This window comes from Musa acuminata, chromosome BXJ1-1, assembly GCF_036884655.1.
Source record: "Musa acuminata AAA Group cultivar baxijiao chromosome BXJ1-1, Cavendish_Baxijiao_AAA, whole genome shotgun sequence".
Classification (NCBI taxonomy): Eukaryota; Viridiplantae; Streptophyta; class Magnoliopsida; order Zingiberales; family Musaceae; genus Musa; species Musa acuminata.
The window spans coordinates 1,686,321-1,748,017 of record NC_088327.1 but is presented as its reverse complement, the minus strand read 5'-3'; the positions used below and the strand labels follow the sequence as shown (position 1 = coordinate 1,748,017).

The window sequence follows — 61,697 nt, the reverse complement described above, 5'->3', positions numbered from 1 at the left end:
TTTTTCAATTCATATAAAATTTATGTATTAATACTTCACTGCATTAATACTTAATAATATGATTATAGTAGTTATACAACAATCATTTTTAATGAATCATTTTGTTTTTTCGTTGTAACCTTCTATGCCTATTTGGTTTTTTCCATTTTTAATTTCATATGAATTTTCAGAAAGTTATATATTTTGTCAAAGATGAAGGAAAAATATTAAACTGCATTCTATAAGTTCTCGAATATTCTGATTTCACACATCTCAAATTACGAATACAAATCATCCCCGGCCCTCGCAAAGTGCGAGGAAACTAGAGTAAATACACAGACTATCGAGCAGATAAGGAGGAATTCAAGGTCTCCAGCTACAAATCTAGCATAAAAAGATACAGTACCTCGGCGATCTATCTTTGAATGGATCCCCAGGGAGCCCTGGAGATCGGTGGCGGTGGCGGAGGAACCCAGCAGAGACGTGGAGATCAAGGAATGAGGTGCGGTGGGAGGAGAGGGTGAAGATCGGGGAGAGAGGGCGGAGCTACGCCCGGGATCTGTACGATTGGAACGGGCAATCGTCAAAATCAGAGGAGACGGAGAATCCAGGTACGGTGGCGGTGATCCGCGGATCGGAGGAGACAGAGAGCAGGGTGGCGGCGTGGCGTGGCGGCGATCCCCCTCCGAATCGAGGAGTTTTGTGAAGAGGGGAGGAGGGCTTTGGAGAGAACGCTGTACCTAATTACGTATTCCTTTTTTGTTTCTTACAATGGATCGAGCCAACAGATTAGTAACTGTACTCGAACCGCGTGCAAAGCCGTGAAGACGATAACGGCTCTAGCTAGCGGATCCAAACTTGAAACAATGGATCCGACGGAGCAAAATGGATTAAGTGCCATGTGATTTTTCACTTAACTTATACTGTTTATTTGTAACTAAAATAATCATTTATATTTTTAAAATTATAGTATATAAATATTTTTATTAATATAATAATATAGATAATTTAAGTAAAAAAAAATATGAAGGTCTATTTTAATTCTTATGATTTTGACCCTGAGTTATTATAATTTATTTATATCTAAAATTTTTTTATATATTTTAAAAATATATTATATAAGTTTATCCTATCAACTCTGAGTTAATAGACTTGAGTCTAAGATATATTGATTCATAATAAATTATTAATATAATGATATATATAATTTTAAGTTTTTAAAAAAACTTAAAATCACCATCGAAAAGGCGTCATCGTAGAAACGATCATTAGCATCAACACTAAGCCACAGTTGTCTAGAAGCGCATCGTATGCATGCCATCTCTCCCGTGCTGACGATAAATTCAGGAGCTTTTGATCTTACCTTAGGTGGATGTGTATCGATTATTCCGATGCTAGGCATGTAGTGATCTCCTGATCCCTCTTCCTCCTTCTGAGTGTCTTCATCCCCATCACCTTCCACTTTGTCCTTTCTTGCGTCCCCACTTGCTGCGCATATAACATAGTGGTCAAGTTCTCCCTCACCTTCGCCTTCGGTCTCTCCATTTTTGTTCACCACTATGACCTCTATCGCTTCCTATTTCTCGACAGACTTCAATTTTTTTTTAAACTTATATTACATATGATATTATATTAATGATTTATTATAAGTCAACATGCCATATAAGCTGACTATAATATTTGTTCACTCAGACTTGACGAAAGAGACTTATATACTATATTTTTTAAAAAATATAAAGATTATTTTACATACAGTAAACTATAATGGCTTAAGTCATCCATAATCAAATCGTAAGGGCTAAAATAAATTTTAACTATTTTTTAAACTTAAATTATATGTATCATTTTATTAATAATTTATTGTGAATCAGTATATCCACATAAGCATACTATAATACCTATTAACTCAAACTTGACGAAAGAGATTTATATATTATATTTTTTAATATAAAAATTATTTTAAATATGAGTAAACTATAAGAAAAGTAGTTTATGGTCAAAACTATGATTAAAATCGACTTAGAACGGACTTGAACAAAATTCATAATTACCTGATCATAAATTCGGCTCAGGTTCGATTCTTATTGGATCTGTGATTTCTTTATAAAATCCATGTCAAACAAAACAGTCGGTCCGGATCCAATTTAGATATGGACCTGTGATTTCTTTATAAAATCCGTGCATATATACACACAACATAAAATATAAAGAATCGGATCAGATCTTTCGAACAGTAGATAAAAGTATGAAGTTGTTATAATGCACATAAATGAACTAAGAAGAAGCAAATTCTACCCGTTAGTGGCCACCTCATGTGAGCTACATCCAATTGTGACTCTTCCAGCATCATCATAATTGTTATTATAATATGTATTGCATAGGTTAGGATAAACAACTCAATTGATAGAAATATGTTGGAGATGAGCAAACACAAGCCAGAAAATTTGCTGTGTGACCTTTTAGAGGTGAGCTCAGAAACGCCATAAACTTGCAAATTGTTTGAGAACTCAGTACTAAAGAACCACCAACTAAGAACAAACAGTGACCAGGAATGCAGGGGCAAAGATCCTTTTTGGACCACTGTTCTTAGTTGAAGTGGAAAGACTTTTATGTGATTCTTCTCCATTTAGAAATATTCATTGTGACATTGGTCAACAATTTGATGTGCTCCTGTTGCTAAAGAACACAAATACTGCAACTTGCACTTAATCAAGGCAGGACATTGCTTCGGCCCAACAGATCCCCATGGTTGAGCCATGGAGAAACCATGCGAAGGTACAAGGGCCTATCATTCTCTTTGGTGCCCCCACTTCGATGATGGCAGCTCCGCGTAAGCTCCACCATGTAAAGGCTACCCAGCTACTGATTTCATCACTATAAGTGTGGTAGATCATAGGCAATTCAATCCTAATTTGACATGATAATACTTGCAGTGGAAAGCATCACCTTCGGCTACCAAGCATGCATGTACCGGACACTGCCATCAGTTCCTTCTGGTAATTGCTCTGAGATGAGTTGCTGCAACTCCTCTTATTCTGAAGGCTTTTGATTTGTCATGGGCTTTAATGGAAGCTGTAGAGGGACAAGTGACGAGATTTTAACAATAGAAAAAAGAACAAAAGCACCATTACCTAGGAAGGGGACAGTATACCTTTCATGAACAGGAAAGCTCCACCTCCATTCTGGGCCCTCTGTAGCTCCAAGGCTGTGACTCTCCCTGTGATGAGGTGGCAATCGAGGCCCCATAGCAATCGAGGCCGGTCCATGAAGAGAGGAGGATGACTGTGGCGTCCTTCAGAATGTTAGATTAGTGGAATGAAGAAGATTTAAGTGCGAGCATCCCTGAGAGATTCTTAGGCTTGAACTGCCTCACCCAGCTCTACCTTGAGGATAACATCATGCTTCAAGGCTCTATACCTTCAAGCTTGGGGAGGCTTACCTCCCTGAAGACGCTCTCATTGAGTGGGAACCTTCTGCAAGGGCAGTTGCCTCCAACTCTTGGGTCTATCAAAGGTTTGCACCAGATCAACATGGGGAGGAATCTTTTGACGGGCCCTATACCATCAGCCTTTAGCAGTCTTCATAGTCTGGAATCCCTTGATCTAAGCAAAAACATGTTGTCTGGAGAGATACCTAGCTTTGTTGGCAAGTATCAAAACCTTACCTTCGTTGACCTTTCCAACAACCAGTTCTCAGGTGAAATACCCATGTCATTGTGCAGCTTGTCTAATGCTATGGACATCTCATCGAGTCAGAACAAGCTTACAGGTCAAATTCCACACCAGATTGATATCCCTCACTTCTCTTTCACTCAGTGCCAATTTGCTTAGTGGCTCCATTCCAGAATCCTTGAGCAGATTGCAGAAGCTATGGTATCTCAACTTGTCTAAGGAATGGGTTTTCGGATCCCCTGCCTAATGAACTTCCAAATGGCTTGCCTTCTCTCTCATCCATACATCTGTCCTATAATGATCTCCATTTACAAACAATACCAGATTGGATTTGGTGCAGAGAGCTTAGAGATGTACACCTTGCAGGCTGCCACATCAGGGGAAACCTCAAGCCATTTACATCACCAGAGTCCTCGAACTCCTTAGACCTGTCTGAGAATTATATCACAGGAGAAATTGGTGAGTTCTTCACAAACATGACAAACTTGTAGGAACTCAGACTATCCAGCAACATGCTCAGCTCTGACATCTCAAGACTTCAACTGCCTGACCTCCACATGAATCAGCTCTATGGATCAGTATCAGGACTCCTGCAGAAAGCCAACAAGTTATTGCAATTACTGAATATTTCAAACAACAGGATCACTGGAAGATTGCCAGAATTTAGTGGTTGGTTGGGTGAAATAGCAGGTCGTGTCAAATAATGGGATCTCGGGCCAAATCCCAACTTCCATAAGTCTGCAAAGGATTGATCTCTCAAGGAATCAAATCAAGGGGATGATCCCACCAAGCATGGGCCAAATGATGAAACTGGAATGGCTGGATTTATCAAGTAACAGGCTTAATGGCAGTGTACCAAATAACCTCACCAGATTAGTGAACATTAGGCATGCAAGCTTCAGGGCAAACAGATTGTGTGGGCAGATTCCTCAGTCAACGCCTTTCAACATCTTTCCTACTGCCGCCTATGCTCACAACATGTGCCTATGTGGGCAACCATTGCCACCATGTAAGAAACCCTAATTGGGTTGTATGAATACTCAGCAAAGTGCTAACCTAGATATAATCAGTGAGGCTTCACAAAAAATGTCATGAAGATGTCAATATACAAATGTTTTGTATCCTAATAAGACCCTAAATAAGGTAGCATCCTGAGCAATATGATGAGTGGCATGCATTGATATTTATACTAATCATTCTTCCAGTAATTGGTATGTTGCTGATCTATCACAAATTGTTGATTGTTACTGAATTTAAGGCATAAGAACTAAGAAGGCCCAAGAGAATCTAAATTTTGAAAAGTTTCATTTACTATACTGTAAAACAACCAGAAAAGCTTAGGAAAACAGCAAGCAAAGACTACAAACTAGGTACCATGTATACTGTAAAGGCTATACTTACATATCCACTTATAGATAATCTACATGGAGAAGTTGCAGATATGATTGTCAAACATAGTGTAGATAACGATGGCATGATGTAACTAGAAGACAAAGAGAACATGAATAGTGAATACTTTGTTGTTATGATTATGAAGCAACAAAAATTGAATTGGTATATGATGACAACGTCTGAACCCTGAAGGGAAAAGGAACTGAAAAAAACATATGCTTTCTCAGCCATGTTAATTGTGTGCTAGTGCAACAATCTGCCTGCTAGTGACAAACAGTAGGAGCAATGCTGGACAAGGATCTATGACTGCACGAGGTCAAGCATCCTGCATACCAAATTTTTACATTCTAACCACTAGTGAAATACTGTGATATAGCATAAACAAATCAATTCAAAGCATGGTTGAAGAGCTCATGCATTCAGGACCATCAGCGCACCGAAGAAAAACTCGATCTTGATTAATGGAAATACAAGGAAGGAGGCAAGAACACGAGGCAGCAAAAAGAAAAACTCGAGAGACAGGCCAGCTGAAGAGAAGGCGAGAGGATTAACCACACAGATCACACTAGACATGATGATCGATCGCAAAGCAGCATCAGCAGCGAGAAGAACAGGTACAGTTTTTATTAGCTCTCACACAAACCAAATGGTCCACAAATACATACACAGAACCCCATTATTGCCATGCTGGTAAATCAAAGAAATATGGCTACAAATATAGAATGGAGCTTTGGAAACGGGGAACTTACAGGTTTGACAACAGAGGGTTCCCTGAAGTAGGATATCGAGGTGCTGTTGCATGTTCCCAGCTACCGATCACGATTGAAGCTCCCACGCCCTCTTCTACCTCAAATGCTCCCAGTGAGTTGCCAGTACAATATTAGCAGCATGCTCTGCATACGATGACCACAATATGAATCAAGGTCACCTAACAACTCATCCAGGAGGTCCTGTCCATGTTTGGCAAATTTCACTAGTAGTTCCATGACTAAAATCCAACAAAACATATTATAAGAACACTTAAATTTGGAAACAGATGGGGGCATAAGCACCACACAGAATTTGGTCCTAACACTAAACATCTTGAAAATGGTTTAGCCATATTGAATAAGCAACACATGAGAAACAAACTATCCAAAAGCAGTTAACGAGATTCTTAGATTTACAGACAGGAGAAACAATTCTCATATGAATCTCCACTAGTAGTAGTCTCTTACTCTTCATTTTCTTTTTCTATCTCTTCTTCTTCCCTATACGACCCTTTCTTTTCCTGTAAAAAGAGGAAGAAGCAATCACTTTACACATAAAAATAGCAAATTGTGATTGAACTAGGGTTGATGAACAATCCACATACTTCCCCATCATCTTCTTGATTGTGTTTCTCTAATGCTTTCCCTATTTTCAGCTCTACTGCCCTTTCAATGTAGGGTTTCTTTTCCTAGTTTTAGGCAATAAGAATTTTATGGCCACTCATAAATTATATTTAACAAATTAACAGTCCAAAAGTCTATAAAACACTCAGTTCATCTGACATGGCCTTCCACTTCTCATCACCTTCCTTGGACACCTGTTATGATCCAGTCAAAAAAAGTAACGACGGAACAAACTGAAACCTTAATTTAAAATCATGAGCAGAGAACAAAATCAAATTGTTATCGGGGTTAGCCTCTTTGTATGACTTCCTAAAGTCTTCCCTACAGCAACATTACATAGATCGAAATTAGTTAGGGGAGTCCTAAAAAGGCTTAACAATAGTTTAAACGAGACCTTTAGCAGTTGGAGGGCGCTTGGGAGCACTAAGGTCTTTGGACTTCTTCCCCTTCTTTGCCTTCTTCTCCTTACTCTCAGATGAGGCGACCCTCTTTCTGCAATCAAATGGAATGAAAAATTGAGCAGAAAGCAGAATGATCACATATGATTGTGCACGGACATGTTGTATGAGAATTACTTCTCTGTCGGCTTCTTTGCCTCAACTGCTTTCTCCCTAAGACTCTGCTGCAGTAACACTATCAGAATGAGACATAAGAAATCAATCATACATGAAATCACAAAAGAGCGTACCAAGGGTCATTTTGGTTTTGGAATCGAGACCGCAGCTGTGCACGTCTATGAGAACAACAGCGACATCCTTATTGCATGCCTGGCTATGACCAAATCGTAGATTTCAGCACCGGTGATGAAAAAGTCATGACAGATCGTTGCCCAACGAGTGCCGAAAGAGGAAGAAAGGAACGGATCATACCATCTGGCGAAGGCCCTCTCATCCTTGGCGTGCTGGCCGTCTCCGCCTCCACCCTCTTCCGCGGCCTCGACGGGTTGGACCTGGACGAACCTCTCCCCATCGTTAGACCTCACGAGAGAGATTGAGAAAGAGAGCGACGAGATCGGAGATGAAAGCGCGAGAACAAGAGAGGAGAATCAGGGGAAGGTTTAGAGGAAGGACGACGGGGAGTTGAGTAGGAAAAGGGCGGGCTTCGAGATACGTTTCGATTTCGCGTGCTTGAGAGTTCATGGGAGAAGGGTGGGAATTTTAGCGGTGCGGGTCGAGGAATTGGGTTGGTTTGGGTTTCGCTCCCGTTCTTTCCTGGTCGTGGATGGATGCATCGAACGGTTGAGGTAAATAGCTTGTTCCGGAAGATATGCTTGGTTGACTGCTCGTAATGGACTGAACCGAATCCGACCCAATAACATGCAAACATCAAGTCACGCCACTCTACGCTGCACAACACACGCTATGAGCGTTCGTCACCGTTCCAGTTGCGTAGGATCAACATCAGATCACCGCATCATGGATCGATGAGGCTCATCAGATGGCTCTCACCGGTCGGCACTTGGACGTACGACGAGAATATTCCATCGAATCAAACAGGCAGTTCGAATTCTTAAACGATGACATGTGTTTCGTTACGTCTGTTTCGCTTGAAGCCCCATCAGGACGTCGTCTTCTCTCCCGAGTCGAAAGGCGGTGAAGGAGCAGAGAGGAGTAAAGGCGAAGAGCTAGGTCAGATATCTAAAGTTCTTCCTTCGCTTTTAATCTTTGATGACATCGAACCTCGACTTGGGAGGAGAAGCGGCAGGGTAAAGGCGAAAATCCAGGTTAGATATCTAAACTTCTTCTTTCGTTTTCGATCTTTGATGGCCTCGAAAGCAACGATCTCAACTCCGATATGCTCGATCTCAAGAATCTGTCTCGAATTCCTCCGATTTCACTTTTAGAACACTTGGTTTCCAATCTATCTTGACGAATCCTACCTCATCTCCTTTTGATTTGAGTTGAATCTTCACATCCGATGGGTTTCTTTTTCGACCATCATCATTTGATCTATCGAATACTTCTTTCGTCGTGGAAATCACGGCTCATTTGGTATGATAGGATCCATGGCGCACGTAAGCATCGAAGGATTCTTTGCTCGTTCCTAAGCACCGTGAAACACGAAAGCGTTCGGTAAAAAGTAATTTTAAAGTTGCATTTATATTTTGGGTTATGACCGAGAGAAGAAAAAATAATTTTAAATGTTGATACTCTACTCGACAACTATGTCAATAACTCGGGCTTCATGCTCGATGAATCGAGTAATTCGTGACGTGGTGATAACGATTAGCCTCGTAAGCACTCTCAACATGGCAACCAGTGTTAAGAGAATGACAAGTGACATAAGTAACTCGATGGATGTGGTGAGCCACGATGAAGTTGACATCGTGAATGGATGTGTCATGAGTCTAACAAAGGAAGGTCACATCTGGTTCATAGTAGATTATCGCTCTTTTGCCATTTGCATTTGCATCAGCGTCTCCAGATGTCGAGTAGCCCTTTCGTTGCTCTACATTTGTATCGACGTTGACATATATGAAAAGCATCATCTGCATCATTATCTTCCTTTCTATTTATCTCACCTCTTATCATTAATCTCTTTTTTCATCCGTAATATTTATTCATAGCCTATAGTGATGTTACCATCCATCATCACCTAAAATATAATTAAGATATTAAAATTATCTTTTTACTCATTGTTTTCGTGTTTCTATCAATAAAACCTATAACGTTACAGTAAATGAAGCTAAATGTTGCATTTACATAATTATAAAAATTTTAATATAATTTTTTAAAATCTAAGGATCAGGATACTGAAAAAGTCTAATTAAATAAAAGAACCGACATTATCCCTATATATATATATATATATAAGCTTTACTTATTGTTACACGTTCAGGGAGTAACGGCTGCTACATGGATAACTAACTAATCACGACACCCTCAAAGACGGTTGGCTCAAGAGGTTGGCACGTGGCCGACCACTTGTAATACACTCGAGGCGACATGTCTCCTAAAAATAATGAACGAGTATAACAAATTAACTATATCCAGCATAATTTGATGCTACTTTGGAGGCATTTTTACCCATATCGGGTGCCACCGATAGAATGCATGTGCATATGCATATGATCGATTGGTTTCGATGATCAAACAGGATAGAATCGTGTGATCAACTGCTCCAAAGAAAATATGTGTAGGTGACCTTTCAACAGCAAAAATCAATGATAATGAGATCAATGACAATCGTGCCATCCCTATATGGATTATTATGTACACTCTTTCTAAACCAAGAAACTCCAAACAGATTGAAGATGTTTGACACACTTATAAGGTTACACGATTCCACCATAAGTTCTCAAAATAAAAAAGAGAGATACAATTTCATTCAAAGGGATGCCGAACCCATATTCTACAGAAAATAAATGCTCGGAGGCACAGAAAAAGGGGGATGAATAGATTTCGATAAGGAGGCAAATGACATGTGCATCAATTATCCTTTACGCGACCATGAATGTTGTGCGTGTGAGGATGAAAACATACCACCTGGCTGCGGTTGGTGGCAGAACTGACGACGCTTTACGAGAAGTCTACACAATGTGTCGAGCACACCAAACAGGATTAACTCATGACATGAACAGCACATAGAACACATGAGATTTCATTTTCGGCAGTAAGGAAGAACTGTTCAAATATTACAGGATCATTCACAAAAACAAAACTATTACAAGGGTCAACAAACACCAAATAGTGTTAACTCATGACATGAACAGCACATAGAACATATGAGATTTCATTTTCAGCAGTAAGGAAGAACTGTTCCAATATTACAGGATCATTCATAAAAACAAAACTATCACAAGGGTCAACCAACATCAAATAGTGATATAATACAAACATGAAATATCCTCAAGTAATGGTTCCAGTGGTAATGACCCTATACCCTTCAAATGCACATGAATTTAACTCATTGACATCTTAATGATAAAAATTTTATTTTACCTATTATTGCATGCAACCTATAAATGGAAAAAGAATAGGAATAAATATCAATTGGCTGTGGTGCTTGACATATGAGATCCTAAAATATAACTCTGTATCGGTAGTAAGTCAACCAAATCCGTGGAAGCCAACAGAAGTGTAGGCATTTGAAAGTCCTGGTAATTTTAAGACAGCAAGAATGCCAGCTGCACAAGAAAAGACAGAAGCTAAGGCAAAAGCAGGGATGTTCCCTCCCCCGAAGAGGGCGTCCCAAGGCCCTGCACCGATAGCTACAATCATCTGTACACAAAATGCATTTAGTTAGTACACACTACAGAACATTATCAAGAACACACATATTTTTTCAAAAGAAAACTATTTACTGGAAAATATGTGTAAGTAGACATATAGCGGCCACACAGTAAAGGTGCCTCGTGGACACGTATCTTTCTAAAATTAATTCCCTTTTCAGTAATTTGCCACTCTGTCCTGTATATTTACAGATTGCTTATATGAGCTACATGGTAATTTGAATGCATAGTTACTATCAGAATTAAAAGTATAAATATGACCTACTTTTGAATGTTTTATTTTAGTTGTCCATCAGAGATTCTTTTCGCCATATCTGAAATTCTTTCCAAATTTTATTGGAAACATGAATAGAACAAAAAGTCATAGATAACATCCCTTTAATATCTGATGGGTTAATCATAAATGTCAGTCATAAAAACTCACCCACCCAATAAGGGCACTCACTAAATCTGTTAATACACAAAATTGTAAAGCATCTATAGATGCTTTCCATTATCTCTTCCTTCCAACACAGAACATTGTAAAATTAATTGATTCACTTCGACATATATCTAGCTTCACTCTTGCCATCTTATTACCAAGTGAGAGCATCTTCATACTCTTCAAGTAATTATGGCAACTAAAATTAGCACTTTACATTTGCACAATTTGCAAATTTTGAAATAAAAAAATTAAGCATTTCTCCTACAAACCCTTGTGCAAAGGTTGCTCACTTAATGTAATTTCCCCGATACGACAACATAACTACATAAGTACACAGACACAAAAGAAAAAGCCTCATGAAGTTCTGAAAGATGATTGCTCAATGAACGAGAAATAATTATTCTAAGAGACAAAGAAAACATTTATGCCTTAAAGAAAACATGTACAAGAAGTGTTGGGTGCACTAGATGAATTTATGGGAGTACTTGTGAAGTTATTCCAGCCAAAAAGTGAAAGAAGTTTCGTTGGTTAAAAATGAATTCTTTACCCATTCAACATTCAAAACGTATAAAAAAGATGCAAATAAATAAAGAAACAAACCAACTTGAGGAATGACGATCGCAAGATTCAGAACTCCAGTAGCCAGTCCTGCAAAATACATGTCAATTAGAAGAGATGTAACACAAGTAAAAAGGTAATAGCAAGTCAGTGCAAACTGACCTTGTCCTCCACCTGAGCCAGCAGTCAATTCTGCTGTCACAGAAAATGGAACACTATACGTAATCTGCCACATAATAAAAGTAGAATGCTTTTTAATCAGGAAGTGCAGATTATAGATTTATATGACTATGAAGATTGATGCTTACAGCTAGAGGAAACCCGAGAACTGAAAAGATAACCAATGCTGCCACCTTAATGGCCTTATTTCCTCCAAGGACATGTTGAATTCCATTAGAGTATTCACTGATAGACAACAAGCTTATGACTGTAGTAGCTGCCATACAAATAAACACGGTAAAGTTGCTCATTGCCCACACTAATCTTGCACCCATTTTCCGGCACATTGGATCAATAAAGAAAGAGCTAGCTCCAAGAACAACCTGTTGGAAGTAAAATCTTAGTGAAAAGCTTACTTTCAAAAGCATAGATATGTCTTTCAATAATGTTTGATCACACAAATAACATCACATATACACCCGGTTGTAGAATGGTGAACCATCCTTATCAAGCTAAAATTCAGGTGCTACAACAAGATTTGAATGGTCTTAAGTATTTCTAGACTGCAGACCTTAAAAACCATTCATGCATTCAAGCAGATTGTATCATGTCAGCAAAGCACAAGGGATCTGTCCACACCGTGCCAGTGTAAAGCATGCACCAACTCTTACTGGTTTAACATGGGCTTTTGCCACACTGTGCCAGCTCATGTCTATCATGGACTTGCATGAGGTGGTTTGACCAGCATTATAATATGTATTTTATGTATGTATGCATGTATGTTGAATCACAACAAACTTACTGAATTCAGTAGCAAACCGAATGCACCTTCTCTGACGCCATTTTGATAGTCAGCTTGTTGGGTTGTATCCCCATTTGGATTCCCATGGTATACTTCTCGTCCCATCCAATCGGTATCAAAAAGGAAGAAGGGGAACCACGACAACTACATATGCGAGAAAAAAAAAACAAGAAAGCCAATCATGGAGGAAATGAGAATCCAAGCAATCAGTTATAAGCCGACTCTGAAAGTAAAAGATAGCCATAAACATGTCAATTCCAAACCACATACCCAGGTAAGGGCCATGACAAGAAGCACAGAATGCATTCCAGGCGGCAGATGCCTCATGCTTGTTAAAATGTTAACCAAAACTGCAGTAGGTCCATCATCAAGGGCTTCAATTTGTCCCCTATCACTGCCATGCCCAAAGTCCACAGAACCATCTGTGCTAGCTCTATCATCCATCATATTGATTCTAGAGTTGTGGCCATTATCTAATTTCTCCCACTTAGGTTGTAATGATAGATGCTGGTACTGCTCAGGATCTTTTAATAGAGGTGAAGAATCGGACAAATGTTGTGCAGGCTTTGGTTCGAGTGGGATTTCTTTAGCGAAATATAGAGTCACGAGCATACAAAATGTAAGGAACACCTGCATGTAAAAATCATTTGAAATTTTGTTGCAAGAATATAAAATCTTAATAACCAGAACTAAATACTAGTCACAAAACCTAGAAACTGAAAAGTAACAGATTCTGATAGCAATCTGACCAGTAGTTAGATCAAGAATAATTAACATATTGCTTCTCAAATAAAGAATACTGAAGCATATACATTTTCACAATGCAGCTTGATCAACTGATAAAAATGTAAACATCAAGTGAAATGACCTCAACATAAGAGGTGACAAAATAATAAATTGCAAAAAACAGCTTTTGACAACAATATGTAATAGCATATCAGTGCTTAGAGGTTTCAGAAAGCTAAATGGCAGCAGAAGACAAAGCACATGTGACACAATGGCAAGACCCAAGACATGATTGACATAGCACTAGAACATAGAGGGTTCCTTCAAAATGTACACAAGATAAATAAAGCAGGAGAAACTATACCTAGAAAATCCAAACAGCATGGCATTAAAGATCTCCAGCAACAAAGGGAAGTCATCCAATTTATTTATCTGGAAAATTCACAGAACCTTATCCGAATTCTAAATGCCTAACGCTGCTAATTACTGTATCATCTGAGATGCAAATGGCATAATATAAATTACAAAGTGGTTTATGTAACACAATTAGTCTAACAAATAACAACTTAGAACTGTATCACTCCTGAAAATTTTCAAAGAATGATGTGGTCTTTGCGTGTCCAACAGCAGGATTTCAGAGACCAGATCACCCCTGAAAATTTTCTGGGTTGTTTCAGTTCTCTTACAATTCCTCATCTAATAGTCAATCCTTTTACAGAACATCCTGCAGATGTAGTAACTCCTTAGTTGTAATGAAGAATAAAAATGACTAGGTTAGATGTATTACGCTATGAAAGAATGAAAGAAAAGATAATTCAATGGATGAAAATAGTATTAAACTAAAAAGAAATTCTTTGATGTTTTTATCAATTGTCATACAAATTGGCAGGTATTGAAAATTTGTCACTTGCAAAGAACACGGTATCAAGTCATAAACACCCCATGCTCCAACATAACAAATAACTCACCACAGCAACCAGAAAGGCAGCCTTTAGATTTCCACAAACTTCACAGCAAGCCTCTGTTGTCAGAAAAGGAAACCACCTGCATGAGTTAAACTGATTACAAGGACTATTTTTTTTAATCAATGGGTAAAACTCACATTTGAACAATAACTTGTGACTTACAACCTCCTTTTTCAAAATTTTCTTAAATCAGATATGACACCCATACTCATTGTTGAAATTAATGATTTATCACTTTGTTCAAGGAGTCTTGTCCAAGCTTTGAGATTGAAGTTTGCAACTTGATCATTTAGGTGTCAGAAATTATTGTGTACAGCTATAATTTGTGGAGGTCATCAAGATCTTGGTTATGCAATTTTGGTTAAGAAAGTTGAAAAAGAAACACAAAATGGAGCTTTAGAGGTGAATCAAAATGATTTATGAGAAAAAACATGTAAGTGGTTCGTTTTCTTTAGCATCTTTGTTGGTAAGATATATGTAGTAATGTACAGTATGGAGAACCTGATCCACTATTAGCAGAAACAAAGAAGAAGATCAGATTGAGTTAAAACTAATGGAAATTGTCATGGATAATAGAAGTTGACATAGTAATGCAAATTATTTATTAGCAGATGCAATTGAATAACTATAAAACATTAAAAAGTTTCCGTAGCAAATCTGTGTTTAAACAGTCAATTCTTATTTGTAATGTTCTTTTCATTGAAGTCTAAACCAGAGAGGCAAACTTTATGACATCAATATGCAGAAAGCATAAAACTTTGTGTTCCTATACAGAAAGCAACATAGTTCACCTATATGTAGAGGCCAACATCCGGGTAGACACCAAGCCAAACACTCACAAATTAAAAAAAAGTGAGCAATGATTTCATACAATTTTTCAGATGTGCTTGGAATATGTTGGGAGGAAAATTAAATCACATCAGAGGGGAGAGATTCTGATCAAGTGGCTGTAATAAGTATTTTTCATCTTGAAACTCCATTATCTATGTGGTGCAAATCAAACAAGCACAAAACAATTAAGAAGTAATTGGAAAAGAAGAGGAGCTTGAAAAAAATTTCTACAAGCTTCTTAACACATATGTGGTAATTTTGGGGTCAAGCAAACAGAGAAACCAGGAAAAGAAGGGAGTTCCAAAGGCTTTCTACATGCTTCTAAACATACACACACATGGTATTTTGGAAGTTATAGACAACCTATGAGGACTCTCTAGCAAGTGGTCACAGAAGTTCCACAATGAAATTGATTTGTGAACGCTCAATAAATGCATGGCATTTACTTCAGAACGAATCCTTCTCACCAAAAGGAGGTAGATACAAAATGCAGAAAATGTCATCATTATGCTACCATGATAGCATATTGGATTGTGCTATGGACTGGTACTTAAAGAAACAGTTTGTTTGTAATTGAAAGATAAAGGGAATTTCTTGCCCAAGAAGTATTTTTTTCCCTTGTCTCTATCTTTTTCAGGACATACTTTTAGTGGGTCCTAACCCAAAGACCCCTGTTACCCTTAGGATTAAGAAAGCAATTTAGTGTATCATAGCACAACCACAGGGAAATTTTATAGGTACAGCTAACTCATTAGGCAGTTTATAGGTGATTAATTTTCAATACGACATCTGATTGGTAGTTAGATAGTAACGTCACCAACATTTCTGCAATGATTTAATTGTGCAAAAATTTAGAAAAAAATAATCCTTAAAATGGGACGTCACCAGCTACTACAGCATCATTCTAATGGTTGTGAAAGTTCAATAATTTAGCAGAATAGGGTGATATGTTTACAAATATTAGCTTCCCAATAGTCCTTCAGTGGTTTAATCATGAGAATTGGTGTGTCACAGATAAACTGCTTGAAAGACCAATTTTCTTCTCAAGCTGTATGGCTTTGCACATGGCCATTCCCATATAGTTTCACTGGTTACTCCCACATTGTGTGCCAAACAACCATTTTGACTTGATGAGGTGAAGACTGCCCATGGTAAAACAACTACCCTACCAAACCTTGACCGTAGAGGTACGGGATAACTTGTGCCTACAAATGACAACTATCATGATAGAAGAAGTCACTAAATATATATTGTTTCTGTTGTCTTATACAAAATTTGGTAATCAGAAACTTCGAAAGTAGGATGACTTTACAAAGTTGGAGAGTTTGGATTACCGCAAGTGAGTACTTTTCTTGCTGCAACCTACTAAGAGAATAACCAACGAATCAGGAAATTAGATCATGTAAAGTTACCTCTTGTATTGTTTCTCAGCTCCCATCTCTCATACCAGTTTGTCATTAACTTGGTAAAGAGATAGGGTCATCATATTTGTCAGGACTCAGAACTCTTATTAAAACTCTAAATAATTGTATGAAGTCATCATCATTCATTACATTATATTCCATACTTGAACATATATAAGTACATAGAAACAAATGACAAATACAAGCCCAAGTATATTTACAAATGGGTTTGCACATATACATATACTTTGAGGTATATGTATATGTAGATGTACACACATATGCATACATATACATGATATATATATATATATATATATATATATATATATATATATATATATACATGATATATATATATATATACATGATATATATATATATATATATGTGTGTGTGTGTGTGTGTGTGTGTGTGTGTGTGTGTGTGTGTGTACATATATACATATATGTATATATATACATGTTCATATGTAGTATATGGATGTACACATCTTGTTTAACAAAAACTTGAACCCAAAGAAAAACTGAATGCAACACAGATACCCATGACCAGGTTTTCAAAAGTCAATCAAACCAGAACCAAAACATATAGCTTAGTAACAGTCAGTATCCATTTTTATTGTGTTTGCAGTGAAGCAGGATTGTACAGGATGGTATATCATTCAGTGTACTGGTACCATATCGATCTGGCCAGGTGTCGAAACTGGTCTTAGACCAAAATTTTAAACTTGGTCATCACTACAGAGTTTGTCATGTACCTGTGCCAAAGTCCACTTGAACCAGATGAGAACCCTAAAATATTTCCAAGAGCCATCCATGAGCAAAATATGGCATTTGCAGAATTGCATTGGTCAGGGCCTAAACACAATATACATTGATTCAGTTCATAAAAGTCACATTATTCGACTAAGATAACTGTAAATAACACCTAGCAGAAGAGAGGAATATGTCTAACCTGAGAGATCTGCTAGAAGAGCACGAGCTGGACCCTAAAATTCATGCATACAACAGTATCAGAGAACTTATAAAGATGAAGTGTGCAACCTAAACCTATTATGACCAGTGTTCTAGGACTTCACGTGGTCACAAATGCAGAACCAGTAATGTATCCACCTTCCATGAAGCCCTTGCATTATTAAACAGGGCAAAAAACTGCATTCTGTGGTGGCCACATTATCAGTTATGCATCTGCACATGGTAATTTTTCTTTCTTCTTGTTATTATTTTTTATATACTTTCATATCATTGATATCGTGCTATATTAAGTATATGCCTGTCTTATTTCTAGTTAACTAAACAGATTCATGGAGTACCAAAAAGAACTCATACATGATATTGTCATAATTATTATTTATACTTGATCCTGTGTCCCTGATATGCATTATACGTTATTTATACTTGATCTTGTAGTTAAACAGATGCAACTACATGGTGGTACCTTGACCAACAACAGATTGCGGCCACTTTAAAGAACATTTACTTGTATAAAGTATAAACTCAAAAGTATGATTGGAGAAGCAAAGGAGGAATAGACAGGTTTGAAGTGGCTTACTTGCACTGTATTGTTAGCAAGATCCAGCATCCAAAATCCAATCACAAACACAGCAGCTGCTCGCCATCTGGGACCTTTATAATTTCTGTTTTTCGTAATGATTTAGGTTACAATGTAGTGCATTCAAATTTATGAATAATAATAATGAGAAAAGGTACCTGCAATGTTCCTTAGTATCACCTAGAATGGCGCCAATATCAGCAGAGAACCCAATCAAAATTACCTAGATCAAAATATAGTTGGATTCAATCACTATAAGGACAAGCAACAATTAACAGAGACAACAAAGGCTGATTTCTCAACACTCACAGCAAAAGAAATCATGACACAGCCAACAAAAATGAATGGTCGCCTCCTTCCATATTTTGAATGGCATTTATCGCTCCATATACCAACACAAGGTTGAACCTAGGAACCAAATATTAACTTAGACAGTACCCAAATTCCTTAGTAAATAGGATGTTTCAGCACCAATAACCATCAGCAAAACAATAAAAAAAGACAGTCCACATTAATAAAAAATATGTATAGGCAGGAAAACTCCAAGGACGAACTATTTTAAAGTCAATAATTGCAGACAATTGATTGATGATCATGATGGCTTCAAAGTCATTATAAATCAACAATAACGAGAACAAAGCCAAAAGTCCCAACTATTTGAGGTCGACTACATGAATCTTTTGCCGTCATTGAGATCCGTAAAAAAATCATATGTCTAGTTAAATTTAAAGTACTTAAATCTTTATTTAGAGTTTTCATTAAGGTCTTTTTATATCTTCCTCTACCTCACCTTGTATCACTAACATTAATCACTATAAATCAACACCATAAGCAAATTACATAAAAGGAGTTATGTCAAACCCATCACCCTCAAGTGACTCTACACAAGATAATCACTTTTTATAAACTCAGAAGGACTTACTATTCTCCTAGCAAGAGATTACTAAGAAATATAAATAAACAACAAAGTTATGGGTGTCACATTATGAAAGAGAAAGACAATGGACCTTGAAAACTATGGACTTCAACAAACATTCTAAAACCATATGTAGCAATAAAAAGGACATAAAGCTCCAAACACACAAAAAATTCATTAAGAAATGCTTCAGATTCCAATTGGAAAAGTAAGAATTTAGAATTATTATATCCTGAAAGAGGATCTTGATGCACAACAAATGCATAAGAAACCTACAAAAGCTTAAGATTTGCATTCCATAATAAGATAAGCAAAGCACTAACAATCATAACACTCCCATAGGAAAGCATTAAGACTCTTCAAAAATGAAGTTTTTATGAAAAGAAGAAGAAAAAAGGTGTATCACTCGCAAGGCCAATAGTTAAATGCGTAGAACTTAATTTTGCTGAGATTAGTCTGTATCGACTGGTATTTACCGATCCTAGCATGAACCAACATGCTGTCACGAACTTAGCTGATTTTATCTAAGTCGTGCGGCACCCTTGCGTGTCCGTCCGCAAAGGTTAGCCTCCCTGAAACCTCCCACGGTCCCTTAGGACCTACAAAAGAGAAAACGGGTTAGAGAAAACGCCTCACTCGGGATCCACAAGCAAACATCTCCGAAAACACTTCATAGCCAATGCAAATTACAAACGAACTTTACAAGCTCTGAACGGTTGCACAACAAAGGGTCAAAATGGTCCACTACAGATCGAATATCTCTTACAAGTGTCCACATGACACAACCTTCATTTACAAGCCTACAACGACCACCAAACTCAACTAAAATGGGGTTATCAAGCTTTCGATCGATCCTCTACATGTTGTGCAAAGTATAAACAAACCAAAAGACACGGGCATACATAAGCATTACATCAAACATCTTGTTTAGAAGTTTGTCCGTGACATTCTCCCCCACCCATTCCTTCGACGTCCTCGTCGAAGCCTTTGCCTACACTACAACTTCTCGCTTTCGCTGAGTCTTCAATCTTTTGCTCCAGCTGCAATGCGCCTCTTGGCTCCTAACTGCTCTCCGCTGCTGTTGTTGAGTAGTCGAACTTTAGATCCGCCATGCTACTTCAACTCGCCAATGACTCTGACTCTAATGTGGGGTTGGCTGAGTTGTGTTGATCTCTGTTGGTTCCTGTGGATCCTTCAGATGAAGAAAAAGACCATCCTTACTTTGCGCCAGTCTCTCAAATACCTTAGGCTATTTGAACTGGGTGGATGCTTGTTGGAGCTTTAACGAGCATCGCCTCGCAAACTTTTTGAAGTTTTGGGTCCTTCCTCCATAAAATTTGCCTATTGACTCTTTTTTCGCTTAGTTGTCACTTCCAAGTACATTCGCATCGCTTCCGCTTTCGATTGACATTCTGTTGGGAAATGAAACGAATAATATGCTCTAAGTAGCACTGATCACCATTGGTGAGGATTTGACAACTATTATCTTCCATTATCTTCGAAGGGTCTTTGAACCTGTGCAGAGTTCCTCTGCTGGATAGATAAGAGAATTGGGGTACTCGGTTTCACCCATTCTCTTAAGAGTTGAGAAGGCAAAGGTTACTTGACTTCGCCCACCTCCTCGAGAGTTGTACTCCATGCATCGAGCTGGTTACTGGCATTCGCCTGCTCTTTGCTCACACTTCTGAAGCACTTAAAGTGTTTGCACTCCTCGCGTTGAGTTAGCTACTGTGATTCACCTTCTCAATGCTATCGAACTTCTAGAATGCAGAAAGTTTTCACCCCAACTTGGAGTAAGTCTCTAATAGTTTTGGTCGCCTCTAGGATTGTATCGTCTTCTCCATCAACCTTGTCGCCTACTCCACTGAGTAGCATAGGTACAACACCACGTACTGCCTACTTCGTTCCTTGGTCGTGCAATCTTGCATGACCTGAAGTCCTTCACTTTCGGCTATCTTGATGAAAAGCTCGTTGACACCGGTCTTACGAAGTTCCTTGGCCTCTGCCTTTCAGCCTTGTCTCGGTACTTGGAGTTTGCCTCTGTATGCTCCACCTCCTTGACCCCTTTCATGACCAAGCGCTCTCCCTCCATAAGAGCAAGGGATTAATGACTTTCATGGAAGTCCCACCTCTGCGGTACCATGGCGCTGCCATGCCCATGGCCCTACTATCTGTCGCCTCGCATTTGCATCCCTTTTCTTCACGATCAGTAGATATATCTTTGTGGCACTCCTCCGAGTCCACCTCCATTCTAATTGATGCTTGATTTTGAGTAGCCAAGTCCCTCTGGACTCATCGTCGCTTCCTCGCCCCTTTCGACCCCCTGCTTCAACACCTCGTATTCTCCAAGCAGCTCCCTTTGGTCGATGGAAAGACATACTACAAATCTCATGCATGGCCTCTACCATCATATTGTAGGGTTTGCACCAATTCTGTTCTCCTTAGCTTCCTTGGTAGCAACGTTCGCTTACTCGACCTTGTCCTCTGACTTGTCGGGCTCCCTTAAGCAAATATGAGCTCTAGAGTAGTCCAACTCTCCAGCTACTTCGATCATACCTCTGCATGATCAAGTTCCTCCTATGGGACTCACTGGTACTTGCATTCGAACTTTTCCCTTGGTGGTACATAGCTCCCATATGCTGATTACCAAGGCTTTCATCCAATGCAAAATTCGATGCACGCACGGAAGACCCGCCTCTGCGGTACCATAGTCTTCACTCCTTGAATCTATAGCCCTTCTTGTCGTCGTGTTGTTCACCGAAGTGGAGCTCCTAGTAGCTCCCGTTCATACCTCCGTATGATCTAGTCCCTCACGGGACTATATTTGTGTGTATCGCGTTACCACGAACTGTTCCACCACGATCCGCTACACCATGTCACCTCCTGGTGACATCTCCATTGCATTCTGATCCTTGTGGGATGAACTCAAATTGTGATCCCTCCATGTGTGGCCTTTGCCAATACATCGCAGGGTCTCTTCTACCTTCGATTTTGTTCGCTCCTTTGGCAATCGAGCTTCATCCACCCGCTCTTGGGTCACACCTAGATGAAGCACTGCTCTAGGACAGTCTGTCGCCTAGTAGCTCCCGAAGTCCATCGACTTCGCTGAAATTAATGCACCATTGACTGGATCCTGGGCCTCTGCCCCTACCAGCACAATCTCCGTTGTGCACCGCTTCCTTCATGGCAACTTGAATGGCAGCACTGTAGCATATTCTTCAAGAGTACCTGCCTCTGCGTCCTCTTGCCCTGTGCCAAGGCCTTTTGAACCCAACTTCGCCTCCACAAGTTGAGTCGCATTAGTTCCTCCATCAAATGCTTCTCCAATATAAGGTGCATGTGCCGAGAAGCTCCCTTCGTCTTTGGCACCATGCAAGATAAGTCTGCTCCATCATAATGAATGACCCATGGAACAACATGAACCTGCTCTTGCCTCTGTAAGATTTCATGTCCTTGACCTCTGTCCAAGGAAAGTTTTGTGCCTCCGCTCCATGTTCCATCTTCTATGTCGGCTCCTTTCATGCGGCTTGGGTACTTCACCAAATTACACCCAAGTTGCTCCGCTCCTCGTTTTTTGCATTGAGTTGATGGTGGCCCTCGCGCCCACCATTCCACGGGTCAGCCCTCCCTTAAGTCTGATCTCCATATCGACTCCAAGTGTGCGTTCATTTGTGTTCCTTTGGGTCGCTCCCCCACTTGATCTCGCAATGCATCCACCAATGCATTCTCTCAAGCGAGATCATACGACGACTCCTCGCCGCTCACTCGGTCCATTGAGCTTCGTGGAGTTGTTGTTTTTGAGGTACTACTCCTCAATATGTGCAGTCTGTTGCACATGATTCTCTCTCTAGAGAGCCGGGACTTATCCCTCCAGGATATCTATCCTGTTGGAGCAGCATCTCTCTTCGTTTCCTTTTCTCTGAAAGTTTTGGAGACCACCATCCCCCCTTGGACTACTCCGCCTTATTGAACAAACTATGCATTGTTCTGAATCCTGCAAACGCACTTGCTAGATTGTGACTCCACATCAATACAGCCCCCGCTGCACTCCTCAAGGCCTAGCAACAGACTGAACTCACTGCACACTTCAGCCTCCTACGGACATATCCTTCTCATGCTGAAGAGAAAGTTTCAATACTCTATGGCACCGAATTTCGGTCGCCTTGGGATGGTCATGAACACTCCATCGTTCGCATACAAGCCATTGCATGAGTACCGAATTTTTTGAGTTAGCAATTCCCCTCACCTCCGTGAGCTTTGCACAACTCTTTTGGTCACTGACCAACTCATTCCACCTTGCATGGTCTCATCCACCTTGGGATGGTCACGAACACTCCATCGTTCGCATACAAGTCATTGCATGAGTACCGAATTCTTTGAGTTAGCAATTCCCCTCACCTCCGTGAGCTTTGCACAACCCTTTTGGTCACTGACCAACTCATTCCACCTTGCATGGTCTCATCCTTTACCAAGCGCCTCGCTTGCCTTGAGCACCATCAAGTATGGTTGTCAACCTTAAGCTGTAGCTCAAACTCAGTCATCCCAACCTTTATGCGTTCTGCATTCTTTTCAGCTGGCTTGTCCTCGTTGTGCCTCTTGCACGAAGGGTTGGTCATTCCTCTGAATACCACTCTTAGATGTCCGCTCCTCTGAGCGACTCCTTTTCCCTACATCTTCATGCTCGTTCTCCTCAAAACGATCGCACGTGTTGGCTGCCCTCAACGCAACCCCGTTAGGTCCCCCACATTTGCATGCCAAGTGTTTCTATAAGTGCTTGTCCCGCTCTGATACCATCTGTCACGAACTTAGCTGATTTTGCCTAAGTCATGTGGCACCCTTGCGTGTCCGTCCGCAAAGATCAGCCTTCCCGAAACCTCCCATGGTCCCTTAGGAGCTACAAAAGAGAAAATGAGTTAGAGAAAGTGCCTCACACTCGGGATCCACAAGCAAACATCTCCGAAAACACTTTATAGCCAATGCAAATTACAAACGGACTTTACAAGCTCTGAACGATTGCACAACAAAGGGTCAAAATGGTCCACTACAGATCGAATATCTCTTACAAGTGTCCACATGACACAACCTTTATTTACAAGCCTACAACGGCCACCAAACCCAACTAAAATGGGATTATTAAGCCTTCGATCGTCCCTCTGCATACAGTGCAAAGCATGAACAAACCAAAAAACACGGACATACATAAGCATTACATCAAACATCCTGTTTAGAAGTTTGTCCGTGACAATACGAACTATTCCCATTTCGGCAATCTAGTCCAGTTGAGAAAATAAATCTTTTTAAGCTTCCAATCACGAGCCTTCTCTTCTCTGTCTCCTCATCATTCGAGCATCATTGTCCAGTCTGGTAGTGTCATGGTATGTTCCAATATACCATTTGTCAGTACATTCCAGGGAAGGGACTAGACTTGTACTAGTCTGGCCATGGACCAGCACAGGTTCAGTAACCAAGATTGAAATCCTTTATTAAATGTGTAGTCTAAATTATTTAGATACTTATTTGCATAAAAGAAAATAAATTATGAAAAAAGGAAATCAAAATTACAGTAAAATGATAATTCATAATGCATAGGAGAGCCCAAATATCAGAACTTGTTGAGCAGCACTCCAGCATGAAGTTGTTGATCCATCCCACATAGTTCAGAATCTTTATGGTGATACTCAAGTGATCGTTAGCTCATGAAATAAGTATTTTGTTTCAATAGGATAAAAAAGAAGCCATAATCCTCCTCCTGCTTGGCCTTGCAAGTCTTTCAAACAACTCATAACATTACAATTCACTTGATTAAGTACGTACAATGCTATTATACTACTATGTCATAGGTTTAAATATCGACTCTAAAGAAATAATAGTTCATTAATAACGAAAGGAAGCTCACAGGAAGGACTCTACATTAAAAATAGAGGTGAAAAAATAAAATCTAATGATACCTGACAGTGAACAGAAAAGTATAAGGAAAAGCTGAAATTGTGAAAAAAGATTTCAAGACTGATATAGAAGAAATGATCAGAATGAAATATAAGAAGCCTGTGATGATCAAAGTATGACAGAAAAATCAACATAAAGATCTTAAATAAATGGAGATGGATAGAAGCAATCATATTGGCTAAGCTGAGTTCCTCATATGATTGCAGAGTGGCAACATTAGATGAATGTTGTCTCACAGCATGGACAAAAGAATGAGCATTGGCAAAATTTGAAGTCTAAGGAGACATGGGTCTGTATATTCATCTTCTGATAGACACTGAATATTACATTTCCACTGAAAATTATATCAAATGAGCACCACTTGTGAATATAGGTAATTTACTAGATAGACCAGTTGGGAAAATGTAATATGCACCTTTTTTTCCATTTCCTACTATTATTAAATCATCAAAGCCATGAATCTATCTCAACTTTCACTATCTGTATCATGGCAGTATTTTTCTTCATCATGTATTAATTTCTTTTTCCAAAAACTAGTCACTCACATGGCACATCTCAGTTTTTTATTTTTTTCTTTTGAACTTTTGTCTTCTAAAGGCACACTAACAGATCAATGTTTGCACACATATGGCGGTCTAGGCAATGCAGTGAAGCATCTTAAAACATAGAAAATATGCACCCGCTTATCAAGTATCAACAAGCAAGTTTAAGAACCTATCTAGATCATAAAGCATTTTCATTGCACAGCTAAGGAGCATAACTAAATGCACCAAAGATTAGCTAAATAAATGAAAATATATACCTTCCAATTCAAGCAATTGTGTCTAGGATTAATTTTTCTTTGAGAAAAAAAATAAGACATTTTACATGATATTTCTTCATACTCAACCTCTCTTTTATGACACTTCGTCCAATGAATCTATGCCAAGAACTTAATACCAAAATAATGATTTAAGGTCGGAATATCATGAAACAAGATAATATCAGCTCATTCAGAACTAGTTATGACCAATTAACTCCCACAAAGCTGTTGAGGAGAAAAAACATTTACATACTAAATGAAGCACTGTCCACATAATAACTAGCAGTATCAAGAACAAATCACCAAATTAATATCTTATTGCTGTTTCATGGATAAACAAGCTGTGGATACTTACAACGAAGCCAGTTATTGGTCCACAAAGCCAAATGAATGATGAAAAAACATGCTCTATTCCTAATGTCTGCATAAACCAGGTTAATCAAATTTAGTAATAGATCTAAAATATTTCAAGCAGGAAATAGAAGCATGTAGTCTATGACAAACACCCAAAAAAGAAACATTAATATTTCAAAATATTATAAATCTAAACCTATGTGTCAGACAGAACAAACCACAATAATTGCAAGTTTCAACAAAAAATTCTACACAATCAAGGAGATATATTGCTTTCAAAATTATCATTTATCAATGGTGCATCAATGCAGGATAGACTGAGACATAAGAGTGAAAATCATCATCGTCAAATGGAGGTTTTCCTAATACCAAGGTTGTCACTCTTGACACAAAGGAAACAAACATTCGACAGGAATTCATATTTCTTTGCTGAATTTTTTCTTTTGTGCTCTCAACCAGAATATAAAAATTAAAATAATCCCCCTTTCCAAAAAAAAAATTCCCAGATGCTTACTTTACTAGTTTTTTTTAAACCACTTATCAAGGAGTTCATCATGTCAGCAACTTTAAAATCATCAATCTCCCATTCCTTTTGTGATAAATTCCTTTCCTAGATACTGGATTAGCTTAATGTGTTCTCTTTGTTGAAAATCTATGATACTTTGTCATAGTTCCTATATTTAAAATGATCCTTGTTATGGGCAGTCACTTGAGCATCTGGACTAGTATTTAGGGGGTAAACAAGCATAGTCTGACCTATTTTAGCCTAGACCAACCATATATGAATATACAATCGTACATTATGCACAAGTACAGAGAGTCATGCACCAACATCTCCAATATTTCTGTGTCTGGTTACATTTATGAGCCACTTTAAAATAATAATGAAATACTAATTTAATAACAACTACAGCTTTTTCTTCCAAGCTAAGGTAACATGAAATACTCATTTAATAGAAATAGTATGATATTTCCATAACATAGTATTAGTTAACTCAGAAAATGATGCATAAACTTTGTCATCGAAATCCTCTGAGTTATTAGCTCGATTTGGGACAGATTTATTGCCTGGCACAGCCTCAGTTATCTGATGAGTGATGGCTATCTTTAGAACTTCACAGAGCACCTGGGCATCTGTCTGGGGGCTAGATGAACACTTATTCATCATCAACATATCTCGGTAATTACCTCTTAGATAATAGATATAAAACAGTGTGATCCCAATTCCACGAACCAAATTATGGAAAATTCAGACTACTTATGAACTCCCGCTACATAATTAACGGGAGTAAACATCCTAAATTTCTCATAATTCTTCAACCAATGTTACAGTTTGATCTTTTCTTTTTTCCTTCTAAAATGTAATCCACTTCTTACTTAACATATATCAAGAGATCTGATTAAAAAAGAACAATAAATCACTACAGAAAGCGATCCCACCTGGATGTAGGGTGTAAGCAGCGATAGCTGCAAGGCCCAACCGAACTGCACGCCGGCGGCAACCATACAACTAAGAATCAACGTCTTCCAACCGGTCCTCTCCCGCGGCCGCGAAGGGCTCGAGGAGGAAGAAGGCGAAGAGGAAGGGATGGGGACGCTGCAGGAGACCTCGGATTCGTGGATCTGGCCGTTGGGATCCCCGTCGAGGCGGGCGAGTTCGACCTCGGCGTCGTCAAGGTGGCGGTAAGGGAGGCGGACTGGGACGGCCTCCGTCGCCATGGCGGGCTTGGATCTGCGGCAGGAATTCAAGATTTCGGGGACGGGATCCCCATGTGCGGAAGGACTCGTTCTTGGAATTTAGGGGTACGAAATAGCAGCAGATCTGAGACGATCGGGGGCCGAAGCAGAGGGTTTGTGAGGCGGAGGGAGATTTCAAGCGGAAGAAGCGTGTGGCACGTGCGAGGGGGGCCGGCTTGAGCCTTCGCTTCCTCGGCTTCACACAGGTGGGTGTGGTGGCGTCGGTGCGCTATGCTTGTACCCGCACAGCCACTGTTGTTCATCCTTCACGGCATGGAAAAATCTCAATTAAATAACAGTATTGCCCCTCCGCCTCAGAAAAGATCCTAACCGCTAATCTACGTGAAGTGCTAATCTCAGATAAAAGACGGACGGTTAGATGTAGTAGGAGCAGTGCCCCTATCCGTCAAGTTCTTGAGACATATACACAGCACAAAAAAGAAAAAGGTCATTGATGATTGATTGATTGATTTGTAACAAAATTATTCAAAAAAATATTTCAATATACATTGAAAGGAAATAATTATGATGTACAGATGATCGTTTATAATAAAAAAAATTAGCAGCTGTAATTGGCCAAATGGCAATTTAATGATACTTGATAAAAGATCATGTCACACATCACAATCAAATAATATTCAACTTCACAGAACATGATCACAAGAAATGCTCCAGATGTAATAGACATTGAAGGTTAATTTTGTGCTGTAGATATAAAAATATGAAACTTTCACTGTCAGATCCATTATAAGCAGCCATTCAACCTTGCTTCAGATGGAAGCATGGTATTTCAAAGTGAAGTGGAAAATGCCTTGAAAGAAAGTTTGCACCATTTGGACAAAACACAGATGAGATTAATAACAAGAGTAGGGTCCAAAATCCATGAGTAGAATATTAAAGTCTGCGTATCAACGATACATTATTTACTGTATTTTCGGTACAAAAAAAATACTAAAACATAATTCTCAAATATTACATACAATAAAACATCAGCATTTCTAAAACTAAAACAGAACTGCTGCAGGAAATAAGTATTCTTTTTTTATCATGTATGCTACACACAAAAAAAAATTGGCAAGACTGACAAGCAGCACGATTGTTTCGAGTTGGGTAGAGACTTTGCTGATAAATACAGTGGAGATTGCAGCCACTTGAACTTATCTCCTGCAAAAAAGAAACAATGTAAAAAGATTATTGACATGAATGAAATATAACTCCTCAATTTTCAATTAAGAGCCCACTTTCTCTTCACACCATCAGCAACTTGAATGAAAGAGTGTTGACATGCATGAAAAATGGCATTGATGACAGAAGCAAAACAAGAGGAAGAAAAACAGATGTGATACCCATTACAAAAAGATCAAAAGAAATTCTCTTTTCTAGGATGTCCTATGTTCCTACTCAATTTTGAAGATTTTATCAAACGAAAGTTTTTTAGTGGTAGGAACACTTACATCTTAAGCATAACAGAGGTACTAATAGGTAATTAATCATGTTTGCAAAAATTGTGCTGTTTGAAGCTGTAACTCATGTCAGGCTTTGTGATAAAACTCCACCTTTATGATTTCAGCATCACAATCTTGTAGATGTTATAACTTTTAATACATAAAGTTGAGGAATAACTCATACTTGGCAGGGACACAATAAATTCCAAAAGATGGCTTTGGACCATGAGATCTTGTGCAACAGGCAACTATTAGTTTATTAAGGAATATTTAAATTTCAGATGTTAAACTTTTATAAGATATTGCGGATGTGGAAGCAGGAAAGTACCTTCAGTGAAAATATCAAGCTTTATACTCATGGAGACGCATCCACTTTGGAGCAGACCACTTATTTCCCTTAATTGCAGGGCATGCACCTGCAAGAATGAATCAGAAAATCTTCTGGCATAAGCTTTTAGTCAATAAGGACTTTTTCAGAAGATACAACATGATTTATAAAGAAAGAATCATTATTGTTACATCAAAAGATACTTTATGTCAGGGTTCCTGAATAGAAACTTCTCTGAATAAAGATATGATGGGCAACAAACCATGCAAACTTAATGGGTCCATAGTAGCATCAGGTTTCATGCTCCAGAAGAGTAAGGCATCTCCCATCTTTGGTTTTAGAGCAAGACCTGCCTTTCCACAATCCGATAGCTCATTGTACCCTGGCAGCAAACTGCTGTTGACTTTGGCATTAGGAAACACTGTCTCACCACCTTCTTCAACATCCGAACTGTCCATAGGATATCAAAAGGAATAAAGGAAGAACCACAGAGATGGCTTCAGTGATAAGTAGTTTAATGCAACCTTAACACAGTCTTAAGGGAATCTAAGATGTGAAGTCACATACAGATACATCAAGAAGGTAGCTATCCGCTGACCCCCATTCTTAGTGTTGAATTCATCGGCGAAGTAGTCCAAGTGAGGTTCATATTTCTGACCAACTTCATAATGAAGAACTTGGAGTCCCTCCCCATGCTCTATATAATTAGATGAATCAGATCAGAATAGGAATCCATGATGGAAGTAAAGGTCAAGTGCAAAAATATTTTACAAGACGAATTTAGCTTAACTGGTGATCTTTAGTTGATATATTACAGCAATAAACTATGCTCCTTGAACTAAATAAAGATGTCAAGAAACCTAAAGAAAAATATCTTGCAGTTTAGCATTATATATATTCTTTTTCTGAGAATCATTCAGCGTTTTACTTTTTGCATTAATGCGATGGAAATAACTTTATCGTTCAACAAAATATATTTAAAATACCAAAAAAAGTTATCATGTTTTATGTCTGAATCATTTAGACTCTCCACAGTTATGTTCTTCTAATTTTCCCTTGTACCAAATTGCAAATTGCCAAGTTCCCATCATACTTCCTCCTGCACCTATATATTGTACAGAAAATATCAGATAAGGAAACAATATAAACAAGCAACTAAAGACGATTATGGATTTAAAATTTCCCATCTAAAACTGCAATGGTTATCCTGAAATGTTCTGCATATTCTACAGATTTGTATTTGTCTTTTCCATATCATTTCTGAAAATTTACACTGCCCAATGTTGTTGGTTCTAACCATATAGCCTCCTCCAAAGCTCATCCCTTTTTTCCTTCGACCAAATTTCATTAATTATATTGTTCAGATTTCATAGGCTGCCTTTAAAGCAGGAAAGATATTAATTGGCTAGTGGCTCTCATGAAGAAAACAATGTATAAGAAAACCATGTATAATCTCACTTATTGAATGTCTTCCAGATATGTAGATTTTCTCTTAGATATTGATCTCCTTTATAATTCTGTATAAGGCCTTTAAAAACTGAGAAAATTGGTTCAAGATGTTGTATCAAAGAAGAAGCTACAGAAACTAGTATCGATCGATTTCATTTGTCAATAACTTACCTACAGGTATGAAGGTATAGTCTGCTATCCTTTTTTCAATGGATCTGATTATCTTATCACGTCCTCTTTGAAGAAACATGCCTGAGCTTGTTCGAACACTATCAGCAAATACATATGTGAGTACTGACTGTTGAGAAGCTCTTGATTAAGTCAAAATTATAAGTTTTGACAGATGGATGAATACTGATAACCTGCTATCTTCACTCCCACCGGTAGTGCTATTGACAACTGTTGACTTTTTCATATGAGGCTTTGCCAGCTGAATTATGTACTCACATTCTTCCTTGGACTGTTAGAAACACTTCTGAATCAATATGTAAATAGTGCACAGATAAAAATCCACCCGCCCTTAAATAGAGGCACAAGAAAATGAGGAAGTAGTAATTGATAAACCCCATGCAGACTAATAACATTTGCTAAGAAGTGTTTTCTCGTGGAAACAACTTAGTTTCCATCAAACACAGTGTATGACACTAACAGCAAAGAATTTACAGCTGTTGCATTATCTAAAATAAAACATTTAATGATCATCTTAGCTGCCAAGACAGAGTTGAAGAGAATTGCATAGAAAAAGGCTATGGAGTAGGAATAACAATTAGATACCACCTTGAAATGCAATCTGTTTGTTGTGTTCTCAAGTGAATTAAGGAAAACATCATGAAAATACTGTTAGTTGATTACCGCAAGGGGTTTGACACCAAGTGATTGCCAGGGAGTGTAAACATTAATGATGTGACCAAAAAATACATCTAAATCATATGCCTAAAGCTGAGTTCAGAATATGATGGTTGACCTAGCAGATTGTAGGAATTTCAAGTCATGATGACTTTCGGTCATCGCATGCCACCACAGAGAACTGATATCCGCAAAGGAGCCAAGGAGACACAATGAATTATGAAACTTCATGCAATAACGAGAGACATCTCTAGATGAGGTATTGGGCATATGATTATATTTTGATCAGATTTTGTTTATACATTGATGAGTCAACATTTTTTCATTGGTGTGAGCACGAAGGCTCGTGAGGAATTGTCTGTTTTGAATGAGCCCGCACAATTTTACCCTTTCAGAGTAAGCCTCAAAAAGCACCTTTGATGGTAAGAGTGATCCTAGAGGTTTATTAGCCCTTGATTCCCCCTACTCCTTAACCAATGTAGGACTCAATGCCCTTATCAATGCCTCCCAATAGGGGAGCTGAGGGCTCATGACCCTCCTAGCACCATTCTGATAAGTCAATATTTTGTTGTCATTGGTGCGAGCATGAAGGCTCATGAGGAATTGTCCACTTTGGGTGAGTCTGTACGGTTTTACCCTTTTAGGGTGAGCCCCAAAAGGTATCTCTGGTGATAAGGGTGATGTTAGAGGGTTTTAAGCCCTTGATTCCCCTACTCCTCAAAGGTGCCTTTTAGGGCTTATCCTAAACAGGCAAAACTGTATGGGTTCACCCAAAACAGATAATTCCTCACGAGCCTTCATGCTCGCACTAATGATGACAAAATATTGACTTATCACTTTCAACGGATAAGAACATTTAGTCCCATATTGATTGAAGAACAGGGGAACTAAAGACTCATAAGTCTCTAGCATCACCCTTACCCTTAAAAGTACCTTCTTGGAGCTCATCCTAAAAAGACAAAACTGTACGGGCTCATCCAAAACGAATAATTCCTCGAGCATGTTATATGTCACATGTCACCGACTTAGTAACAGAAGTGAGGCAAAACACGTCACTATGTGCAAGATTGCACAAGAAGAAAGTTAATAATATTAAATATATTCCCAAACTATAACGTCCCCAAAAGCCTGATGGAAAAATCCTATGATAAGGAATAGGAGACTTTGTATTCTTTACCTCTGAGCAATTGGAGGTCAATTTCATAAGCATAAAAGCAGGAGAGTAAAAGGAAACATTTGCATGACCTGAACTAAGGTGTTGTGATGCATGCAACTTCAACAAGAATCGATTCCATGAAATCTAATCAAGAACAATGGCAAACACAGTGCATCAAGTGCCAGCAAGTCGGAAAAGGGAAACTTGAACTTCGCTACATTCTTCATCTTCTCCAAGTATCAAGTAAGCATGTTTACTGTTGGATAAAATGCATGAATACAGGACAGCTCCAGCGTCAATCCTCACCTACCAGGAAGATCCGAATCGATTAAGGTTTCAGAGCTTAGATTCCCACAAAAATAAGAAAAACCACACAAAAAAAGAAAGAACCTCTCTAAATCCGTACTACCCCAATCGCACAAATCACATGAATTTAGCTCGAACGGACACATGAATAAAGAAAACAATAAAGAATGGAAGGAGAAATAAACTAACCAAGAAATTATGGTAGACGAAAGCTCTGGGCTCCCAGGAGATGACCTCCGTCCACTGACGCCCGTTCTGGACGAACCCCTCCCTGCACCAACAAAAAAAAAGCGGTCAAATCATCATGCCTGACCGCCAAAATCCACGAGAAAGGGATCGGAAACTCTTACGTCTTCTCGCTGTGGGAGCGATCGTGGGCGCGACTGGGTGCGAAGAGTGGGCCGATGGGGAGGGAGAGGACGTCGAGGGCGAGGAGCACGAGAAGGACGACGGAGAGCGCGAGGAGCGACGTCAGGGCCAGCGTGTAGGTCCTCGACTTCCGACAAGGGAAGAAGAACCTCTGGTTGGAGAACCGCGCCTCCGCCTTCGCCATGAGCGGCCGCAGCAATGCCATGCCCCACTACGGCTTGCGTAGTCGATCACTTTAAAACAGGAGGAGGAGGAGGAAGAAGAAGAAGTGGTGACCATCGACAGCACGGTGGTTTGGAGGCGGGTCTAAAGAGTCGCGGACGGGATCAGCGGCGGTGTCGCCCACAAGGTCGTTTTGAGCGGGAGAAAACGGGAGCTCAGCGAGCAGAAGGGAAGGAGGTGGCGGATCCTCTTCACTTGGAGCTTGAATCGGAACCTTCCAATTGCTGCATCGCATCCGTCAGATCGTAGGGGCCCACCTAGTCTTCATGAATACCACGATTCGGTGTTTGGAGAGGATCCGGAAATGTCGAGGGAACGACCTGCCCCGGGTCGCAGCTGATTTGATTATGTTAAGCTCACATGTCTCGGCCGAGACAGGGAACACGGTTCCTCTGCCACCACTTGTCATGTCGGGCCCACGCGGTTGAGCCCCGACCGCGTCCTGCGTTTCCGGGGGAGGCCTCAAACAAAGGGCTGCTTTCCGATTGGTCTCCAGCTGCGGGATCCGTCTTGTGGGTGGGTTCCATGGCGGAGAAACAATGGGTTGCAACTCCATGTTCTCACCACACCAAAATACGGTTGGTGCTATACCAAACCCGTGGGGGGCCACCGCCATTGTGGCGTCCGGTAGATCAGCCAAGTCGGAACCCTGACCCCACCGACCTGACATCGGCTCGATGGCAATTGACCACCCCAACGACGAAGACGGAGACGACGTGGTCAACCGGTTTTAGGAGGGTGGGCTTCTGGTGACCGCCCCCCCCCCCCCCCCCCCGAGCTCACTCGGCTAAGAAAAACCATGGAGTTCTCTCTCGTTTCTCTGTGGGAGCGTGGAACGAACGATACGTGGAAAAGTCAACCGTCAGATTCAAAGGTCTGAGAACTGAGGATCAAATACGCGTGCACGGGAGTAGAAAGACACAAGGTGGGCCTCACCTTGGGATCACGCGTGCGAAGGTGGCGCAGAAGGAGCGAGCAGGGTGGGCGGAGTGGAAGCAATGGAGCGTGGCAGCGGTCAGCATGGTTGGAAGATCATCGATTCCAAGTTCGGAGTGCAAGTCGAGAGAAGTAATGGAGAGTGGCAGCACCTGCATCGGCATTCCATGGAACAAAAAAATAAAAATCTTGCCTGGCGTCGCTAATAGGAACACAGAAAAGAACAAATCAGCTGGCATATAAAATACAGAGTGGCTCTGGAATGCACCCGATGATTATGATCGACAACTCACACTGATTATGAGCATCAAGCATAGTGAATAATAAATGGACGGGTGTTACAGGCAAGAAGTTAACGTTTAGAAAGACACATGGTTGCTGAGCAGCGGAAAGATGGAACAAAGACAAGAAAGAAGGCAGCAAAAATCCTGGTCAAGCCACAACCATTGCGTCGTAATCTCCTGTGGCGAATTTTTCTTCGGAATAATACGTAGCACTGACAACATTTTCCCCAAACCTTCTACCATGGAGGGAAACTTTAGCTCTAGCCGAGTCCGTGACATTTGCATACTCCAAAAAGACCTGAAACATAATTTTTTTATAAAAAAAAATGCTGTAAGGCAGCATAATCTATTGAAAAGACAGAGAAGGTAATGCCTGGAGTTCACTTTCCCTTGACTAGAAAGTCTTGTAATTACAAATTATAGTAATTAAGAATAAGTTTGTGATTGGATGTCAGAAGACACAGTCATCCAATTATAGTAATTAAGAATAAGGCTAATTCAGTGCTTGTCGAACCCTTTAAATGGCCAATGGAAAAAATAAGGACTGACAATCCTAATCTCAAGGGTTGAGGGTCACTTCTTGATCCACATTGTACTACTATACCATGATAAATTATAACTTCTACATTAAAATAATAATATGATCTTGTAATTCAACCATTTGACCAATTTACTAACTCGTCTCAGTTAGAACCAAGAAAAGATACGTACCTTTCCGACTCCAGAAATCGCTTCTCCAGTTGGACCAGGGCGAGGTATGACAAGATTTATCAAAGAACCTTGACAAACAACAGGAAAGAAGGGATAACATAATTGATGGAAGAAAGCAATTGAAGGAAGGCATCCATAAGCAGTAACTCCAGAACTTACCAAACTTCTCACTTTCTTCTCTCATGTCCTCTAGTATTTCTTTGTACACCTCCTCATCTCTCAGTTCATCCACAGAAACAACCTTTAAACACCCAGTTCAATAAATTAATAAAAAGGAAACAACAAATTATCAAGCACTATGAAAATGAGACAGAATGCATCTGGCCGTATTATTATTATTTTTTAATCAAAGAACAGAAATAACAGACTTGCTAATATGCAGGTACACAAAATTAGTTTGCAAATGACAGAATGATAAGGTCATTTAATGTCACCTTAATTTGTAGATAAATAATCTCAGGTATCCTTCTTTATATACAATGATAACAGTTTCTTAAACCAGAAGTAAATTCTAGTCAGGATCTATATGTATCATGAACTAGCTATTTGTTGCATTATGTCAAAAGTTTGCATTTTGTCATGCAATGAAAACCAACACATAACAAGATGCAAGGCTAGCACAAGAAACCCATGCCCATCAAAATAATGATTAAAGTAGTTTGCATTAATAATTAAGCAATAAAATTTAATAAAATAAGGAAATAAATTATATTTTTTATGAAACCCAATGTGGTGCCACAAATATAGCAGTAAAAAAGTAAAATAATAAAATAATATAATTTTTAGACTCTACTATTGTAGTATTTAAAAAATAATACAACGATAATAATTTATTAGTCAGCATCAAAGGCTTTGTTTGGAAAATTATATTGTCATAAACCTACAATAATATATTGATAAAATCATAATATTACTTGAACATTTTTCCCATTATGCATATTGATCCCCGAATGCATCAATACAAATACCGTATCTATATCTTCAGAATCTGCAAGTGCAAACATCTAAATAAGCCCTTCTGCATCAGTAAATATTGCACATCCTAATGTATGCATTTGCAGACGTTCTTATCAAGTTTTAGACCTAATGCCCCCTTCACTATAAGTACTCTGTTTGCCAGGAGCCTTTAACAATGTACCAAGTGAAGAAAGGGCGGCAACGGCTACCTCTGTTAAGCATACAACTTTGGTTGGCGGTTCTGCAGATATGATGGCATTCAAAGCAAACCCCTGAAAATGCGAGGCACCACCACTTTGCAAAGCTAGTTTCTTCATGGAGAAGCTTCAAATTAGTGAAGATTATGCATGAAGAAATTTAAATGGGTTTAATGCCACCTCGATGATCTAAATCTATATACCTGAATAGCTATGTGTTCATGTGCCTGCTGTAAGATCAACTCCTGCTCTGGTTTCATCTGTCCCATGCTGCAGATTAGAACGAGGTATCTTCATCATAAGATGCTATACTTGGGCATATAAAGTTATAAACAATAAAATTCACACAGAAGTTCCCTTTACATGGACCGACACTAGACATTAGGATATGCCACTATTGCACCATTGAGCATACATACAAACCTGGCAGTGGCACGTCGGACTGTTAGTGTCTTTTCACCCATTTTGAGGCCATTAAGTGCAGCACATGCAATGTCAGTCACTGATGGATCCTAAATTAACAAAAGAGCTTTCAGATGGCATTAAAAATGTAGATAAAAAGGCAACACCATAATATTCAATTTAATTTTACCTGATAGACACAAAAACCATAACCTTTTGAGTTTCCTGTGTCTCTATCTTTTACAAGATCAAATCCACGCAGGGGTCTGAAATAAAAACAAGCCACAAGACCTCATTAGTATACAGTACAATAAAACAAACATATAACAAAATCCCTGCAACCAAGTTACTTATTTCGGAATCACTGAGGACTAAATCAATGGAAAAAAAAATTATATCAGCAGAAATTATGAGCCCACATGTAATACATGAAGGTGGGTCATGCGGATGTGACACTTGAAATGAGGACAAATGTAAGGTAAGAAACTAAATGTATATATTTTTCAGAATATTCTCATCCCTTTTAACATGAGATGCTAAAAACATAAAAATACTAGGACAAAAACAACCAGAAAAAAGGGAATTAGTATTCACACCCAAACGATTCTAGGAGCTCCCTTATTTGTGCATCTGTGAAATAGTATGGCAGCCCACCCACAAAGACACGATCGGGTCCCTCCGATCCGCCAATTGCACTGTCAACAAAGCATATGATAAGTGTCCAGTAACTAAAGAAACTAAAGTATTCTAATACTTCAATTGAGGGCTACATGAAATCAAACTGATCAAAAATACATAGAAAAACATCATAATATCAAGGCTGTCCAAATTTATTAAGTAATACTTCTTTTCCAAATCTCATGATTGTGAAAATAAACAAGATATTGTATCCCCAGCCATATGAAAGCATGTGATGATGACACACCTGGGTAAAAGACCAACAGCAGCTAAGTTAAGATGCGGACTGGGTTGACTGGGTCCAAGTGTTGCAGCCAAGGAAGGATTATAGTCTGTAGGCCTTCGAACTTTCACTGGAACTCCCTTTCAAGATTAAAAGAGGTACACAAATGTAGATTAGCAAATTTGCTCTGCTGTGCTGGGGACACAGAAAAAAAAAGAAAAATGAAAATATTCCTAATCTAGAACAAAGTACAGAAAATGATGACAGAGTTAAATGAGAGATTTAATTTTCCACCAAAGAGAGAATTCAAAGCATTAACCACATGATAGGTGCTAGATAAGACAGCTAAAAATCAAAGGACAGTATGTTTATCCTCATAAAATACTGAGATGATCTTGTTGTATTCATTGTTGACACTAATTTCATATTTCATCATAAGCAGTTAAGCACAATATAGTTAAGTCAAGCTAGCACGAAATGACAGCAAGAGGATAACCAACTATATAATTATGGATACCAGATGATGACAAAAAGGATGGTTTTTAGAATGTTAATGTACCTCAAAAATTATCCCATCTAATGCCATCGCATTACTTGCTTCTTCTACTGATCTCATCTCCACAAAAGCAAATTTCTTTTCGTGATTTATGTATACATTGACAACAGCATCACCTAAGAAACAAATATATCAAACTCATTTCTGAAAGAAAGTGTAAAAAAAATCAGCTTCCGAAGTAAAAGCAATAAACTGGATTACTAGAGGTTACGGGACCTTAGAGACTCAAAAGTCCAACCAAGAAAATGAATGTCGCAAATATACTCTACATAGCAATATATACCACTAACATGTTGTTGTGGTTACTAACTCTTTCCTTACATTTGATATTTTAGTACAATATAATACTTTTAGGTTTTTAGCAAAGTTATCTAGTTACATCCTAGAAGGAGATAGGCACGCTATCGTTTTATCCTTTCCAACAAATTAAACTAATTTGCCAGTTTGCTTTCAAATCCTTTACCAAAATATTAATGGCCATGACCTCTTGCAGATATAAGCAAGTTGTCACTGTGTTAAAAAAATAAATAATTAAAAACATTAGAAGGGAAAGTCAGAGGAAACAGGTGGAAAGCCTACAGAAGAGAAAATGCAAGATATGAGCGATGCAAGCACAGAATAGTGCTAACGAGTAACAACAAAAGATTTATATGGGAATATTCAGGCTATCAGAGAGTTGAGTGCATATTGGAGGTTGATGATCTTGGTATGTGTACCTAGGACTGATTCTGTTATGAATCTGTTACCCAAACCAGCGGTTATGTTCCAAACAACGAGTTTCGGTCCAACCATGGAATCGAAGACAATTGAATTGGTATAAACCAAAATTTAAGGCTTCAGTCTTCCAAATGCCTTTTCACCTCATTCATATTACCTCACACCTTTTTCACAATAGACTCGGAACTGCCATGGACAAGATGGAGGGGGAACAATAAGCCAGTTAAATAGGCCAACTGCTGGAGGAGGTGTGCAAGTCATGCCACCATCATGTGACTGTCAGCAATAACCAAAACAGCAGGTGTGGTGCTTATGGCACTTTAAATCTTTCAGACAGTGACCAACAGAACAGAGAATAGAATCATGTAATTAAGGAAATCCCTGAGCGGACAAACTCCAAATGTCATGTGGGCTCCCCACCTCTAAGCATATTGCATGTTCACAACATAAGAGGGAAAAAGAACACTCTTGTTTGCACAAAGTCATATGCATGACTATTCGGAAATAGGCACAAGAAAATTATAAAGAACATAAGTGCATGGTCAAAGTACATACATTAAGAGAAATCATAAGATATTAGCTTTTAGGTTCCATACAGAATTTACTTGTGTCTATTTCTACCTCCCCATGCACCACTAGTCCAAATTGGCTCATCTAACCAATGCATTTACACATCATAAATTTATTGCCCAAACAAATTCAATTAGTTTTCCCTTGATTTACCCTAATCAAAGCTGCCTTCTATTATTAATGAATTGTAAACACTTCTTTTTAATTTTTTTTTCTTCAAGTAAATCTGCAAATCGATGAACATGCAAAATCTAGCACAAGGATGAACTACAGAGACTAAAGTAAAGTAATTAGGTTCTCATCATCCAAAATCTAGGTTGTAATGACAATCTGTACCAAATTAAGATGCTATATACACCCAATACAGCACAAGGATCAAAACCAAATAATTTAAAGAAGCCCTATTCATTAGTCAAGCCATCAAAAAAAAAAGCAATTAAGTGTCTAGTAAGAAACTAAATTCACATGAAAATTTATTTGAATGTAGCATGAACTTTTGCCTGCCACATATACAAGATTAATTGCAAAAGATAGGCTCATTAGAGTGCTATAGAAAAAACTATTGGCTTAACCTAAAATGCAGAACCCAATGTTTTTGTTTCTTCTTATGCACAAAACATGCACAAGAATTTTTAAATGGGGTGGAATGTGGCATAGCATCTGTGACAACAACAGTACAAGCCTAGTTGCAAGGCATGTCTGATCAAGTGGAAGGCCTCAAATAAAATTATTGGCTTAATCTGAAACATAAATTCTAATACATTTCTTCTTTCTTTATTATATTTGATACTTCACATGTAAAAATTACACCGCGTAAACCTAACTTGTAATGTTTTTCCTTTTTTCCTCTCTGGTGCACTGCCATCAGAGCATTTGAGGTTAACCGGACGCAAACACAATAAAAGTATAAAACATGTGTCTCCACAGTTAAACAACTAGAGAGAGAAAACCATTATGGAAAAAGAACGACTTGGAAAATGTTTCTACCTGGACCTGCAGCATTTCCTCCTATGGCAGACATTACATGGCTAAAAAATGTAGCAATTGTCTGTTTAGAAGGCCAAACAAGATATAAGTTACCACATGCATGGTAGACAAGGAATATCAAGTTCTGATAATACACATAATTATGCAACAAGCTGATCCAAGAAACAAAGATCAGGGAAATACAAATAACTGCTCCACTGACTAGACTAATCATGAGGAACCTTCAGAGAATACAACTATGGAGCATATTTTAGATACTGGAGCATTTAGACAGAATTCAACTACACATGCTCTGAAACAAACTTAACCTTAAATGTCTATGCTCATCTGTGCATATTAATATGCTCTTAATATAATCCTTGATATTTATGTGCTCATCTGAACTGGTGTACATAAATGTTGCAGGCAGGTTCATATACTTCCCATTTTCATTAATGACATTCTAAAAGCTCTTCTAATTTATGATTATTTTACTAAAGAAGCATTGTATAATTTTTTATACACATACAAATTCAGATGTCGGTAAACATACACAAAGGTCATTTATTGTAAAGACATTGAAACATAGATATACTACTATTGCCTGTATGGTTGCAGTGACACAGTTACATAAATAGTGAATCAGCATACCCAAGTTGTATATCCGGTGCACGAGATTCCAATCAATACGGGGTCTGGGGAGGGTCAATGTAACATAGAGGATGTTTCCGTACAATAGGTAAACAAAGGTCACAAGGGAGCAACCAAGACAGAGGTACCAAGTATACAATAGAAAAGCTCATTTGATGCATAACAAATTTCTATATACTTATATGTGTTCCCTAAAAACAAAAACAATTATTTACGAATAACAGGATGAACCTGGAGAATCTAGAGTTGTCACAAGGGAGCAACCAAGACAGAGGTACCAAGTATACAATAGAAAAGCTCATTTGATGCATAACAAATTTCTATATACTTATGTGTGTTACCTGAAAACAAGAACAATTATTTAGGAACAACAGGATGAACCTGGAGGATCTAGAGTTGTTACATATTACACCAAATAATCACTTGAAAAGGAATATATAACATCTAATGTACTTAAGTCATATCAGTACAAACAGAAGATGATATGAAGCAACATAAGTTTGTGCAGGTGGAAAATCAAAGACGATTAATGGCTGGCATGGTCTTCTTATATTGTCAACTAAATGGTAATGCTTTATATTTTGGGAACAAAAGATCTTGTGGGAACACAATGATTAAATAATTTGTGTCTTGTCTGAGAGTATCAGGAAAATTGCCACTTAGAACAAAATGCAGTCAGAATAGAACCTGCTCATTTGCCATGGGAGGTAGGCCTCCAACATATACACGGCGTGCATGCCTTGTTGCCTAAAACGAGAGCATCTTCAAATCCTAGGCATTTCAATGAAACAACTTAAGATCAAAAGAAATGGTCACAAGTTACCTGTTGAGTCACCGCTTGTGCTGGCATAAGTGCAATTGATCCAATCTATGCCAAATAATTCAATTTTATGTTAACAGAAACATCATATGCATGTAATGAACAAGGTATCTGAGAAAAGCAAAATTCTTAAGTACCTGATGGGTTGCAACAGGTAACATGGTTGGTAAAGTTCCTGTCACAAGTTGTGGAACAACAGGCAGTGACCCTATATAATGTAAAAACAAACAGCAGGGAATTCAACAACACAGAAATTTCTGCTTCTGACACTTGTTCACTCCTCTTTTAAGGCAAACATTCCTACTTAATATGACTTGCATTATCAACAGCAAAACTCAAAAAGAAAATAATACACCACTGCAGCTGATGGGGATATTTCTCTTAAGTCTACCAAAGTGTGATAATTCCGGGTTGAAGCCGATTCCACAACTCAGTGCATTGGTTCCTTGAACATATATTTGTCCCTCCAACATAAAATCTACTGTAGGCACGCCTTTTGATAGCATCTTGGGATACGTAGCCCAATATTGCCTTCTTACCCATACGAAAACAGAGTCACAGAGAAAGACACACACACAACAGCCAACAACAGAACAATGGTTCTCAGTCTCCATATAAAACTATTATAAAGTAATAAATAGTCCTATATAATTTTCATAAGTACGAATTTCCAATTGCTGATGATGGACAAAATAGCAATAACTTAACAGTACACACACCTGCAATGGCAGTATCAGACACACCAAGAGGAGCCATGTCAAAACCACTTGTACGCTTACTGCAGAAGGAAAAGGAACAATAAGCTCTCCGAATCATAGTCAGAACTTAAATAACCTAAGGGAATAAATTTTGGTTGAATGTATGCATTTTCAGGGTCTTAATAAAATGACTGTTGGCCTAATGCACTTTTTGCTGTGTAAAGCATTGCCAACTCTGTCATTGAATTAAGCTTCCCAAGAAAATTATCTGGACATGTAATAAATTGTGATTATTCACGTTTTAAAGATGACATAGTCCAAGAACAAATGCAGACAGGTTTATCTTTTAAATTATCTTAAAGATCCCTAAATATTTGATCCTATACCTAATTATCGAACTCTGCACGGAGGAAAACCTTCCTATATAAAAGTATATATTGTCCGAGAATAGAGATAATTAATTGTCGCTCTATCACCAATATAAGAACAACCACAAGAAGAGTAATTGGCTGGACGTAAGGTGGCCAAGAAGAACACTTGGTGCTAGTGTAAAATTGAAGATTGAGAAATGAAGATGGCTGGACAGAAATACGTGAAGAGAATAACCGCATCCATAGTCTCGTGTCATATAGACAGAAATACGTGAGCCCCAAAAGGTATCTCTGGTGATAAGGGTGATGTTAGAGGGTTTTAAGCCCTTGATTCCCCTACTCCTCAAAGGTGCCTTTTAGGGCTTATCCTAAACAGGCAAAACTGTATGGGTTCACCCAAAACAGATAATTCCTCACGAGCCTTCATGCTCGCACTAATGATGACAAAATATTGACTTATCACTTTCAACGGATAAGAACATTTAGTCCCATATTGATTGAAGAACAGGGGAACTAAAGACTCATAAGTCTCTAGCATCACCCTTACCCTTAAAAGTACCTTCTTGGAGCTCATCCTAAAAAGACAAAACTGTACGGGCTCATCCAAAACGAATAATTCCTCGAGCATGTTATATGTCACATGTCACCGACTTAGTAACAGAAGTGAGGCAAAACACGTCACTATGTGCAAGATTGCACAAGAAGAAAGTTAATAATATTAAATATATTCCCAAACTATAACGTCCCCAAAAGCCTGATGGAAAAATCCTATGATAAGGAATAGGAGACTTTGTATTCTTTACCTCTGAGCAATTGGAGGTCAATTTCATAAGCATTAAAGCAGGAGAGTAAAAGGAAACATTTGCATGACCTGAACTAAGGTGTTGTGATGCATGCAACTTCAACAAGAATCGATTCCATGAAATCTAATCAAGAACAATGGCAAACACAGTGCATCAAGTGCCAGCAAGTCGGAAAAGGGAAACTTGAACTTCGCTACATTCTTCATCTTCTCCAAGTATCAAGTAAGCATGTTTACTGTTGGATAAAATGCATGAATACAGGACAGCTCCAGCGTCAATCCTCACCTACCAGGAAGATCCGAATCGATTAAGGTTTCAGAGCTTAGATTCCCACAAAAATAAGAAAAACCACACAAAAAAAGAAAGAACCTCTCTAAATCCGTACTACCCCAATCGCACAAATCACATTAATTTAGCTCGAACGGACACATGAATAAAGAAAACAATAAAGAATGGAAGGAGAAATAAACTAACCAAGAAATTATGGTAGACGAAAGCTCTGGGCTCCCAGGAGATGACCTCCGTCCACTGACGCCCGCTCTGGACGAACCCCTCCCTGCACCAACAAAAACAAAGCGGTCGAATCATCATGCCTGACCGCCAAAATCCACGAGAAAGGGATCGGAAACTCTTACGTCTTCTCGCTGTGGGAGCGATCGTGGGCGCGACTGGGTGCGAAGAGTGGGCCGATGGGGAGGGAGAGGACGTCGAGGGCGAGGAGCACGAGAAGGACGACGGAGAGCGCGAGGAGCGACGTCAGGGCCAGCGTGTAGGTCCTCGACTTCCGACAAGGGAAGAAGAACCTCTGGTTGGAGAACCGCGCCTCCGCCTTCGCCATGAGCGGCCGCAGCAATGCCATGCCCCACTACGGCTTGCGTAGTCGATCACTTTAAAACAGGAGGAGGAGGAGGAAGAAGAAGAAGTGGTGACCATCGACAGCACGGTGGTTTGGAGGCGGGTCTAAAGAGTCGCGGACGGGATCAGCGGCGGTGTCGCCCACAAGGTCGTTTTGAGCGGGAGAAAACGGGAGCTCAGCGAGCAAAAGGGAAGGAGGTGGCGGATCCTCTTCACTTGGAGCTTGAATCGGAACCTTCCAATTGCTGCATCGCATCCGTCAGATCGTAGGGGCCCACCTAGTCTTCATGAATACCACGATTCGGTGTTTGGAGAGGATCCGGAAATGTCGAGGGAACGACCTGCCCCGGGTCGCAGCTGATTTGATTATGTTAAGCTCACATGTCTCGGCCGAGACAGGGAACACGGTTCCTCTGCCACCACTTGTCATGTCGGGCCCACGCGGTTGAGCCCCGACCGCGTCCTGCGTTTCCGGGGGAGGCCTCAAACAAAGGGCTGCTTTCCGATTGGTCTCCAGCCTGCGGGATCCGTCTTGTGGGTTCCATGGCGGAGAAACAATGGGTTGCAACTCCATGTTCTCACCACACCAAAATACGGTTGGTGCTATACCAAACCCGTGGGGGGCCACCGCCATTGTGGCGTCCGGTAGCTCAGCCAAGTCGGAACCCTGACCCCACCGACCTGACATCAGCTCGATGGCAATTGACCACCCCAACGACGAAGACGGAGACGACGTGGTCAACCGGTTTTAGGAGGGTGGGCTTCTGGTGACCGCCCCCCCCCCCCGAGCTCACTCGGCTAAGAAAAACCATGGAGTTCTCTCTCGTTTCTCTGTGGGAGCGTGGAACGAACGATACGTGGAAAAGTCAACCGTCAGATTCAAAGGTCTGAGAACTGAGGATCAAATACGCGTGCACGGGAGTAGAAAGACACAAGGTGGGCCTCACCTTGGGATCACGCGTGCGAAGGTGGCGCAGAAGGAGCGAGCAGGGTGGGCGGAGTGGAAGCAATGGAGCGTGGCAGCGGTCAGCATGGTTGGAAGATCATCGATTCCAAGTTCGGAGTGCAAGTCGAGAGAAGTAATGGAGAGTGGCAGCACCTGCATCGGCATTCCATGGAACAAAAAAATAAAAATCTTGCCTGGCGTCGCTAATAGGAACACAGAAAAGAACAAATCAGCTGGCATATAAAATACAGAGTGGCTCTGGAATGCACCCGATGATTATGATCGACAACTCACACTGATTATGAGCATCAAGCATAGTGAATAATAAATGGACGGGTGTTACAGGCAAGAAGTTAACGTTTAGAAAGACACATGGTTGCTGAGCAGCGGAAAGATGGAACAAAGACAAGAAAGAAGGCAGCAAAAATCCTGGTCAAGCCACAACCATTGCGTCGTAATCTCCTGTGGCGAATTTTTCTTCGGAATAATACGTAGCACTGACAACATTTTCCCCAAACCTTCTACCATGGAGGGAAACTTTAGCTCTAGCCGAGTCCGTGACATTTGCATACTCCAAAAAGACCTGAAACATAATTTTTTTATAAAAAAAAATGCTGTAAGGCAGCATAATCTATTGAAAAGACAGAGAAGGTAATGCCTGGAGTTCACTTTCCCTTGACTAGAAAGTCTTGTAATTACAAATTATAGTAATTAAGAATAAGTTTGTGATTGGATGTCAGAAGACACAGTCATCCAATTATAGTAATTAAGAATAAGGCTAATTCAGTGCTTGTCGAACCCTTTAAATGGCCAATGGAAAAAATAAGGACTGACAATCCTAATCTCAAGGGTTGAGGGTCACTTCTTGATCCACATTGTACTACTATACCATGATAAATTATAACTTCTACATTAAAATAATAATATGATCTTGTAATTCAACCATTTGACCAATTTACTAACTCGTCTCAGTTAGAACCAAGAAAAGATACGTACCTTTCCGACTCCAGAAATCGCTTCTCCAGTTGGACCAGGGCGAGGTATGACAAGATTTATCAAAGAACCTTGACAAACAACAGGAAAGAAGGGATAACATAATTGATGGAAGAAAGCAATTGAAGGAAGGCATCCATAAGCAGTAACTCCAGAACTTACCAAACTTCTCACTTTCTTCTCTCATGTCCTCTAGTATTTCTTTGTACACCTCCTCATCTCTCAGTTCATCCACAGAAACAACCTTTAAACACCCAGTTCAATAAATTAATAAAAAGGAAACAACAAATTATCAAGCACTATGAAAATGAGACAGAATGCATCTGGCCGTATTATTATTATTTTTTAATCAAAGAACAGAAATAACAGACTTGCTAATATGCAGGTACACAAAATTAGTTTGCAAATGACAGAATGATAAGGTCATTTAATGTCACCTTAATTTGTAGATAAATAATCTCAGGTATCCTTCTTTATATACAATGATAACAGTTTCTTAAACCAGAAGTAAATTCTAGTCAGGATCTATATGTATCATGAACTAGCTATTTGTTGCATTATGTCAAAAGTTTGCATTTTGTCATGCAATGAAAACCAACACATAACAAGATGCAAGGCTAGCACAAGAAACCCATGCCCATCAAAATAATGATTAAAGTAGTTTGCATTAATAATTAAGCAATAAAATTTAATAAAATAAGGAAATAAATTATATTTTTTATGAAACCCAATGTGGTGCCACAAATATAGCAGTAAAAAAGTAAAATAATAAAATAATATAATTTTTAGACTCTACTATTGTAGTATTTAAAAAATAATACAACGATAATAATTTATTAGTCAGCATCAAAGGCTTTGTTTGGAAAATTATATTGTCATAAACCTACAATAATATATTGATAAAATCATAATATTACTTGAACATTTTTCCCATTATGCATATTGATCCCCGAATGCATCAATACAAATACCGTATCTATATCTTCAGAATCTGCAAGTGCAAACATCTAAATAAGCCCTTTGCATCAGTAAATATTGCACATCCTAATGTATGCATTTGCAGACGTTCTTATCAAGTTTTAGACCTAATGCCCCCTTCACTATAAGTACTCTGTTTGCCAGGAGCCTTTAACAATGTACCAAGTGAAGAAAGGGCGGCAACGGCTACCTCTGTTAAGCATACAACTTTGGTTGGCGGTTCTGCAGATATGATGGCATTCAAAGCAAACCCCTGAAAATGCGAGGCACCACCACTTTGCAAAGCTAGTTTCTTCATGGAGAAGCTTCAAATTAGTGAAGATTATGCATGAAGAAATTTAAATGGGTTTAATGCCACCTCGATGATCTAAATCTATATACCTGAATAGCTATGTGTTCATGTGCCTGCTGTAAGATCAACTCCTGCTCTGGTTTCATCTGTCCCATGCTGCAGATTAGAACGAGGTATCTTCATCATAAGATGCTATACTTGGGCATATAAAGTTATAAACAATAAAATTCACACAGAAGTTCCCTTTACATGGACCGACACTAGACATTAGGATATGCCACTATTGCACCATTGAGCATACATACAAACCTGGCAGTGGCACGTCGGACTGTTAGTGTCTTTTCACCCATTTTGAGGCCATTAAGTGCAGCACATGCAATGTCAGTCACTGATGGATCCTAAATTAACAAAAGAGCTTTCAGATGGCATTAAAAATGTAGATAAAAAGGCAACACCATAATATTCAATTTAATTTTACCTGATAGACACAAAAACCATAACCTTTTGAGTTTCCTGTGTCTCTATCTTTTACAAGATCAAATCCACGCAGGGGTCTGAAATAAAAACAAGCCACAAGACCTCATTAGTATACAGTACAATAAAACAAACATATAACAAAATCCCTGCAACCAAGTTACTTATTTCGGAATCACTGAGGACTAAATCAATGGAAAAAAAAATTATATCAGCAGAAATTATGAGCCCACATGTAATACATGAAGGTGGGTCATGCGGATGTGACACTTGAAATGAGGACAAATGTAAGGTAAGAAACTAAATGTATATATTTTTCAGAATATTCTCATCCCTTTTAACATGAGATGCTAAAAACATAAAAATACTAGGACAAAAACAACCAGAAAAAAGGGAATTAGTATTCACACCCAAACGATTCTAGGAGCTCCCTTATTTGTGCATCTGTGAAATAGTATGGCAGCCCACCCACAAAGACACGATCGGGTCCCTCCGATCCGCCAATTGCACTGTCAACAAAGCATATGATAAGTGTCCAGTAACTAAAGAAACTAAAGTATTCTAATACTTCAATTGAGGGCTACATGAAATCAAACTGATCAAAAATACATAGAAAAACATCATAATATCAAGGCTGTCCAAATTTATTAAGTAATACTTCTTTTCCAAATCTCATGATTGTGAAAATAAACAAGATATTGTATCCCCAGCCATATGAAAGCATGTGATGATGACACACCTGGGTAAAAGACCAACAGCAGCTAAGTTAAGATGCGGACTGGGTTGACTGGGTCCAAGTGTTGCAGCCAAGGAAGGATTATAGTCTGTAGGCCTTCGAACTTTCACTGGAACTCCCTTTCAAGATTAAAAGAGGTACACAAATGTAGATTAGCAAATTTGCTCTGCTGTGCTGGGGACACAGAAAAAAAAAGAAAAATGAAAATATTCCTAATCTAGAACAAAGTACAGAAAATGATGACAGAGTTAAATGAGAGATTTAATTTTCCACCAAAGAGAGAATTCAAAGCATTAACCACATGATAGGTGCTAGATAAGACAGCTAAAAATCAAAGGACAGTATGTTTATCCTCATAAAATACTGAGATGATCTTGTTGTATTCATTGTTGACACTAATTTCATATTTCATCATAAGCAGTTAAGCACAATATAGTTAAGTCAAGCTAGCACGAAATGACAGCAAGAGGATAACCAACTATATAATTATGGATACCAGATGATGACAAAAAGGATGGTTTTTAGAATGTTAATGTACCTCAAAAATTATCCCATCTAATGCCATCGCATTACTTGCTTCTTCTACTGATCTCATCTCCACAAAAGCAAATTTCTTTTCGTGATTTATGTATACATTGACAACAGCATCACCTAAGAAACAAATATATCAAACTCATTTCTGAAAGAAAGTGTAAAAAAAATCAGCTTCCGAAGTAAAAGCAATAAACTGGATTACTAGAGGTTACGGGACCTTAGAGACTCAAAAGTCCAACCAAGAAAATGAATGTCGCAAATATACTCTACATAGCAATATATACCACTAACATGTTGTTGTGGTTACTAACTCTTTCCTTACATTTGATATTTTAGTACAATATAATACTTTTAGGTTTTTAGCAAAGTTATCTAGTTACATCCTAGAAGGAGATAGGCACGCTATCGTTTTATCCTTTCCAACAAATTAAACTAATTTGCCAGTTTGCTTTCAAATCCTTTACCAAAATATTAATGGCCATGACCTCTTGCAGATATAAGCAAGTTGTCACTGTGTTAAAAAAATAAATAATTAAAAACATTAGAAGGGAAAGTCAGAGGAAACAGGTGGAAAGCCTACAGAAGAGAAAATGCAAGATATGAGCGATGCAAGCACAGAATAGTGCTAACGAGTAACAACAAAAGATTTATATGGGAATATTCAGGCTATCAGAGAGTTGAGTGCATATTGGAGGTTGATGATCTTGGTATGTGTACCTAGGACTGATTCTGTTATGAATCTGTTACCCAAACCAGCGGTTATGTTCCAAACAACGAGTTTCGGTCCAACCATGGAATCGAAGACAATTGAATTGGTATAAACCAAAATTTAAGGCTTCAGTCTTCCAAATGCCTTTTCACCTCATTCATATTACCTCACACCTTTTTCACAATAGACTCGGAACTGCCATGGACAAGATGGAGGGGGAACAATAAGCCAGTTAAATAGGCCAACTGCTGGAGGAGGTGTGCAAGTCATGCCACCATCATGTGACTGTCAGCAATAACCAAAACAGCAGGTGTGGTGCTTATGGCACTTTAAATCTTTCAGACAGTGACCAACAGAACAGAGAATAGAATCATGTAATTAAGGAAATCCCTGAGCGGACAAACTCCAAATGTCATGTGGGCTCCCCACCTCTAAGCATATTGCATGTTCACAACATAAGAGGGAAAAAGAACACTCTTGTTTGCACAAAGTCATATGCATGACTATTCGGAAATAGGCACAAGAAAATTATAAAGAACATAAGTGCATGGTCAAAGTACATACATTAAGAGAAATCATAAGATATTAGCTTTTAGGTTCCATACAGAATTTACTTGTGTCTATTTCTACCTCCCCATGCACCACTAGTCCAAATTGGCTCATCTAACCAATGCATTTACACATCATAAATTTATTGCCCAAACAAATTCAATTAGTTTTCCCTTGATTTACCCTAATCAAAGCTGCCTTCTATTATTAATGAATTGTAAACACTTCTTTTTAATTTTTTTTTCTTCAAGTAAATCTGCAAATCGATGAACATGCAAAATCTAGCACAAGGATGAACTACAGAGACTAAAGTAAAGTAATTAGGTTCTCATCATCCAAAATCTAGGTTGTAATGACAATCTGTACCAAATTAAGATGCTATATACACCCAATACAGCACAAGGATCAAAACCAAATAATTTAAAGAAGCCCTATTCATTAGTCAAGCCATCAAAAAAAAAAGCAATTAAGTGTCTAGTAAGAAACTAAATTCACATGAAAATTTATTTGAATGTAGCATGAACTTTTGCCTGCCACATATACAAGATTAATTGCAAAAGATAGGCTCATTAGAGTGCTATAGAAAAAACTATTGGCTTAACCTAAAATGCAGAACCCAATGTTTTTGTTTCTTCTTATGCACAAAACATGCACAAGAATTTTTAAATGGGGTGGAATGTGGCATAGCATCTGTGACAACAACAGTACAAGCCTAGTTGCAAGGCATGTCTGATCAAGTGGAAGGCCTCAAATAAAATTATTGGCTTAATCTGAAACATAAATTCTAATACATTTCTTCTTTCTTTATTATATTTGATACTTCACATGTAAAAATTACACCGCGTAAACCTAACTTGTAATGTTTTTCCTTTTTTCCTCTCTGGTGCACTGCCATCAGAGCATTTGAGGTTAACCGGACGCAAACACAATAAAAGTATAAAACATGTGTCTCCACAGTTAAACAACTAGAGAGAGAAAACCATTATGGAAAAAGAACGACTTGGAAAATGTTTCTACCTGGACCTGCAGCATTTCCTCCTATGGCAGACATTACATGGCTAAAAAATGTAGCAATTGTCTGTTTAGAAGGCCAAACAAGATATAAGTTACCACATGCATGGTAGACAAGGAATATCAAGTTCTGATAATACACATAATTATGCAACAAGCTGATCCAAGAAACAAAGATCAGGGAAATACAAATAACTGCTCCACTGACTAGACTAATCATGAGGAACCTTCAGAGAATACAACTATGGAGCATATTTTAGATACTGGAGCATTTAGACAGAATTCAACTACACATGCTCTGAAACAAACTTAACCTTAAATGTCTATGCTCATCTGTGCATATTAATATGCTCTTAATATAATCCTTGATATTTATGTGCTCATCTGAACTGGTGTACATAAATGTTGCAGGCAGGTTCATATACTTCCCATTTTCATTAATGACATTCTAAAAGCTCTTCTAATTTATGATTATTTTACTAAAGAAGCATTGTATAATTTTTTATACACATACAAATTCAGATGTCGGTAAACATACACAAAGGTCATTTATTGTAAAGACATTGAAACATAGATATACTACTATTGCCTGTATGGTTGCAGTGACACAGTTACATAAATAGTGAATCAGCATACCCAAGTTGTATATCCGGTGCACGAGATTCCAATCAATACGGGGTCTGGGGAGGGTCAATGTAACATAGAGGATGTTTCCGTACAATAGGTAAACAAAGGTCACAAGGGAGCAACCAAGACAGAGGTACCAAGTATACAATAGAAAAGCTCATTTGATGCATAACAAATTTCTATATACTTATATGTGTTCCCTAAAAACAAAAACAATTATTTACGAATAACAGGATGAACCTGGAGAATCTAGAGTTGTCACAAGGGAGCAACCAAGACAGAGGTACCAAGTATACAATAGAAAAGCTCATTTGATGCATAACAAATTTCTATATACTTATGTGTGTTACCTGAAAACAAGAACAATTATTTAGGAACAACAGGATGAACCTGGAGGATCTAGAGTTGTTACATATTACACCAAATAATCACTTGAAAAGGAATATATAACATCTAATGTACTTAAGTCATATCAGTACAAACAGAAGATGATATGAAGCAACATAAGTTTGTGCAGGTGGAAAATCAAAGACGATTAATGGCTGGCATGGTCTTCTTATATTGTCAACTAAATGGTAATGCTTTATATTTTGGGAACAAAAGATCTTGTGGGAACACAATGATTAAATAATTTGTGTCTTGTCTGAGAGTATCAGGAAAATTGCCACTTAGAACAAAATGCAGTCAGAATAGAACCTGCTCATTTGCCATGGGAGGTAGGCCTCCAACATATACACGGCGTGCATGCCTTGTTGCCTAAAACGAGAGCATCTTCAAATCCTAGGCATTTCAATGAAACAACTTAAGATCAAAAGAAATGGTCACAAGTTACCTGTTGAGTCACCGCTTGTGCTGGCATAAGTGCAATTGATCCAATCTATGCCAAATAATTCAATTTTATGTTAACAGAAACATCATATGCATGTAATGAACAAGGTATCTGAGAAAAGCAAAATTCTTAAGTACCTGATGGGTTGCAACAGGTAACATGGTTGGTAAAGTTCCTGTCACAAGTTGTGGAACAACAGGCAGTGACCCTATATAATGTAAAAACAAACAGCAGGGAATTCAACAACACAGAAATTTCTGCTTCTGACACTTGTTCACTCCTCTTTTAAGGCAAACATTCCTACTTAATATGACTTGCATTATCAACAGCAAAACTCAAAAAGAAAATAATACACCACTGCAGCTGATGGGGATATTTCTCTTAAGTCTACCAAAGTGTGATAATTCCGGGTTGAAGCCGATTCCACAACTCAGTGCATTGGTTCCTTGAACATATATTTGTCCCTCCAACATAAAATCTACTGTAGGCACGCCTTTTGATAGCATCTTGGGATACGTAGCCCAATATTGCCTTCTTACCCATACGAAAACAGAGTCACAGAGAAAGACACACACACAACAGCCAACAACAGAACAATGGTTCTCAGTCTCCATATAAAACTATTATAAAGTAATAAATAGTCCTATATAATTTTCATAAGTACGAATTTCCAATTGCTGATGATGGACAAAATAGCAATAACTTAACAGTACACACACCTGCAATGGCAGTATCAGACACACCAAGAGGAGCCATGTCAAAACCACTTGTACGCTTACTGCAGAAGGAAAAGGAACAATAAGCTCTCCGAATCATAGTCAGAACTTAAATAACCTAAGGGAATAAATTTTGGTTGAATGTATGCATTTTCAGGGTCTTAATAAAATGACTGTTGGCCTAATGCACTTTTTGCTGTGTAAAGCATTGCCAACTCTGTCATTGAATTAAGCTTCCCAAGAAAATTATCTGGACATGTAATAAATTGTGATTATTCACGTTTTAAAGATGACATAGTCCAAGAACAAATGCAGACAGGTTTATCTTTTAAATTATCTTAAAGATCCCTAAATATTTGATCCTATACCTAATTATCGAACTCTGCACGGAGGAAAACCTTCCTATATAAAAGTATATATTGTCCGAGAATAGAGATAATTAATTGTCGCTCTATCACCAATATAAGAACAACCACAAGAAGAGTAATTGGCTGGACGTAAGGTGGCCAAGAAGAACACTTGGTGCTAGTGTAAAATTGAAGATTGAGAAATGAAGATGGCTGGACAGAAATACGTGAAGAGAATAACCGCATCCATAGTCTCGTGTCATATAGACGAAGTGCTGAACATGCCACCTTCATTGCCTTAATTTATCTAAGGGTACATTATAGGGCCCTAATTAGTGTTATCAAGTTAACTACACCTGCTATTTATCCCCATGGCATGTTGTCAAAGACACCAGGTGTTAAAAAGGCACCAAGGTTTCAAAACACCTGAGGCATTAGGCGTTCGCTCGAGCAAAATGAGGCACTCACCAATACAAAAATGATAAAAAAAATACGATTAAGATCATTAAAATAAAATTTAGACAAAATAAGAGTTCCATAAAATTTCATATTAAAAATATCACCACTAAATATCAAACTATATTCATTTAACCACCAACAAAACATTAAAGTGCTAAATTGTCTGAATCTAATAATGAAATAACAAAACAAAAGAAGATTAACATCTAAATTAATATTATTCAAAATTATAGCAAAAATTAATAATTCAAAATTAACATCAAAATTAACGATTCAAAAATCTAGCAATCGCAATAAGGGAGGAGGGAGAATGAAGGAGAGGGGGCTATGGTCTGGGAGCAAGGAGGAGGAGCACGCTATCACGAACAGGGGAGCGGGGCCTGCAATGAAGGGGGATAAGAGGGAGGGGAAGAGAGAGAAGGGAGGAGCTGTAGTTTGGGAAGGGAAAGGAGAAGGGTGATGGTCCGGGAGGGGGAGGATGGTGTCAAGGAAAGGGGGGAGTTACGACGAAGGAGGAAAAGGGAGGAGAAGTGGGAAGAGAAGAGGGTGGGGAGCTGCGATGAAGGGGGGTAAAGGGTGGAGGGAGGAGAGAGGAGAGAGTATGTGATGGCGAAGGAGGAAAAGGAGAAAGAGGGAGATACAAACAGCTGCCGTTTGCCAAGACGCTACACCATTCGCCGAGGAAAACGCTATAACGACGAGAAGACCAGCTCGGGTGTGCGCAGGGGAGGGGTGTGTTGATCCTGTTTCATTTGGTTCAATCAAACCAAATGACTCTCAATTGACTTGCAATCGATAACCAAGGCTTAACCCAACCATATTTGAATCAAGCAGGCACCTGTGTCACCCAGAACCTAGGCTAGGCGAGCGCTTGGGCTGCACCTAGTAGAAGTCGCCTGCTTGGCCCATTTACCAAGCTTCGGGCCTCACCTCGCCTCGGTTCGGTGCCAAAGCGAGCGCCTAAGTGTCTGTATGGTGACTTCATTGCTCCACGGTACAAACATCAAAAATGGACTACAAGTCTTAACAACTTTCCATATTCAAAACTGACTCTTCAATTTTTAAGAATCACGACCCATTTCAATCCGTAAATGGTGCAAACTATCAATTAACTATGACTTCTAACATTTCTTTTGAATGGACAAAATAGAATTTGGGTTCAAAATTTCAGATAAGATGTATGATATATGCCTGATGTCAACTTTTATCTGGCACACAGAATGAGAGACAAGGCTGCATACTTCTTCAACAGTTCCAAAATGAGGTAAGGTGCAAGATGAGCAGCCATGCAGGTCTTTTCAGTGAAGGAAACAATTGATTTAACTTCGAAACTATAATAACAAATGACTCAAATTATAATATGACTTTCTAAAATGTCAGCTAGCAATTTCTTAAGCCAGTGTAATGTATTACCTCAAAGATAGAGAAAATATTTAGGAGCAAGGCTGAGAGTCAGACCTCATGGTAGCAGGCTATGCTCAATAGCATAAGAATAAACAATTGTTTGAACATTTAAAGCATCCTCTAATTCAAACTACACATGGTGTAAAATAATACACAAGTATATATTTTACTAACAATTTTAGTATGAAACTATTTATGCACAACTTTGCAAAAGCAAGATGGATCGTACAGCAGAATGAATTCTGTGGAATAAGATCTCTATTGCAAAGTTGAAAGTGCGTCAAACTATCTAAAGGCGTGACCAATGCTATGCATCCAACTCACTGTATGATTTTAGGCATGCACTGATAGATTAAGAGGGATTGGGGTTGGGAAGAAAAATAGAAGACACAGATATACTCTCTTGCGGACTTGCTCCATAACAATGAGAAAATGGGCTTTCAGATTTTCTGTTGAGTCATTCCTCAGTTATAATCAGTAAATCTCCTACTGAGACAACATAACACTTCCAGCTCCTACCCTCCGTCCTTTGTGCACAATATACCCCGTGTGAACTCGCTATGGCTTAAATTTTGAACATCTAGCATAATACGTAATTCTCTCAATATTTTCCCTATATGTGTCATTCTTAAACCTTCTGTAATCAAATCAATCCAACAGCCACTTGCAGAAGTTCTTACCATACCAATTGTTAAAAAATTTCTTTTATCGTATCCCTACATCTGCAAATTGCATCTCAAAAAAAAAAAATCATTCCTAGTAAGCAAGGTCAGAGCCAAGAATCTCCAAGACCTGCTATATGATTCTTATGCACAAAAAGGAGAGAAAACAACAAAATATGATAAATAATGATTAAAAACAGAAGAAAAAAAAAAGGAAAAGGAAGAAGAACAGAGGTACCTTTTAGAAGGAGAAGGTGATCGAGACTTAGTCCTCTTGCTGAATCTATCCTTTGAACGTGAGCGTGACCTATGTTTTTGTCTTTTCTCCTTTTCAATATCATATTTCTGCCTGCTAAAGAAGCGAAAGAGGCATGCATACCCTTAGAATGGATAAAATATGGCATACTATTAAAAACTCGAAACAAGGCACTTGTCAGTAAAGTATTCACTTCTATCAGAAATAGTAAATGTATATCCAGTGAAGTGAAATTTCAGCAGAAAAGGAAAAAACTAAGTTTTAAAAAATATAATAACCAACAACAAGATGCATCAGTATATTCGGTTCAATGTTTTTAAGTCATACAAAAATAGAAATGCTTACATGTAGAAAGACCATTATTGTCGCGACTAGATAGAAAAAATCATACTTCATTTTTTTCATAATAATCTAAACTATGTCAGGAAGCAATGTTTTTATTTAGGTTAATATCCGTGTTTCAGTCTAATATAGAGCCTTATTGCAGATATTTTCACATTCTATGTAAGTTAAAGTGAAAGAATTTGATTATCCCCCACCACCCCACCCAAAAAAAAAAAGGAAAAAAAAGATAAAGCAAAAAAACATTACAAATTGAATTAGGTGTAAGACTATTGATGATTAAGGATAGTAGAAGAATGAATTTCTAGTATCGTAAAAATTAGAATAATTAATATAAAAGCTGCAATCATCACATCCGGAGACATAATCAAACATACCGATCATTATCACGGTTGTGGAAGCGATCCCATTCATCAAATTTGTCCCTTCCTCTCTCATCATTTGTGCTTCTACCTCTTTCATAGTCCCTACGTCGATCCCGATTTCTTTCTTTCTCTCGATCCTGACCTCTCTCCTTTCTTCCAAGTCGACTACTATCTCTTTCCTTCTCTCGGTCCCAATCTCTCTCTTTATCTCGACTGCCTTCATTTTCCCTATCTCGACTTCTCTCACTCATCTTTAGCTTCTCCCGTATTGATCCATGAGAATTGCGCTGAAAGATGAAGCCAAACTTCTCTATAAAGTAAAACAAATAATAACTGTACATTAACTGAATTTCACATGAATATATCAACATACCAAATGTGAGGATGAAACTGCAATTCATAATGAATATTCTTGCGAGACCTAAAAATGTTGTGACTTGTCTAAACCTTAGTTTTGAATTAAAAATGTGCATGCAATTGAACTCAAGATACGTTGGGCTCAAAATTTTGTCAGTAATGGAACACAAATTATCAACTATGCATGTCTATATACTATATGCTATACTGCTAGGACGTGGGAAAGCAGATAACTGCATCTGGAGATTTGTGCTTAAGTTCTCAGTTTTAGCAAGATAATGATTCTAAATTCTAGGAAAACTAAAGAACCATAAATGAAGTTGTTACATGATGGTTGAGCTCACTAAAAAGTTTTTAGCTCAACAAAAACATTTTGGAAATTGGAAACATAATTTGGAAAAAGTGGTTCATCTTGGAGCAGTAAATGCCAAGTTCCCATGCCAGAGCAAGCAAGGTCTTGACACTCTGGAATGAATCCAAGATTCTGAGGCTGTTTTTTCTACACTGCAAATAGGAATACTGCACTGAACTATGACATGGACAGAAATGAATATCATTATGTTATTACATGATTTGTACATATAAATGTGCAACTGAAAATTTCTACAAAAGGACAACAACCTTTATGGTACATGAGTATAGGTTATTTTTTGGTAGGGTTTAGCTTAATATTTACAGTGCTTGAATATTTACACTAAATAGTAAATAACATTATGTTATTACACTGAGAACACTCGGACAATTATTCATATAAATAGAAAAAATAAGCAATAAAAATACTAGCAGAACATGAAAGAAAAGAAAATATCCTGAAAAACAACAATAAGATCATGAACGAACTCTAGTAAGCTTAGTAAAACTAATAGAATATATAGCTAAATATAAACTACATGTTACATATTCCAATAGTGTATGCACAACGCGATTGATCCACATCCAAGATATAGACTATCTATTTGATATACTAGGTATCAGGTTTACACTTTGGGTACATTGTTGCCGTTTCTTCATAATCTTCTTTCTTGTTAAAACTCGACATCCTTATTTTCAACTTTCTCAATAGAAGATCAGAAGAAAAATATATATTGGTTTTCTCTCAAATTACCAACTATCAGAGCGGAACCAGATCTGAAGAAAAATTAAGGTTTGCACTGTTTTGCAACCCCCAACCCTCAAAAAAAACCAAAAGACAAAAGAAAAAAATATATTAACAAAACAAATTATGCAATATGCCTCCAAATTCAACCAAATTCGAATGCAGATCATGATCCTGATCGCCCAAACCCTATCTCCTAACCTATGCTTTATCAGCTGAATTAATATGTTGAGTGAGTAGCTAGATTTACAAATCACAGTGAAAATTTAAGTGGAGTCACCAACTCTACGAGAGAAAATGAGATGAGTTTTTTGGTGGACTTCGACACATTGCATACATGGATGAATAAGAGGCTAAATGCTTGCAACCTAGTCTCACATTTATTTTGATAATTTAAACGAAGAAAAGGTTAATTCTTAAAACAAAAATATTCCACCGATGAACCCAAAGATGTCAATGGAACACGTCTGGTCCAAACTGGGCTTATGCCATGATGAGTAAACACCCCATATATCCATATCTGACCAGATCTATAATCATGCTTCATCATATTAATCCATGATAAATGTTCATTTTATAGTTCAGTGGAATGTACAAAAAAATGAATTCCATTATTCGAGTTAGAAAAAACAGCAGAAAGATGAAAGACTAAATAGTTTACGAACAATTATCCAATATTTTTATGTTATTGTTGTTCCTTTAAGCTAATTGCATAAGTTCTACAAGTATTTACAGGTACCAACCTTGGCCTGTATATATTACCAAAATGTGCAGTAGGATAAAGGAGTTGGTTTCAAGTCCATCAGGTTCATGTGGAGAATCCGTGGCAGAGTAACTTATAATCAAATTGGATATTTTCCACATATATGTCTGTTTATGAAAGATTACCAAGAAACCGATGTTGTATTCTACGAGCCAAATTTCTGGCGTTTGGGAATCCAGATTCTATATAACCTATTCGACTAAACAACCAATTGGTGTTTTCTCAGCATCTTGCTGGACCAGTTCGTCAGCGTGAGAAAAATAAGGAGACTTCCTTTCAAGATTCGGAAAAACATCGAACCGATCCGAGAAAAACATCGACCGAGGGGAAGATAAAGGGAGACCCGACCTCGCGATGGGATTCTCTCTCCTCGAAGGCGATCCGATCGCGTCCTCCACCTCCGGACCTGCTCTCGCGGCGGCGATCAGAGGCGGACATCTCGTCGCCTGTGTCCCGGACGGAATCAACCCTAATATCGATCGGGACCGAGGTAAGTCGGTGACGCCAAATAGGAGGGCAATGGGAGGACAAACCGATTCGACGAGGATGAAGCCTTGTGCCTACCGAGTTGAATCGGACGGGTGAACCCAGTAACTCGCGTTGCAACCCGAGTTTCGTGGCGATCCTGAGTGGACTCGTTCATGCATCCGAGTTTCCGAGTTGTTGTTGTACGATACATGTATTGAAATACCTTTCAGTTAAACTCGGATTCTTATACGCTGCGAATTTTTGACATACAGAAAAATATATTCTTAAAAACGTTAGCACGTCATTTAGGCATAAACTTGTAGGGGATATTTAAGTGGAGGCATTTATAGAATTCATTGATTTTGTTAATCTAGAACATCTTAAGTTGTTCCTATCATTTTTGTATTGATGTTATAATTATGTTATAATAAATTTTATTTGTCAA

The 61,697-nt window shown here is 38.5% G+C and overlaps 6 protein-coding genes and 1 pseudogene across 15 annotated transcripts in view; 1 reads left to right on the top strand and 6 right to left on the bottom strand.

Moving 5' to 3' along the window:
• Positions 1-764, bottom strand: part of LOC135594837 (probable apyrase 7) — a 7,249-nt gene extending 6,485 nt beyond the window's left edge. For 3 of the 4 annotated variants that reach the window (XR_010480228.1, XR_010480222.1, XM_065085438.1), the window contains exon 1: positions 386-763. The gene's annotated coding sequence lies outside the window, so the exon portion shown is untranslated. Of the gene's footprint in view, positions 1-385 lie in introns of all 4 variants that reach the window. The other variant, XR_010480225.1, reaches the window with a different exon arrangement.
• A 1,971-nt stretch (positions 765-2,735) lies between these two features.
• Positions 2,736-4,689, top strand: LOC135587828 (LRR receptor-like serine/threonine-protein kinase FLS2; annotated as a pseudogene).
• Positions 4,690-6,255: 1,566 nt separating this feature from the next.
• Positions 6,256-7,384, bottom strand: LOC135587821 (DNA-binding protein MNB1B-like). The gene is made up of 6 exons (XM_065079618.1): positions 7,285-7,384; positions 6,991-7,048; positions 6,805-6,907; positions 6,559-6,609; positions 6,397-6,480; positions 6,256-6,312 (listed from the first exon to the last, which is right to left on the bottom strand). Exons 1-6 carry the CDS (start codon positions 7,382-7,384, stop codon positions 6,256-6,258), a joined length of 453 nt encoding a protein of 150 aa, XP_064935690.1.
• Positions 7,385-10,120: 2,736 nt separating this feature from the next.
• On the bottom strand, positions 10,121-28,057 carry LOC103979919 (sucrose transport protein SUT4). 2 transcript variants are annotated; one of them, XM_018818200.2, is made up of 14 exons: positions 27,527-28,057; positions 26,088-26,153; positions 18,378-18,476; positions 18,227-18,291; positions 18,069-18,153; positions 17,472-17,505; positions 17,275-17,374; positions 14,284-14,359; positions 12,860-13,219; positions 12,590-12,733; positions 11,937-12,170; positions 11,791-11,854; positions 11,671-11,718; positions 10,121-10,635 (listed from the first exon to the last, which is right to left on the bottom strand). In XM_018818200.2, exons 1-14 carry the CDS (start codon positions 27,803-27,805, stop codon positions 10,436-10,438), a joined length of 1,854 nt encoding a protein of 617 aa, XP_018673745.2. In that variant the 5' UTR covers positions 27,806-28,057; the 3' UTR covers positions 10,121-10,435. The 2 variants fall into 2 exon arrangements, with proteins under 2 accessions (XP_018673745.2, XP_009394456.2); XM_009396181.3 differs by having other exon boundaries at positions 11,675-11,718; positions 27,527-28,056.
• Positions 28,058-28,672: 615 nt separating this feature from the next.
• Positions 28,673-34,053, bottom strand: LOC135594695 (probable prolyl 4-hydroxylase 3). The gene is made up of 8 exons (XM_065085181.1): positions 33,704-34,053; positions 33,543-33,624; positions 31,408-31,505; positions 31,217-31,314; positions 30,164-30,293; positions 29,859-30,046; positions 29,597-29,684; positions 28,673-28,987 (listed from the first exon to the last, which is right to left on the bottom strand). Exons 1-7 carry the CDS (start codon positions 33,925-33,927, stop codon positions 29,611-29,613), a joined length of 894 nt encoding a protein of 297 aa, XP_064941253.1. The 5' UTR covers positions 33,928-34,053; the 3' UTR covers positions 28,673-28,987; positions 29,597-29,610.
• A 1,043-nt stretch (positions 34,054-35,096) lies between these two features.
• Positions 35,097-45,172, bottom strand: LOC135594651 (splicing factor U2af large subunit B-like). Its single transcript, XM_065085090.1, has 17 exons — positions 45,120-45,172; positions 44,959-45,040; positions 43,332-43,390; positions 42,750-42,820; positions 42,616-42,660; positions 42,480-42,539; positions 41,163-41,223; positions 38,892-39,004; positions 38,357-38,472; positions 38,028-38,126; positions 37,622-37,697; positions 37,453-37,541; positions 37,233-37,299; positions 37,042-37,143; positions 36,035-36,116; positions 35,876-35,943; positions 35,097-35,462 (listed from the first exon to the last, which is right to left on the bottom strand). Exons 3-17 carry the CDS (start codon positions 43,366-43,368, stop codon positions 35,313-35,315), a joined length of 1,236 nt encoding a protein of 411 aa, XP_064941162.1. The 5' UTR covers positions 43,369-43,390; positions 44,959-45,040; positions 45,120-45,172; the 3' UTR covers positions 35,097-35,312.
• A 1,330-nt stretch (positions 45,173-46,502) lies between these two features.
• LOC135594457 (splicing factor U2af large subunit B-like) lies at positions 46,503-61,299 on the bottom strand. Of its 6 annotated transcripts, none has more exons than XM_065084860.1 (18): positions 61,133-61,299; positions 58,581-58,855; positions 57,844-57,957; positions 54,737-54,795; positions 54,155-54,225; positions 54,021-54,065; positions 53,885-53,944; positions 52,568-52,628; positions 50,297-50,409; positions 49,762-49,877; positions 49,433-49,531; positions 49,027-49,102; positions 48,858-48,946; positions 48,638-48,704; positions 48,447-48,548; positions 47,441-47,522; positions 47,282-47,349; positions 46,503-46,868 (listed from the first exon to the last, which is right to left on the bottom strand). In XM_065084860.1, exons 1-18 carry the CDS (start codon positions 61,220-61,222, stop codon positions 46,719-46,721), a joined length of 1,737 nt encoding a protein of 578 aa, XP_064940932.1. In that variant the 5' UTR covers positions 61,223-61,299; the 3' UTR covers positions 46,503-46,718. The 6 variants fall into 6 exon arrangements, 5 of the variants coding, with proteins under 5 accessions (XP_064940932.1, XP_064940970.1, XP_064940975.1 ...); XM_065084898.1 differs by having other exon boundaries at positions 57,844-57,954; XM_065084903.1 differs by having other exon boundaries at positions 58,581-58,878; positions 61,133-61,271.
• Positions 61,300-61,697: the final 398 nt, after the last annotated feature.

Coding starts and splice junctions, on each gene's coding strand:
- LOC135587821 (XM_065079618.1), bottom strand. CDS start 7,384: ATGGGGAGAGGTTCGTCCAGGTCCAACCCGTCGAGGCCGCGGAAGAGG. Junction 7,049..7,284: donor GAGAGGGCCTTCGCCAGATG/GTATGATCCGTT, acceptor TCATTCTGATAG/TGTTACTGCAGCAGAGTCTT. Junction 6,313..6,396: donor ATCAAGAAGATGATGGGGAA/GTATGTGGATTG, acceptor CTCTTTTTACAG/GAAAAGAAAGGGTCGTATAG.
- LOC103979919 (XM_018818200.2), bottom strand. CDS start 27,805: ATGGCGACGGAGGCCGTCCCAGTCCGCCTCCCTTACCGCCACCTTGAC. Junction 18,477..26,087: donor GACCAATAACTGGCTTCGTT/GTAAGTATCCAC, acceptor TTTGGTTCCTAG/GTTCAACCTTGTGTTGGTAT. Junction 14,360..17,274: donor TCAAGTGGACTTTGGCACAG/GTACATGACAAA, acceptor TAACTCATGCAG/GTGGTTTCCTTTTCTGACAA.
- LOC135594695 (XM_065085181.1), bottom strand. CDS start 33,927: ATGGCATTGCTGCGGCCGCTCATGGCGAAGGCGGAGGCGCGGTTCTCC. Junction 33,625..33,703: donor CGCTCCCACAGCGAGAAGAC/GTAAGAGTTTCC, acceptor TTGTTGGTGCAG/GGAGGGGTTCGTCCAGAACG. Junction 31,315..31,407: donor GGTGGGAGTGAAGATAGCAG/GTTATCAGTATT, acceptor ATTTGCTGATAG/TGTTCGAACAAGCTCAGGCA.
- LOC135594651 (XM_065085090.1), bottom strand. CDS start 43,368: ATGGCTCCTCTTGGTGTGTCTGATACTGCCATTGCAG. Junction 38,473..38,891: donor TAGATGGGATAATTTTTGAG/GTACATTAACAT, acceptor TAATCTTGAAAG/GGAGTTCCAGTGAAAGTTCG. Junction 35,463..35,875: donor CGATTTCTGGAGTCGGAAAG/GTACGTATCTTT, acceptor ATTATGTTTCAG/GTCTTTTTGGAGTATGCAAA.
- LOC135594457 (XM_065084860.1), bottom strand. CDS start 61,222: ATGTCCGCCTCTGATCGCCGCCGCGAGAGCAGGTCCGGAGGTGGAGGA. Junction 54,796..57,843: donor TCACCTTCTCCTTCTAAAAG/GTACCTCTGTTC, acceptor TTCCTTCTGCAG/TAAGCGTACAAGTGGTTTTG. Junction 47,350..47,440: donor AGAAGAAAGTGAGAAGTTTG/GTAAGTTCTGGA, acceptor TTGTTTGTCAAG/GTTCTTTGATAAATCTTGTC.